The 57,171-nt window shown below is 34.3% G+C and overlaps 1 protein-coding gene across 2 annotated transcripts; it reads left to right on the forward strand.

The window, feature by feature from the left end:
* The first annotated feature begins 2,605 nt into the window (after nt 1–2,605).
* Nucleotides 2,606–46,767, forward strand: LOC101258061 (uncharacterized). Of its 2 annotated transcripts, none has more exons than XM_004237495.5 (16): nt 2,606–3,110; nt 6,837–7,012; nt 8,135–8,288; nt 8,460–8,512; nt 17,443–17,586; nt 17,746–17,850; nt 17,932–18,057; nt 18,925–19,125; nt 20,771–20,877; nt 20,962–21,124; nt 21,280–21,345; nt 35,150–35,243; nt 43,166–43,278; nt 43,737–43,807; nt 44,587–44,785; nt 45,996–46,767. In XM_004237495.5, exons 1-16 carry the CDS (start codon nt 2,774–2,776, stop codon nt 46,419–46,421), a joined length of 2,535 nt encoding a protein of 844 aa, XP_004237543.1. In that variant the 5' UTR covers nt 2,606–2,773; the 3' UTR covers nt 46,422–46,767. The 2 variants fall into 2 exon arrangements, 1 of the variants encoding a protein (XP_004237543.1); XR_011220679.1 differs by having other exon boundaries at nt 2,622–3,110; nt 43,737–44,341.
* Nucleotides 46,768–57,171: the final 10,404 nt, after the last annotated feature.

Below are 57,171 nucleotides of genomic sequence, written 5' to 3' on the forward strand. Positions count from 1 at the left end.
AATATAGTAGTAGAAGAAGAAGAGGAGGAGGAAGAAGAAGTTCAAAATTTTTGATCAATCATTGTAAAAATACATACCAATATGTAACATAACCATGCCAGTGAGCCACTCAACATGAGCAATGTACATAAATATTTAATTGTGTAGTAGTCGTAGAAGAAGAAGATGATGAAGAAGATGAAGTTCAGAATTTTTGTTGTTATAAAATGAGTGAAAATTCCTCTATTTATAGGCAACAAATGATAGTGTAAATAAATATTTATTGTACCTAATCATAAATGTTACAACTATTTGGAAAAGTTGCAACCCTTCAAAAATGTCGCAACCTTTTATAAAAGCCACAACATTTCATAAAAGTAACACCTTTTCATTTAAGTCGCAACTTTTCATAAAAATTGTAACTTTTCATAAATTCACAACTTTTCATGAAAGGGAGGGGTAGTTTTGAAAATAAATAGTTTAAAAAGAAAATCATAGTTCGTGGTGGCGCCACGTAGTCGGCCCTAGAATTTTGTTTTATATAAATATATGATATGATATAAATATGATTTATCAATATATCCACTTTATATATTTTATTTTTGCGGTGAATTTTTTTGAATGTAATGATTTAATTTGTAGAATGATTTTTAAATTTATTTTGCCAGATACTTTTAATTATTTATAAATCATCATATTAATATTATAACAATATTTAATTTATTTTTTATGTATAATATTAATTGAAAATTTGAATATGTACATTTTAATTTAACAAAAAAAATAATTAAAATTTTATAATTGACATTTAAAAATAATTTTTTTTAGAAATAATCTTAATATTAAAAGTGTATTGATACTTGTCCTTTTTTCGTAATCTAACTCACAAAAAACACATTTTAGAAAATATCGCCAAACACAATTTGCTTATCAAAAACACTTTTCAAATGTATTGGTCAAACATATATTTTTTTCAATAACACTTTCGTAAAAAAAACTATTTAAAAAGTACTTTAAAAAACCTAAAGCAAAAATTATAAAAAATGACAAAAAATTACAACTTATTTATGGAAAAAAACTATAATAGTTTTTATTTATAGGGATAATGCCCAAGTATCCCCTCAGCCTATGCCAAAATCTCAGAGACAAACTTATACTATACTAAGGTCCTATTACCCCCTGAACTTATTTTATTAATAATTTTTTACCCCTTTTCAACCTACGTGATACTATCTTGTGGACCCAACGATTGTTGATTTTTTTTCAAACTAGTGCCACGTAGGCTAAAAAGGGGTAGAAAATTACTTATAAAATAAGTTCAGGGGGGTAATAGGACCTTAGATAGTATAAGTGTGTCTCTGAAATTTCGGACATAGGTTGAGGGGGTACTTGTGCATTATCCCTTATTTATAGCAAATCATATCCCTCTCTCCCCTGCCTCTCCTCTCTCTTGCCCCCCTCCCCCCTTCTGTGTCAATAAGAAGAAATGCATTCAAATGTATTATGTATTAATTGTATTCAATCAAATATTTGTAAGTTTTGTATTTTATTTCAGGTTTATTCGAAAAATGTATTTTATAATTTTGTATCAATTGTATTTTTATTCATTGAATACAATATGCATTGATCCTCTCTGTCAAATGTATTTATATCCAATCAAAGAGAGAATGAATACAATTGTATTTGTTGTATTTCAAACATCATTATTACAAAATACAATGCATTGTATTTTGAATATAATAAATACAAAACACAATGCAAAATAAATAGAAAATACAATCATATACAATCTCGCTCGCCTCTCTCCTCTTAATATGTATTCACTTTGATACAGATCAATTGATATTTGTATTTTTTCTTCTAAATCCGCAAAAAAGAAATGAGCTCTCTTCTCTCACAGATTTCGCTTGCCTCTCTTCTCCCCCTCCCCTAATATTTTGTTACTTTTGATAACTAAACAAACTATAGCTATAGAATCCCATTTAACACCTAATTTTTGTTATTTGTGAATGTTTCTCAACCCTAAACATGCTAAAAGTTAAACTAAATGGGCTTTACGAATCCGGTTCATCTCCATTTTCTTCAAGTTTTAGCTTTGATTAATGACATATAACATATGTTATATTTCATGACTAAGATTAATGAATTAAAATATATTTCTAGCCATGACTTAGATAATAAATATATTATTAAATCAATTAAAAATAGTTCTATTATTTTCTCCATTTTCTCCTTATTCCCTCCGAGGCCAATTGTTTCTCTTTTCTCTCTGTTCCCTCAAAAAATTTAGCATATTGCTTACGAAATTTTATTGATTAACATGAAAGTCAATAAAATCTCATATGCAATATGCTAAACTTTTGGAGGGAATATGAAGAAAAAAAAGAAACAATTGGACTTGAAGTGAATAAAGAGAAAAAGGAAGAAATAGTACGACTATTTTTAATTGATATAATAATATACTTATCATCTACGTCTTGCTTAGAGATATATTTTAATTAATTAAATCTTAGCCATTAAATCTTACATATATTATTTGTCGTTAATCAAAACTAAAATTGGAAAAAAATGGAAACGAGCGGAATTGGGGCTTCACATTTTGCTAGTTTTGAAGAGTTGGAAATTTAAATAATTTATGATCCACGTAAACAACTCTTTAACCATAGCCACAAAAAAACATAGAACCCAAACCCAAAGAAGGCCATTTGCTTCCTTCTTCTTACATTTCCAGTTTTCCACTGCCTCTACTACTTCCCCATGAATTATCCCCCAAAATAGAATTGAAGTCCAAAATATGCCATTTGCTGCAGCATTAGCAGCACCATTGGCACCCCAAATCTCTTCACATAAAAAAGTGTGGGCTTCTTCCGGCACAATCAGGAAAAATAGCAATGCCCAGATGCAAAAATTGGAAAAGAATGCTCTTCGGAATGTAACAGAGGTAGTTAGAAAGGATGCGGAGTTCATAAAAAAGGGAATTGGGAAGGGGCTGCAATGGGCGAACAAAACCTTTCGCATGCCTAAACTCACTAAGTCACTTGATGATTTCATTTGGCTTCGTCATGTTGAGGAACCGGGGGTGTCTTCAGAGGTTTCCGATGCCCCCTCTTGGCCTCAACCTCGTTACCCAGGTTCCTCTTTTTTCTTTCTTTTGTTGGATTAGTTGCTTTGTTATGTGTAATCTGTGCTATATAATGCTGAGTGTGTGTTTGATGTTATGCGGCTGGTTGTTTGCAGAATTGCAGTAACACGGTACTTTAGTTTTCTTTCATATTCCCCTATTTTATTTTTTGAATACGTGGGTCACGGTGGGAATTCGATGTGTTTACCGGGAAAATGATACAGTTGAATTTGTCACGAGGTTACGGATAAGCGGATTGACTTAACATGTTAGTTCGTTTTAAGCAGATATATATGTTATTGAATAGGTTTATTAAGAACAAAAATGTATTGAAATAAATAAATGAAACAGTAATGCTCAGATATTTCTTGATTCAGCTTGGTTTTGGAGATAGCTTAGTGCATCAGATTCTGGAAGCTGAAATGTAAAATGCTCTTGTTCTTGTGAGCTCAGACATACTGAAAATTTAAATAACAGAAAACTTGGAGCACAAGAGTATCAATGTATTCCATAATATTGCCAAAAACTCAACCCTTTACAAGTGAATGGAAACTACTATTCATAGGCAACAAAGATTATATGTCAGCCAATAAGAATGCTTCACTCGAGCCCTAAAGTACTATAAACAACAACATACCCAGTGGAATCCCACTAATTGGGAGCTGGGGAGGGTAGAATGTACACACACTTTACCACTATCTCACAGAGGTAGAGAAACTGTTTTGGAAAGATCCCTGGCTCAAGTAATCAATCCCAAGTAAAAGAAGAAGAAAATAATGAGGAAAGCATAACCGCTAATAAGAAAAAAAGTATAAAGTTCGCAAGGGAGAGACTAGCAAGAGTAGTATAGTATAATAATTGAACCACAATAAACAACATATGGCAAGAACTACAAGGTTACAACTACAACTACTACTACTACTACAGTGGACACTAACCTTCACAGGGCAAGACAACACTCTACCTCTACTAACCTTCTACAATCTACCTTAATACGCGACCTCCACTGATTCCTATCTAGAGTCATGTTCTTAATAATATAAAGTTATGCCATGCCATGTCCTGTTGAATCACCTTTCTCCATTAATTTTTCAGCCTACCTCTTCTCCTTCGCGTACCCCCTACAACTAGCCTCTCAGGCCTTATCACTCCTCTGCACATGTTCAAACCCTTTTAGTCTCGCTTCCCTCATCTTATCCACTATAGAAGCCACTCTCACATTCTCTTGGATAACCTCATTCCTATTCTTATCGCTCTTAGTATGCCCACACATCCATCTTAACATCATCATCTCCGCAACATGCATCTTCTGAACATGTGAGTTCTTGACTGACCAACACTCCATCCCATACAATAAGGACGGTCTATCCACCACTCTGTTGAACTTACCTTTGAGTTTAGGTGGTACCTTGTTTTCACACTACTCTAGAGGCAAGCTTGTATGTCATCCATGCTGCTCCAATGCTATGTTGTCCAAACAATAATGTAAAATTTTTTGGGAGTTGGGGAACATAAGACTTGATTCAAAACTTCAAGTATTACAATCACGTAAGTAACATAAAAGAGAATTCACCAGGTTGGAAGCGACTAAGGGTGTGTGCAATATTGATGGAGTTTCAACTCAAATGATCAACTAGTTACAAACCAATTAACACATGGATAGCATTTGGTCGATACTATATCCAATATTCTCTTAAACTAATGTATGCATATATCTTGAATTCTTCCGAACTTCAAGACCATGCAAACAAAACACCAAGCATTGCTTGGTGGGTTAGACTATCTGTAGATCTACCCTTATATGAGAAATTAATTAGATTAGACTACATCTAACTCTAACCCAATGACCAATTTCTCAACCTCACTAATGAAGTCTTACCAATCTTATTTTGCTTTCTCAAGTCAAAATAGAGTTAGGTTCAACCAAGGTTTGCAACCATTGATTTTTAGATTAAACCTTGCAGACAACAATAGATCCATGCATAATAGTTGATTTAAGAACTATTTAGTAACTATGCATTCAAGTTTACACCCACATCGTGCGCCCCCCCCCCTAGCAAGAGATTTAGTTACTCATAAATAACAAAATAAAGAATATACCATCGAAGTTATACTCCATGCATAAGGTGTAATCAAATTCAGATCCAAGCTCGGAGAAGTACAATTTGGATTTTCTTCTTCAGCAACGAAAAACTATAATATCCAATAATATCCTTAGAACCTGCCAAAGGAAGCCTTTTCAGCACCAAGTACGAGTTTTCCCCTTTACTTTCCTCTTTCACTTGCGCTGCAGGTACAAAACCATCCATAGACATTGTGGCGCTGTTTCAGTTTGCTCCTAACTAATGGCACATGCTCGAGACTGACGAAGTGCTAGTTGAAAACTGTCAAGCACAGGTGCCTTACACATTGCCTTCCTTCTTAGCGGCGTTGCACCTACGGGACACCGGTGCACTCTTGCTAGATGTCGGTTCCTTGCCGGTGTATTCAGTGATTCTTTGGTTCAAATCCTTCATTCTTCATTTTTCAAGAAGTGCCTCTACGTAAGAGAACAATGACCTAAAATCCCTTCTATTAGCATTAAAACGTAACATTAATTCATGAATTGAAGTCAAATAAGTTGATCAAATATCAACTCATCAGGCACCTTAGGGAAGTGGTTGAGAGCCCTTAGGTCTCTGGTGTAAAACTCGAGACAAAAAACACTAGGTGATTCTTCCCATCTATCCTAGTCTTTATTGACCGTGAAATTAGTCGAGGTGTGTGAAAGCTGGCTCGAACACCATAGTCATAGAAAAAATTAAATAAATTCTACCAACTCATCAGTAATCACATTGAAATCCCCTCCTACTAGCCATGGGGAGTTCATGTGTGAGGCAATATCATACAGGTCATCCCACAACAATTTTAGTAGTCCTGTTAGTACTAGCATAAGTTATTGTCACAACCAATTCTTGGTCCCCATGTAAATGAAGAAGGTTGAATTCCATTATTTTGTTCGATCTTCGTATTATAGTAATCTTCTCACTTTATGAGTTGTTTTTTATTGTTCACGTGTATACTTGTTCTTAAACAATTCTATTGTAAGTACTCCAAAATGGGTGACAGCAAGACCACAAAGGAGTAATTAAGTATTTAATGAACTCTTTGGAAAAATAAATCCTGAAAACTTTAATTTTGTTTAAGCTTCCAAAGAGAAATTATGGGAACATTAAGCATGATGAGATTATTAATTATAGGGTTAAAATATGAAAATTTTAAGTGATCAAGTAATTTGGGACATGTATATTTAGACAGGTGCTCAGTTTATATGTATAAACAATTATAGAAATGAAAGAAAAAAGGAACTCTTTGTTTTCTGTTTTTCTTATGTACAATTTATTTTCTGTTGCTATTACGCAAGAAGAAAAGAAGACAGAAAGTCTAAATGATCATTTTGAAAAAAATGAGTTTATAGGAGGGGATCCTTTTCCTATTGCAGGGTGGTGGGGAGACCAGGTCAAATTTTGTCTCTATCTTATTCCTTATAAAGTTTATCAAGGCAGGCTCGCAAAAGCTATTTTGTTTCTCTATGACGAGATCTAAGAAATGTTGCTGTCTTTTCTGTATGGTCTGTCTGTGGTGCGCCAAAGTTATGTTTATTACTCATGTCCATCTTCAGGTTGTTGAGTAAAAATAAACTTAATGCATCCTTGTCCTACAATATTCGACTTTGAGGCTTGATATCTTTTGACAGAACTATCTGGCATAGACTTGTTTATGGCTGATGTCGAAGCATTGGAGACATATCTTAATTATTTCTACTGCATATCTAAGCGATGGACAAAGCCACTTCCTGAAACATATGATCCGGAACAAGTGTCAGAATATTTCAAGTTAAGACCCCATGTAGTGGCTCTTCGTCTGCTTGAGGTAATTGAGATAATTTATTATGACACTTCACTATGATTTTTGTTCATCATTTCTGTTCAATCAGTCAAATTTTGGTTGATGGTCAACAACCTGTTAGGATTTTGCCACACTATAAGTCCAACTAAATTTGGGCATAAGTTATCTTGCATCAAGTGTCCTATCTTTAGAAAAGATATGTTACAGATTCACGCAGAAACTCAATTTAGGAACCTTGTGGGAGCAATTTGGCATGAAGTGGAAGTTATTGCTTTTGGTTCAGTCTTTGGGACCAGGGGCACTTATCCTAGAGTTTTTTCAAGTCTAGACCTCAAAATATACGTATATACCTCATGTCATCTGATTAATTCAGTCTATTTACAAAATAAATAAATCATATGCTTAATTCATAGCCGTCAGTTCTTTTACTGCATTCACATCTGAGTATGTGGTTATCTTTACCATTTATAAAGCTCTAGCCTCTTGGAGTAACTTCATTGATCTCCCATAACTACCTTGGCCATACATTAACATTAAAATCCTGAAGTGTCTCCATTTTTTTTTAAGTTACCAGTTTCAAAAAAAAAGTGTTTCCATTTTTGTACTATTAGTTTGAGTAGTGATAGGGCTAAATTGGTCACTTCAGTATGTTCCTTTTCCTTAATATTGGCTGTTATCAACCCAATATTGTCTTAATTTTTACTTGCCATTTTAAACTTGAAGTCTGTAACTTATATTTTTTAATCATGTCCCCAAAGAGACTACCAATTTGCATTCGGCAATAACTAAATAAACAGTTTATAGTGGAAGATGTGACAAACGTACTGTGTGCCTCAATTGTAGTTGACAACAAAAACTGTTCTATGTGAAGCAGGTCAAATCAGGAACACTTGTCTGGTGTAGGTTTTATGACTTCTTTATTGATAGTTTTCTACTAATATCATGGTAAAAATGATGGAGAGGAAATAACTTGGACTCCTGGCTTATGTCTAGTTTCGGGCATATTCTCCACTTCTATTTCTGTTTTCTTACGGCTCATTAATCTGTGAAACATTTCTTATTAACTTATCTGTTTCCTCTACATAAAGAGCTGCTAACAAGGTTAATCCGTAGAATTGCAATCTTATGGGCTTTATGTTTTGTAAGGTATTTGTTGCCTTCACTTCTGCTGCAATCCAAATTAGAATATCTGGACTTCTCCCCACTTCAAATGAAGATGTCGTGAAGGAAACATCAAACTACATTCTTGGGAAGGTTTTAAAGGAAACGATGCTAAACCTTGGTCCTACTTTTATCAAGAGTAAGTATTAAGGACTACCTTAAGTTTAGTTTTGGTACTGTTCAGGGCTCTTAATGAACCATTGCTGTATTCACTTTTTCTTGTTTGAAGTCATTCAATGACTTGCATATTTAAGTGTATTTCTTTCCTAATCAATAGATACCAGTCTAACATTATTTTCTTATTGTGCAGTTGGTCAGTCTCTCTCAACAAGGCCCGATATAATTGGTTCTGAAATTACAAAGGTTGGTTTACGCACATGCCATCTATACTACTTTTTCCACCATAACTATTCTATCAACCTTCATTTTCCACGCATCATTTTCTACATGTAGTGTATAGGATTTGTTGGTTGGACTCTCTTTCGCTCTGGGTAGTGTTATATGTAATCTCCATCTGTATCATCCAACTGAGTTGATGTCACAGATGATCTAATATTTATAAGTATTAAAAACTAAAAAAGGTACAATGATAATTAAGCTATGAAGAAAGTTTAGGGCTCAAGAGAAATCATACATGTGGACAACAGAGTAGCCTAGTGATAAGGACCCTGCTCCTCAAACCATAAGGTTGGGGGTTTGAGTCACCAAAGGAGCAAAAGTGTGAAATGGCCACTGTTTAACTCCTGACTAATAGGGTGGATTTACATGTGGGAGGATACTTAGGAGTTTGATAATAGACCGACTGAAGATCACTTATCAAAAAACCAAAAGTAGAAAAATCTGAAAGTTGGTTCCAAATAGAAGGCAAGTATCTGTATGAACTGAAGTTGTATCTTTTGATTTTACTTGGTTAAAATCTCTTAGAACAGAATCTGTGGGATAATGGTTTATCCAGTTTTATTTTTCCTTGGGGAATGAGATGACAGTGCCAAAACCATATATACGAGGACAGATCCAAAAACCAGCAAAAAACCTAATCAATTACAATTGCCCCATCTGATGTGTAAGGGGCTTGGAAATTCAAAGAAATTAATCCTGGACGTGAAGAATAAAATAAAAAAGGTTTTTCCTTGCTTGATTTTGAAATTTTTTAGGATTTGGTCTATTCCACACATTTAACTTAGAATAAGAACAAAGGATTTTAAATTTTGAAAAAAAAAATTAAATCATCAACGGAAAGAGAGGGATTCGTGAAGACGAGTTTTTCAACCCCACATGAACCCAAGAACAATTATGGAAGGTTAGAAAGATTAAGGCAATTGTTGGGGTAAACGCACACCTAAGTAATTACTTACCTAAACATATGGAAATGCAACCAATAATCTTAAATCTAGGATAGATAGAGAAAAGGTTTAATATAGAATTGAAATGCAATCGATTAGCTTAAAGACACAATGAATAGACTGTATAAAGACAAATCCTCAGCACTCTCATATCCCATCATTCCCTCCTTTTTAAAGAAATCCGTCCTCGGGTTTTCCGTGCAAAACAATGACGGAAATAAGTATGGAATCACAAATTTGACCAAACAATACATAGCAAAGGCAAGGGAATTTTACAAATTTCCATTCAATAAACTTTTCTGATATAGCCAAGTATCATAAAATCAAAGAAGAATAGCGTCATATTCATAGCAAAGGCAAGGGAGTTTTACAAATTTCCATTCAATAAACTTTTGTGATATAGCCAAGTATCATAAAAATCAAAGAAGAATATCATCATATTAGAAGCAATATGTATACTTGACTATAAGGAGCAAACTTCTTATTGAATTGATCAAAACAACCAAAAATTTTAAGAAATGAAACATATGAAAATGAAGCACACTTGGAAGCATTAACAAATGAAAACATATTTGCGCTATCAAATCAGTCCATTCCCTAATTGACATAATTTCATCACAATATATAATAATCCTGAGATGAAATACAAATTTTAATTCCCTAATGCCCAGCTCTGAAAGAGAGTAATTAAATTCATAATCCAAAATAATCTCCTGTTCACAATAAAGACATTGACAAGCTGTCTGTCAATGGAGAATGCACGGGGGAACCAACAGTGATCAAAGAATAAACATTAAATACTATCAGAACTTATATGCTGAAAACCTGAAACAGAAAGATGGAGACCGCAATTCAACGTCAGATCCGGTACTACGGTGAATGAGATGGTTAACATCATGCTAAAAGAACAATTCAGTGAAAAGGAAATAAAAGACTGTGTTATGGCATGTGCTAAGGATAAAGCACCTGGCCCTGAAACCACACCATGGCATTTTTCATAGCCTGTTGGGATGTGGTCAGTAAAGAAGTAGTTGCAGCAGTGTAGAACTTCCATGCTCAGAGCTTTTTTGGAAAAAGTTTCAATGTGACCTTCATAGCACTGATCCCAAAAAAGATGGGGGCAAAGGAGTTGAAGGACTTCAGACCCATAAGCCTAATAGAGAAGCATTTACAAGATTTTATCAGAAGTTCTGACTGAAAGGCTCAAGAAAGTAGTTTCCAAGCTGGTGGATGTTCACAATTGGCCTTTATAAAAGGCAAACAGATCACAATTGCAATTTTGATTGCAAATGAGTGTGTGGCTGTCAGAAAAATCAGCAAGGTCCCAGGTGTCTTATGTAAGTTAGATAGGAGAACTTCCCACATTGATGCCTGTGGGGATAAGAGCAAGTCAAAAAACATATGAACAATGTTCTAGAGAAACGTGAGCAGCTAGTGAATTGGAAAAGCAAATATTTGTATCTACGTGGAAGGGGAACACTCGTCAAAAGTGTGTTGGATGCCATGCATACATACATGATCACATTTTCCCCAATGCCTGCAAATGTGATTGACAGGATGGATGCCATCAGAAGGAATCTTTTGTGGCAAGGGAATTGTGATCCTAATGATCACAAATTTCATCTTGTAAAGTGGGATCAAGTCATTCAAAGCAAAAAAGAAGGGGGTCTAGGGATAAGGAATCTAAAGCTGCAAAATCAGAGCCTTCTGATGAAATGGCTACGGAGATTTGCATCACAGTAACAAGCACTGTGGAAGGAGACAATCAAGGCTAGTTTTGGAATGGGGCCAAATGGACTACCTACATGCCTACAGACCTTATGGGACTGGAGTATGGAGGTCTATCAGAAGTCAATGGATCAGTTTTGCTAACAGCTGCAAAATCAAGGTGGGAAATGGGGGAAAACACTGTTTTGGGAAGATGTGTGGGTTGGACAGGGAACTTTGAAGAACAAGTATCCTAACCTGTTCAACCTGAGACTTCGAAAGGTATACACAATCAGACAAATGAGAGACAATCAGGGATGGGATCTCAGGTTTAGAAGGGACTTGAACGATTGAGAAATTAGCAAAGTGGCTGAACTACTCAATATTCAGGAGCAATACAAAAATTTAAACTCCAACAGAGACAATCTATTTTGGCTACTAGACAAGCAAGGCAGATTTTCAGTTGGTTCAGCTTACAAGAGATCACAAATCTCAGTCTCACAGTGTGGTAGTTGGCCCTGGAAGATGATCTAGAAAGTCAAGGTACCCTTCAAGGTAGTATGTTTCACTTGGCTACTAGCCAAACAAGCCACACTCACCCAAGACAACCTTATGAAAAGAGGTTATCAAATTTACTCTAGACGCTCTTTTTGTGAATGTAAGATTGAGACGATAAACCATCTCTTTCTACATTGTAGAGAGACTCCTGAAGTTATGAAAGATTTCTATTAATTTAGAGGCATAAACTGGACTGTGCCAAGGAGCATCAAAGAGGCTTTAGCTTGCTGGAATAGAGATGTGAATCAGTCAGGACACAGGGAGAGATGGAAGATTTCCCCAGCCTGCATTTGGTGGACTGTATGGAGGGAAAGGAACCAGAGGTGCTTTGGAAACAATAGATGCTCTCTGCAGAAACTGAACATACTGTTTAGGCCTTTTTTATTTATGGTGTAATCACAAATATCCACAAGGAGAAGAGGATATTACTAGTATTCTAGATTATTTATGAAGCATTAGTAGGGTCACCTCTCTCTCTGTAATTTTGCTGTAAGTACTACTGGAATTCTTTCCGAGTATCGCTTTGTTCATAAAGAAGTTACCTTTTTTTTAAAAAAAATAAAGATATCGTAGCCTATTTATGTTAGAGTTCGTTAGTAGGGTCACCTCTCTCTCTGTAATTTTTGCTGTAAGTACTACTGGAATTCTTTCTGAGTATTCCTTTGTTCATAAAGAAGTTACCTTTTCTTTAAAAAAATAAAGACATAGTAGCCTATTTATATTAGGGTTCATTATCTAAGAAAATATATTAAAATACCTTTTTACTTGGGGCCTGCCAAGTTAAGACCAAAGAAATGGGTATTCTTTCTTTTTTTTGGATTTCCAATTGTCTTGAACCTTGTTCTCCACTCTCTTAGTACCCACATAAGCATATTATGGATCTTGAAGCTCGGAAAGAACCCTCCAATTTCATGATGACCATCTCGTATGCCCCCATTACTATCAAATCATTAAAGAATCCTCTTCCTCTATTAGACATTATTTACACCAAAAGTGAAACAGAAGTAGACCCTTCATCTTAATAATCTGCAAGTGGCTGCTTCTACTTCATAAACTCCAGAGTTTCTCTCCCTCCAAATTGCCACTATATATAAGCAGGAACCAATCTCCACCATTTCTTCTGTCCGGCCATTTCCACCTCTTAAGGAATGTAACAGTTGCAGGCATACACCATTTGATCTTCATAACGTTTAGAAAGAGTTGCTACAGATGGTCAGTAAAGAGCAAATAAATGGAACACATACTAGTACAGTCAAAGACCTTCATCTCATGCATGAACCAAGTTACTTCAAAGTTCAAATCTCATATGCACATCTCTAATTTTGCCAAAGTTGTTAATCTGATACAGCTGAAGAGGTGCTGTTCAAGTTAACATTATTAAGATGTTAATGATTAAACGTGTAAAGATGATTACATGTTACATGACTTTTTTTTTTTTGATTAAGAAGAAGACTAAGCTATCGGTTATATTCTAATTAACTTGCAATCTGAGATATGGTCATTTTCGCATTGAAGTGATAATTTTTCTGTTGTCTGAGATCATTTTCTTTTAACGCATCAATGTTGGCTGGCCATCTTCTTTAAGAGGACTAAAGTGGAAATCTGAACTAAGGACCTAAAGTATCTCTAGCTAGTTGTCATCTTAAATTCCTGGATTAGAAACAGGGGCGTAGCTACAGTATATCGAGAGTGGTCAGGTAAAGACCTTTCGTTCGGGAAATTATTCTTTATATACAGATAACATGTGCTACTCATGTGGTTATACAACACATTTTAAATACTCTTTGGAACAACTCGAAGGTGTAGTCCAGTGGGTTTGGGTGTTCAGGAAACGTCGATGCGCTCCTCCGCAGGGGTTTGAATCTGCGTATCTGCAAGCGGAGTAGACATTTTTTAAAACATTATTAGAGGAACAACTAATCTATTTTTAACATTTTCAGAGGAACAACTAATCCAATGGCATTGTTCCTCCTTTAATTGCTCTTTAACTATAATTATATTAGAATCATAAGAGAGAAAAACAAATTAATTGATGAAGATTAAAATAGATCCCTTAATACGAGAATAAATAATTATTTTCTAGATCTATTTTTATCACACGTAAGCAGTTTTGTGCTATAAACCTATTATTTTGTAAGTAATTCAAAAGTGGTTTTACTTGTTAAAATAATCTTTATTAGAGACCCACAACATAAAAATCTCTAAAATAAATAAAATAAAAGTTGCAGTAGCCAATTGAAAAGAGTAATTGTTTAATTGAAGTTAATTAGCAGTTCTAAAAACTCTTTGTTTTTCATGTCTAGTTTTTACTGTTGCATTGTCAGAGGCGGTGAAAATATGAAGCCTAAACTTGGTTTCATTTAATGCTGAATTCTCCTCACTTCCTCATCTTATTTTGTGCTGTTTGTTTTATTCATATAAATTAAATAGAAGCTCATTAAAACTATATATTACATAGTTTTTAAAAAAATTCGTGCACCCATTCATATAAAAATTCAGTTACTTGTATTGAGTGGTTTGATTTTAAAATTTTATGTGCACCTATTCGTCAATTTTTTTTTACTTATCAGTGCTTGAACACCCTTAGTGAAATTCTTGGCTACGCCACTGGCCACTAATTCGAAATGAACATACTTCTTTGATCCTAATGGTCCATTCTAGTTTATTGTTTAAACGTTAGCCAACAAGTATATTTCTTGTTGTTTATTGTTAATTTAGGTTTTAGGCCTAACTCACATCCCAAAAGCTAGCTAAAAGGGAGGAGGATTGTCCAAGTCTTATGATGAGTTCACCATTAACCACCAATGTAGAACTTTTTGCTTTAAAACTCCACCTCACGCCTACTGCATAACATTTGGTGCACAAGCAATTTTGGGCAGTTCTGACCCACCTCATGCCTAGTGCTTAGCATCTGGTGTGTGGGAAATCTTTTATTTTTTGGGTCCTAACATTGGGTGAGATGGGCCCTGATCTGATACCATGTTAATTTAGGTCTTAGGCCTAAGTCACACCCCAAAAGCTAGCTCAAAGGGAAGAGGATTGTCCAAGTCTTCTAAGGAGTTCACCCATCTCATTAACCACCAATGTAAGACTTTTTGCTTTAATTTTTATCATGCCTGTATGAAGCTTATTCCATATTATCCAAAAACTAGGTAAATTATCCGTGCTTCTCATGAGATTGAACTATTTTATTAAGCTTACATATGATCCTTTAGTAATATTCATATTTTTAATAAATACGCTACATTCAAGAATATTTTATCATAAGGCGAAGCCTTGCTCTGAAATCTTAAGTGTTGTATTTTTAATTTTTATTTTGCTACACAAAAATTATGAGTCAGAAATAGTTGGTCAGAAGTAATGAAATTTGTTAAATTTCAAAAACTTATAAAGAACAAGAACATATTTAACTAAACTCAAATGGAAGACCTTCAGCTCCTTTCTTATGAGCCTCCATCAATCTGCTTTTTGTTTTTTTTTTTGTATTATGACGTATCATGTATATTTTTAAAATGACCCTAAAATTGTTAGTATAATAAGTGTTTTTCCTCATTGTATCAAAATAGTCATTACTATTGCTTACAATTATCTACCAAGCTGTAGGTGGCCTCTGAATGGAACTGTTCACAGTTGGATATTCTAAACCAAAACTTTAACGCTTAGCATATTAAAATCTCACAACATAATTTTGTGAGTACTTGAACTCATAATATCCACAAATAATAATAAAGACAACCTTACTTTCCTAGCAATCAAGACGAAAAAGAGATGCTGCTTAACTTATTTTTCGAAAAAATAGTCTATTGGGTTGTATCTAGTTTACAATTCACAAATTTAATTGAAATAATCCAAAAAAAAAGTTGTTACATTTTTACAAAAAAAATAAAAATATTTATCATAATAAAGAGTTATTAGTAAAGTAAAAATGATCTTTAATGAGAATTAATAGCTTAATTGTCGCTAATTATGTAATTTAAGAGGCAATTGGTACTCTCTATAAATGTCCCTAAAGTTTATAGCAACACTGAATCTAATGACAATTAATTAATGTCGGTAAAAACTCTAGCACTCTTCGTTAATGTGCATATTTATTGTCGATCAAAAATTTCTTTTTCTTGTAGTGTATTTTGGACATTTGTTAGTTTCAAAAAAAACTTGATCTCTTATTATGCCCAACAAGTAGAGTTGAAGAAATATGACAAATTACTTAACTTGCGATAAAAGAAGTGTTCTAACTGTGTTTATACTACTATTCTAGGAAGAGTTTAATGACATATGAATTATTTGTACCTAAGAAAAAAAATCAAAATAATATACTAACCATGGCAAGCAAGAGAGCAATATATTTGGTTCTTTTAACAAACTTCATCATTGGTTCCGTATTCATTATGCTATCAAATATAGCACAACACACAAGCAATTTGCCCAAAAATTGTATAAAAAAATCTGTAGAAAGCGACAAAAGAGAAGATAAATTTTCAATCATTCTCAAGAGTTAAAAAAAGTCACCAAAATAGCAAATAGGTATTGCAGTAAATTCATGAATCATTGTGACTTACATCATAAGAAACTTAATTTTTCAATTCGACGACTCTATAGAAAAAAAATCTACAAATAATAGTGGTAGAAATAAAAGATTTGTTTACTAAAGTACCCACGTGTAATGAATTCAGCATTTTTAGCAACGTTATGAGTTGTGGAATGAGAGGTGCAAGAGTAGCATTTTCAGCAACGTTATGAATTCAGCATTTTCAGCAACTTTCATAAAAGTCACATTTTTTCATAAACATCGCAACTCTTCATAAAAGTGATAACTTTTCAAAAAAGTTACAACTTCTGATATAAAAGTTGCAACTCTTCATATGAGTCACAACTTTTCATAAACGTGACAACTTCTCATAAAAGTCACAACTTTTCATGTAAAGGGAAGGCTAGTTTTTTAAATAAATAAATTAAAAGGAAATTCTTGTTTGTGGAGGCGCCACATAGGCGGGCCTAGAGTTCTCTTTTATATATACTAGGTAAATTGCCCGGGCTTTGCACGGTGGTAAACTACATCAATAATCTACTTGTGAATATTTGATAATATAAGTATTTTCTAGAGGGTACAATCCTACGATAAATTGTCAAGAATATTTTATCCAAAGCAGAAATGAAATATTTTTTTAATCTTAAAACCAAAAAGATTTGATTCTAAGTGTTCATGAATTTTCTTATTAATTCTTCAATTACTACAGTTGTTCATCACCATAGTCTCTAGAAAATAAAATGTCATTGTTTCATTGTCTATATTTGTATTTTCAAAAAGTGGTACAAACATTTTATTATCAATTATATGATATGATTTGTTAAAAAAATTCATGATCTGTGCAACTTGTTTCTATTTGAACTAGAATCTGTTGAAACTATGAAAAGCCTGTGACTTGGGTCACAACTCCACCATCAAGGAACAGGGTGCTTCCTGCTTTCATTTCACATATGTAGATCAATGGCGTTCTTATGTTATGGTTTGCTGTTTCTTGATTAGTCTTTCCATAGAAATCCATATTGGTTATGTGGCAAGAATCTACAGTGCCACACATGCCACTTAGAGTTCCGGGTCCATGTTCTTTGCTGTTACCATGAAACGTTTAAAGATGGTAGATCATGTTGTATTTTCATCTTTGCTTTGGGTGGTGATTGCAGGCACTGTCTGAGCTCCATGATCGAATTCCACCTTTCCCCAAGGACGTGGCCATGAAGATCATCGAGGAAGACTTGGGTTCTCCTATTTCGACATATTTTAGCTACATCTCTGAAGAACCTGTTGCTGCAGCTTCATTTGGTCAGGTGGCTATTGTCTCTGTTTAAGAGATGGTTTTAATATTTTTCATTGGAGGATGTTTCAGTATGCACCCTTTTACATAACATTTTGGATATGAAAAAGTCATTGATAGTACTTAATATCACAAAATTTTCTATTCATGGTATTGTCTTTACACGCTATAGGTGTATAGAGGGAGTACTCTCGATGGTTCAAGCGTGGCTGTGAAAGTTCAGCGGCCAGACTTGCGCCATGTGGTAGTTCGGGATGTATATATTCTTCGTGTTGCGGTTCGTGTCCGAATTCCCTGTTTTGATTCCTTTTTCATGTAATCGTAGATTCAAGACTAACCTTGCAATTGATTGCTTCAGCTGGGACTCGTGCAGAAGATAGCAAAAAGGAAAAATGATCTTCGTCTCTATGCAGACGAGCTTGGAAGAGGGTTGGTTGGGGAGTTAGATTACACCTGCGAAGCTGAAAATGCCATGAAGTTTCAGGTATTTGGTTGGTTTTTGTACAACTTTCTCCTCCCTCTTTAATAAATGAAGAAACAAAGAAAAATGGAACTAAATGAAGAAAGGGAGCAGGCAGTCAGATAAAAACCAAAAGCATCTGTTGGAGTGTTCATGAAGGTCTATTAGCATTTGCAGATGCTTTTGATGGCTTTAGAAGATAATTTCAAACCAAGTTTGTGGTCGTTGTTGGTGTCTGCAAGATTTATTAGCTTCACATAATCTTCTTCACTGTTGGTTGATGCAATGTCTTCAGATCTATGATGATATCTCAACTTGCCTTCGTTCAAATGTGGTGATTATTGTTGTAACAAAGACAAGCCTATGTCTGGCATTGATCTGCCCCTTCTCATATAAATAGAAGCAGTTATTTATTTTGATGCTTTGACTAGATCACAGAACTAAGATAATAACCGTGACCTTGCATTCCTTGTTTTTGTTAAGTTGATTCTGAGTGCACATAGAAGTTGTAGTTTATTTGAAGTGATTATACAACAAGCACTAGTCCGACCTAACTTTCTTGATTCACATGAAATTCTCTTCTTCAAGTTAAATGCTTTTCTTTGGGATCATAGCTGCGCTCTTTTCTATATTTGTTTTTTCTTTTCTTTTTTCAATGAGTAGCTGAAATTTTTTTCTAGATACGAGACTCTTTTCTACGTTTTTTTTCTTTTTTAATGACAACAACAGCTACAGACCCAATTTGATCCCACAAGTGGGGTCTGGAGAGGGTGGGATTTACTCAGACCTTACCGAGGGCTAGAGTTTGTTCCCGTTAGTTTCTTTTGCAATGAGTAACTGAGAATATGCGCTACTTATTTTGTCTTTCACCTTGTCAAACATCTACTGCAGGAAGTCCATTCTACATATTCTTTCATCTGTGTTCCAAATGTTTATCAACGTCTAAGCGGAAAGAGAGTTTTGACTATGGAATGGCTCGTTGGTGAGAGTCCAACTGATTTGCTGATGATGTCCTCAGAGGATTCTGTTGTTCATCAATCAACACCTGGAGAGGGGTGCCAAAGTGAAGCTAAACAACGTCTGCTTGATCTGGTGCATTTAGTTTTGTTCTTTAATCATTCTTTACTTCACTTTGAACAAGACAGTAGTTTAATCCTTATTGTGATGCTACTAAGTATTTACCAAGGTGCATAACTCAAGCAAGGTCTTATACACATCACCAACAACATACCCAGTATTGACCACACATGGTGGGGTCTAGGGAGGGTGAGCTGTACATAGACCTTTTTTTTATAATAGTGGTGTCTGGGCCAGCTTGCGCACACTTCAGCTAATTCCATGGGATATTTGCCACCTTTAACCAGCAACATGTACCAAGTAATTCTATTCACCAAGTCTTGGATAGATTAAAAAAGTCATTTAGTGTTTTTGTCTCTGCGGATTAGAACCGGAGATCTAATGGTTCTCACCTACTTTAGTGATCATTAGGTCGCACTCTTGGATGCAGGTGTACATAGACCTTACCCCTACCTTGTGGGTTAGAAAGGCTGTTTCATATAGACTCTCGGCTAAAAATAATCAGTATGACAAATGCAAATGTAAATTTGTGGTACAAATACTGTAAAAAAGAAAATTAGAGAAGTATTGACAATAAAAACATAAGGGTAACCAAAGTAAAAGCAACAACAGTAGTAATACAATTTGAAGAATAATAATGATACTGATAAGTAAAAAAGGTTCCCAAACAAGGTGCTCTAAGCTAGAACCGTACTTACCCATAGGAAGAGAATCGCTCGACTAATCCTCGAACTCCATACTTTCCTTTTTAGGGCCATGTCCTCTGTGAGCTGAAAACAAGTCATGTCATATCTAATCACCTCACTCTTAATTCTTCCTCGAGTTACCTATACCTCTCCTTAGACCTAATTACTACAAACCTCTCACACCGACTCATTGGGGAATCTGTACTCCTATGACATGTCCAAACCATCTCAATCTTACTTCCTGAATCTTGTCCACAACTGAAGTCACTCCTACCTTACCTTGTATCTTCGTTCATAATCCTATTTCTCCTAGTATGTCTACACACCCATCTAAGCATCCTTATCTCCGCTACTTATCTTTTGTACGTGTGAATTTTTTACTTGCCAACACTTTGCCCCCGACAACATATTTGGTCTAACAGCCACTCTAGAGAACTTACCTTTGAGTCTTGGTGGCACCTTCTTATCACATAGTACACCGGATGCGAGCTTCCATTTTACCCACCCTGCTCCAATATGTTGTGTGACATCCTCGTTGATCTCCCCATTTCCTTGGATTCTATAAATGAATAATTTTTTCAATCTTAATATAGTTGTGGGAAATCTAAATTAATAAAGAGAAGGGAGTCGGTTCTTATAAATGGAAAAAAGAAGAGAAAACCAAAATGATGTCTCTTGGCTTGATGGATTATGGCAAGAACAATATGATTGAAAGAAATTCTCAAAAAACAATGTGATTAAAGGTTGGTTGCGCTATATTCCTAATATTACTTGATTTTCCTCTACCAATATGGAAAGAAAAGTTACCAAGTTTTGAAAAAAAAAAATGGAAAGAAAATAGAAAGCAGTCTCGAGTTGTTTTCTTGAAAGATTAGGATCTATCTTCTTCTGCAAAGCATGATGTGAGATGTATTTATCTTATAATATTGATCCTTTTATGCTGATAGATTCTTCTCCATCAACTACTGCTATAGGTTAACAAAGGAGTACAGGCATCATTAATTCAACTCCTTGACACTGGGTTACTACACGCTGATCCACACCCTGGAAATTTAAGATACACATCATCAGCAAAAATAGGGTATCTTTACAGTTTCTGTTAAGATATCAATTTTCTATTTGACAAAAAGAAGTTAGAATCTTGTACTTATTTCTCTTGTTGTAGGTTTCTTGATTTTGGTTTGCTTTGTCGGGTGAAAAGAAAGCATCAGTATGCTATGCTTGCATCCATTGTGCATATTGTGAATGGTGATTGGGAGTCTCTTGTGCTCGATCTAACTGAAATGGATGTTGTTAAGCCAGGGACTAATTTACGCCTTGTCACCATGGTATTATATACATATAGTATCACATCAGTTTTTACTTTTCAATTTTATGGTGTATGGTGTATTCTTTGCACAATTTAAAGCCAACCGTTTTAAGCTCAAACAGATATCAGTTTTATAGATTTCTAACACCACCAACTTTTTGAAAAACTAACCAGGATTTGGAAGTTGCTTTGGGGGAAGTTGAATTGAAGGGTGAAATTCCTGATATCAAGTTTAGCCGGGTAAGAATTATAAATTTATGTGCACTAGTACTTGTGTTGCTTTCTCATGTTAAATGGATGGTCCCACTCCACAGAGCCTGGTTGGCTTATTATGAAAATAGTTTGTATAGAATAGGAATTATACATACTGTTTAAAGTCTATATCTTTTGGAAGTAATAGCTCCAAAATTTTATCTTTTCATATGATAGCTGAAAACTCTTGTGATTAATAATACTGATTAGACCGAACCAAGTAAGCAAGAAAGGATTATATGAAACTGCAGTGTAAGAAAGGTGTTCTCTGTAAAGTTTGCTACAAACACATGCACATCAAAAGCAGCATTATCGATGAATGGCCATGGAAATTAGTTTGGAAAGTCAAAGTCCCAACCAAAGTGGCTTGTTGCAGCTGGGTGATTCTTAAAGGAGGTCGTTTGACACATGCTTTTTTTTTAAAAAAAATTAGAAGGGTCATCTACCTCTGCAGCAGATGTTACCTGTGCCTGCAAAATTCTTAGGACTCCTGCCATTTGTTTTTGAATTCCCTAGTTGCAGCAGATATAATATGTTCCCTCTGTGTTTTTGGCAAAGTGGGTTATGCCTTATAGCAACAGAGAAGCTGCACAAGTTGGGGACAGTCGAATGTAAGGAACACAATCAAAAAGCGTTCATAGACTGTTCCAGCTTGCATTGGTGTCTGTGAAACAAAAGATAAATAAGAGTGAACTCAGCTTGATTATGCCCTCAAGCTATCAAGGTTTAAATAGCTAGTTTACATGTCCTAGAAAGGAAAGAAAATCAATACCTAATTACAAAAGTAAATTAAGACCTACTATATTTACATATATGCTAAAATATTACAGGATACTAACAGTGTCTATGGCTAAAAAGGAATAGAAGATGCTTCAAAGAAGCTCATCTCCTATTCATACTATGAAGTATAGATGTCTTACAAACATTTTTTGCTGTAGTTAGCTTCATAAAGTAAATAATTTTGATAAGCTTTTTGACTTCGTTAGCTCTTAGAAGGCATATAGGATGATCATTATTCAGGAGCTACTTATTCTCTTTTCTATCCTCTTGCTTGTAATTTTCATCATCTACTGGATGCATGTTTAATGAAACTTAAGAATTAAGAACTAAATGAGAACAATATTATTGAAATTGTGTCTACATTATTACACTGAGCCTTATTTCTAAACACTTCTTTTTTCCACATAGAATACTATATACAATTCATATTCCTATTCCTAAAAAAACACTCCCCCGGTGCTGAGTACAAATTACTTCATAAAAAAAGAACAAATCCGACAATCAGACAACTGAAAAAATGCTCTCAGGCACAAGAATCGAGGTCAACCTGCCTACTTTCCTTTTCTGGGGGTCCGGTAAGATGTTAAAGTCTTGCTCAACAGGGGAAAATAGTATCTACTACAATGCTGGTTTTAAGTCGTATGAGATCACAAAATGTCAAACAGAGGCAGAATCATGGTATGAATGGTCAGAAATAGAGCAGACACGTATTTCGGAAAGTTAAAATCAGCCATAAGGTCCTGAGATGGCTAACAACAGTATTTTTTTTGAAGCGTCAAAGGAACAGGGAAAGTTAGTTAGGAGATGGAAAACAAAAGACCACTTCTCAGAGTATTTTTGCACTCTTAAAAACAATGAGAATGGAAGATACATCAGCTTTATAGCCATACAAGGACAAAACAAAGCGGTAATTATTACACCTGAAACTACTTTCAGGGGGGGATAGTGGAACATTGCTCACAAAATAGCAAAGTTCATATATGAACCAGAAAGAGTACAGGAGCAGCAGCAAGTGTCTACTAAGAAACTTGAATCTTCATACAAAGATGCTTTCAAGTCTAGTAGATGGATGATGGAGAGCACAAAGAAGGCGAAGATACAAAACAGAGCAAGTGGCATCAAGATCTCTGGAGAGACGAAAACCTTTGACAGGGATCTACTAAACAGGTGCATAGCCGGCAAGTTTCACCATGGCTCCTCTGAAATGCCACAACTGCACAATGTGAGAAGATGGGCAAGTAACACCTGGAAGACCGAAAGAGGCATCAGTGTATACACTATGAATGATGGCATGTTCTTGTTCGAGTTCTCGCCACGGAAGACAGCAGAGCATGTTGTGGAGGGGGAATGGTCTTGGAGGAGAATGCCACTGAAGCTAGAGTGGTGGAAACCAACTACCGGATGCTGGCCAGCGGAAATCAGGAGGGACTGGGTATGGATCAGAGTTTTAGGGATTCCTCTGAATCTATGGTCAGATGAAATCTTCAAACTTATCAGAGACAGATCCAGAGGCTTTATCGAGATGGAAGAGGAGACCACACTAAAAAATCATCTTCATTGGGTTCGCATCAAGGTGAAGGGAGATGGAGCAAGAGTTCCGAGAGAGATAGAGGTTAACAATGAAGGTTTTGTATACCAAATTCCGATATGGTGTTAGACGCCGGTGACAATAAAGAAAGAAGAGACAAAGGAGGGGGGTTCAAGGTATTGTCTAGAGGACAATAGAGAGCATGCCTTTTTGGTGAAAGAAGTGACATTTCCACAGCTGTCATATGTGGGCACATCCAAGGTAGGTGGATTTTTGAAAACTGTAACGCATGGAAAGGGGGAAAAGGACAAAGGGCCTCTTTCAGCAACTATGGGCCAAATTAAAAGAACAGATAAATTGGGCCAAATTAAAAAAACATATCAATTGGGCCTACTGGACCCAATTGCTATTTTCCAATATAAAGGCTCTAATTTAGAAGACCATTTGGTGGACATAATAAAATTGAAATATTGGCCAATACAAACGAAGACAATTGCACCATTAGAAGCTGAGTTGCAAGTCAATCAGGAAGAAGAAAGAGAGACAGATGGAAAATGGAGGAGAAACAAACATAATAGCAGTGGAAGCAAGACCTTTGAGAATTCAAATGCCAAATGAAGAGCCACAATGTCTTAGCCCCTCGGAATGGATTCAACAACACATTATGAAGCTGAGCACAGAATTTGGAGTAGATTTCAGAGGATGTGAAGAAACAACAAAAGAATTGTTTTTGAAGATAGACAATAACAAGCTGGAAAGTGCAGAGAAAAAAAGGGACTCATCAATAATAAAAAAGAAGGGGGTGTATGAGTTGAAGAGGTTAGTGTTAGGTTCCAATTTCATAAGTAATGGTAGTAGAAGTAAGGGGGATACCTAGCCATCAAGAATCAATGAAGTTGAACATAGTATCATGGAATGTAAGGGGTTAAATTGTGCAAAAAAGAGAAGTATGATAAAAAATCTGTTACAATACTGGAAGATTGATGTAGTGTGTTTACAGGAAACTAAGTTAGAAGGAGACATTGGAAAAATGATAAAGGAAGTGTGGGGAAATAGATGGTCGAACTATGTCCAACTACAGGCTAGTGGCATTAGAGGTGGAGTAGTGATCATTTGGGACACAAGGGAATGGGAAGGAGTGATCAGCAGTCAAGGCATGTACACAATTACTTACAGCTTTACGAGGAAGAACCAGGAGTTTCAATGGCACTTGACAGGAGTTTATGCTCCTAATGACAGGCAGGAAAGGGAGGAAACATGGTGGGAAATTGGAGCAGCTAGAGGCCTAAACTCAGGCCCTTGGGTGCTATGTGGAGATTTCAACACAACATGACATCCCTCTGAAAAGAAGAGCTGTAATAGAATTAACAAGGCTATGACAGACTTTCTGAGTTTATTGAAGATATGGAACTAGTTGATCCAGAACTAGTGGGGGGCAAGTACACTTGGAGAAAGGGAGACAGACATATCAGTGCGGCAAGGCTGGACATATTCCTCTTTTCTGAAGAATGGGATACTAACTTCAGGAAAATCAGACAGTCCACCTTACAAAGGGTGATCTCAGATCATTCACCTTTGTTGCTACAATGTGGTGAGTGGGAAAGAAGTAAGTCATACTTTAAATTTGAGAGTTGGTGGTTACATACAAAAGATTTCAATCGTAAAGTCAAGAATTGGTGGGAATCTTTCAATTACAGTGGGAAACCTGGTTACATTCTAGGGGCCAAATTAAAGGCACTGAAAATAAAACTGAAAGAATGGAGCAAAACAATCCAAGGCAATCTAAAAATGCAGAAACAAAATATCCTAACCAAACTTGTTGAGTTGGATAGGATACAGGAGCAGATATTATTAGTGAATGAGGAGCAGGTTGCCTCAAGACTTACCCTCAACATGGAATTGGAATTTGAAGACATTATCAAACATGAAGAGATAGCATGGAGGCAAAGATCTAGGGCAACTTGGTTGAAACATGGTGACAGAAATACAAGCTTTTTCCATAGAACAGCAAATGCACACAGAAGAGCTAACACCATGGACAAGTTGAAACTTAGGGGAGCGATAGTGACAGAGCCAGAGGAGATAAACAATGAAATCGTTTCCTACTATGAGAATCTCTACAAATAGACAGAAAGGTGGAGGCCTCAATTAGATATGAGAGTTTGCCCCAGGATTGAAGAAGCAGATAACACCTTTTGACAAATTATGGATGCCATTTAATTGCAAATGAGTGTGTGGAATCAAGACAAATGAGTAAGCTACCGGGTATTCTATGCAAAGTAGATATACAGAGAGCTTATGATCATCTAAACTAAGGCTTTCTGATTCAGATGATGGAAAAAATGGGGTTCAGAGCTAGATGGATCAAATGGATTAAGCACTGTATTAGTACAGTAAAATTCTCAGTCTTGATAAACAGGACACTAAATGGCTTTTTTCCTTCTCAGGGCGACTCCTTGTCACCGTCCTTGTTTATTCTAGCAATGGAGGTAGCTTACTGCACACCACTAAAGTGAAGGGATGGATTAGAGCTTTCCAAAACAGTGATGTAAATAGTTTGGAGATCACTCATTTGCAATATGCGGACGATACCCTAGTTTTTTGCGATGCAGTGGAAGAACATATTTTGATTCTAAGGGCTATCTTCATTATCTTTGACGTTGTGTTAGGTTTGCATATTAATTGGAAGAAAAGCTTTATATATCCCATAGATGAAGTTGGGGAACTACAATGCTTGGCCACAAAGGTGGGGAACCTCCCAACTACATATTTGGGTATGCCTTTAGGGGCAAATAGCACCTCCATAGCAATATGGAACGGTGTACTGGAGAAATGTGAGAAGAAGTTGTCAAATTGGAAGAGTAAATACCTGTCTAGAGGAGGAAGACTCACCTTGGTGAATAGTGTATTAGATGCACTGCCTGCATACATGATGTCTATCTTCCCAACACCAGCAAATGTGATAACAAGAATTGACAAAATCAGAAGAGATTTCTTTTGGCATGGCACTGAAGACAAAAAGAAATTCCACCTAGTTAAATGGGAGGAACTGACAGTGGAAAAGAAAGCAGGAGGGATTGGAATGAGAAATATGAAAGCACAAAACCAGAGTCTAATTATGAAATGGTGATAGAAATATGGAACAAATGATAACATGTTGTGGAAGGAAGTCATTATTGCCAAATATGGGTAAAAGATAACTGGACAACAAACATGGTCTCCATACCATGTAGCTGCACAGTTTGGAGAGCTATCAAAAATTTATGGCCTTTGCTGAAGAAAGAATTAACTACAAAGTAGGTAATGGACAAAAGATTTCTTTTTGGAATGATAACTGGATAGGGGGTGCACCACTGCAACATCAATTTTCAGATCTCCACAACCTTTGTATTCTTCAACAGGCCATTGTTGCAGAGATGTGGACCGGACAAGGATGGAACCTAAACATAAGGAGAATCCTAAATGAGTAGATCAAATCATAGGGAGGAAAACTGGCCATGGAAGATGGTATGGAAGACCAAGATCCCATACAAAGTTAATTACTTCATATGGCTGCTGGCTAAGGAATCAGTACTGACACATGACAATTTGAACAAAAGGAAATTTCAACTATGTTCAAGATGCTTCTTCTATGGGGAACAAGTGGAGACAATTAGCCATCTCTTCTTGCTCTGCAAATGGACGGAACAACTTTGGAGGATGTTCATCAACTTGAGAAAAATAAATTGGGTAAAGCCAGGGAGCATTAGAGGAGTCCTTAACAGTTGGAATGGTGATGGTAATGCAGCAATAAAGGAGGAGAGATGGAAGATTGTCCCAACATGCATATGGTGGAGTGCATGGAAAGAGAGAAATCAGAGGTGTTCTGAAGACTAGCAGAATGGTCTTCAGAGCTTCAAGATGAATTGTCTAGCATTATTTTATTTTTGGTGTAAAGAGAACATTTTAGTCCAAGCTGAAGATTTCTGGGATGTTTTAGATTATTTGTAAGAAATAGAGGTGATAGACGATAATATGACTAGATTCTAATACCACCATTTGAAGGGGACTACATATTTTGGATGTAGTCTACCTGTGAATATGACTAGATTGTAATACCACCTTTTGAAGGGGACTACATATTTTGGATGTAGTCTACCTGTGAATATATAGATTAGTGTTACTATCCTCTAAAAAAATAACACTCCCTCTCAAGCTCGTGCATACAAGTCATATGTACCAAGCTTGTTACAGATGTAACTTATACGAGGACCAATGAGGGACTTGTGAAAATATAATCAAGCTGATCATGTCGACTTCACAAGTTTTGGTAACAATATTTCCGGAGTATCTTTCTCTGCCAAAGTAACAGTCAATCTCAATGTGCTTTGCCCTCATGAAATACCATATTTGATGCGAATGGCCTCTTGATTATCATACACAAGTTTCATATGTCTGATTTCTCCAAGTTTTAGTTCTCTGACCAACTACTTAATCCAAACTAACTCACAAGTTACTACAATCATTGCTCAATATTCTGCTTCTACACTAGGTCAACCAAGCACACTTTGTTGCTTACTCTTCCACCACACTAAATTAGCTCTCGCTAAAACATAATACCCGGATGAAGAACGTCTATCACGTGATTCTATCCAATCAACATTTGTATATCCAATAATTTGCTTATGACCTTGATCCTAAGATTACTCCTTTACTTGAGCTCACTCTAGTCCAAGCAAGATGCCAACAATTGCTACTAGTCACATGGAGAATTCATAAACTGACTTCCACACTTACAAGAAAAGAAATATAGGTTTAGTCCCTTTAAGATACATCGACTTACCAACCAACCGCCTATATTTTCTATGATCACTGAGTGGCTCCCCCTGTCCTAATAGGAATTCAACATTTGGATTCATAGGCGTGTCAATGGGTCTACATCCTGTCATTCATGTCTCTTTAAGAATAAGGTATACTTGCGTTGCGAAATACATTGCAATATCTAGACAAAGCAAATGGTTAGCAAATGCATATTGCGAAGAGGAGAAGTGAGGATATTCAAAATAAGGTGGAAGTGGCCTCCATGGTGAACAAGATGAGAGAAGCGATACTGAAATGGTTTTGGATATGTGAAGAGTAGATGCGTGGATGCACTCGTGAAGAGGTGCAAGAGGTTGGTTATAGAGGGTACGAGGAGAGGCAGAGGTGGACCAAACAAGTATTGAAGAGAGGTGATTAGACATGATGTGACGTAGTTTTAGATTGGCAAGGACATGCCTTAGGTAGGAGGGTGTGGGGGATACTCTTGTGCTAGAAGGTTAGTAGTTAGTGTAGGGTTGTCTTGCTTAGGGTGATTGGTGTTTGCCATTGTACTAGTTGTACTACCGTAGTTCTTGTTTTTGATATCCATCATTGTTTATTAATGTTTACAATAATCTATCCTAGTATTTGTTTATTGAGTTATAATTTTTTTTTGAAACAGGTAACTTTTATTGTGTTTCGCTTATTGCAATATTATGTTGTTGTTGTTGCTCCCTGCTGGTAGACTTTGCACTGTTACCTTGTGACTTGCTGTATTTGAAATTGTTGCACTTGAGTCGAGGGTCTTTCGGAAACAACCCCATCTACTGCCCCACTTGTGGGATTTGATTAGGTATGTTGTATCTAGACTGAGCAACCTCAATACCTAGAAATACTTCAGTTTGCCGAGGTTCTAAGTCTAGAAATGTCGAAAGAGATGTTGCTTTAAATTAATGATACCATCCTAATCATTGTCGTGGATAATGATATCGTCAACATAAACCACCAAATAATCATAGATTTGAAGCAGAATGTCTATAAAACACAAAGTGATCAACTTCACTATGAATCATGCCAATCTTCTGAATTACTGTGTTGAACTTCCCAAACTAGGCTCGAAAAGACTGTTTTAGGCCATAGGGTGGCCAACACAATTGACATATAAGGATACTAGACTCCACATGAGCAATAAAATTAGGTGGTTGCTCCATATAGACTTCTTCAAGGTCACTATGCAGAAAAGCGTTTTTATTGTCCAATCAATGAAGAGGCTAATGGTGAACAACCATAGATAGGAAAAGACAAGCATATGCTATTTTACCCACAAGAGAGAAATCATCACTTAAAATCAAGACATAATATCTGAGTATAGCCTTTGGCAACAAGGCGAGCCTTAAGCCGAACAACATAATAATTTGAGCCAACTTGATTGCATAAATCCAACCACAGCCAACATAGATTTACTTGAATGAAGAGAAACAAGATCCTAAGTACATTCGCATGTAAAGCAGTTATCTCTCCGATCATAGGCTCCCTCAACTTTGGATGTGATAATGCTTCACCCGGAGACTTATAGATGGAAATAGAGGGAACTGTGGATGGAAATGTAGAAGTAATCGTAGGCTCCTTAAAAGTAGGTATAGGTAAGACCTCAAAAATATCAGGATGATTAAACATGAAAGTAAGGTTGAGACTAAAAAAGGTGACATCGGTCATCGGCTGACATATGGTATTGACAAAGATCAGGTGAGGAGAAACGTATCCCTTTTGAACTTGAGAGTAATCGAGAAAGACACATTTGAGAGAACAAGGGACTAATTCATCTTTCTAGAGGCTAAGTGTTGATCAAACATGTGCTCCCAAAGACACAAGGAAGAGAGTATAGAGATGACTGAGGAAACAATACAAAATAAGGGATCTGATTTTGATTGGAAAATGAGGGCATTCAATCAATTAAATAGCAAATTTGAGGATTGCATAGCAATGGAATATGGAATCAATGAGAAGAGTGCGAGCAGTCTCAATAAGATGCCTATTTTCCTTTATGCTACCCCTTTCTGCTGAGGATTGTATGGACAAGATGTCCGATGAATTTTCTTAGTGAGTCATAAATTGCTAAAATTGGGAGGATAAGTCACTATCACTCCGAAGTTCGAATAAAACACCAAATTGATTTTGTATTTCAACACAAACTCTTGAATATAGAAAAAAACTCAAAATGATCTTTCATCAACAAATCAAAGTACATCTTGAATAATCATCTATAAAACTAACAAAATAACCAAATCTTGAGGTTGACTCCTCTAGGACCTCATATATTAGAATGAAAAACCCGACTCTGCAAGACTCTTAGCACTATGTGGAAAGGTAGTTGTGGGGGTGGGGTGGGGGGGGGGAGGAGTTCTCGAGTTGACATGATCCACAATTTAATATGGATAGACTAGACAAACTAGGTACCAACTTCTATTGGTTGAATAAACTCGGATGTCCCAAACACATGTTGCGGAGGAATTAGGAGAGATAAGATAGTAGAGACATTGTAATTCATCCTCTACGCCAATCATCTGTCCCATACTGCAAACCTGCATAACAAAAGAATCTTGAAGAAATATTCATAGCGCAATTGGGCACACATGAACGACGGGCAGATACAAGGTTGAAAAGACATCTAGGGAAAGTATAGTGTGACGTAAAATAGGGGATTAGTTTGTCCAACTCCTTTTGGTTTTGTTTGGATCCTGTTGGCTAAAGTAACATGATGAAGAGACTGTGAATAAACAATACTTGACCAAAGTGTTTGGTAATCAAAAATATAATCTGAATGGTCTTGACTCTTGAGTCCACGACCCACAGTACAAGGGTAGTAGACTGTCAAACACAAGCAAAATAATAACAAGCAACAGAAGTATCAGGCTGAGAACTCGAGGTGACTTGTGAAGATGTCTGTTTACTTGCTTGATACTGAAGGAACTAGTGTCAGTTTGAGCAACACGAGCATTCTTGGGTTGTAGACCTTGCAGAGAATAGCATGTGTCAAGATTGTGTCCAAGCCCGTGACAATAACTACACTTAAGTCAAGTTGCAAGAACAAATGAGTCAACAGGTGGTGATGAGACCAGTGTGTGAGTGGGAGGTGTGGCAAGGCAAAGTAATCGAGAGAATAGTTCATTAATTCTAGGAACTAGCCAAAGTTTGATCACACACTAAATCAAGGCTAGTAGGAAGTCCAGCGAGTGTAAGAACTAGAAACGACGACTGTCTTTGCTCATGTTACTTCTGAACATACGCAATGACTGACATCAACCTCCCAAATTCCTCAATGACTGCCTATACCTATGCCAAGTAAATCGACATATCCAATTCTTGTTTCTTTAAGTTTGTCGTCCAAGATATCACATCATAAAGATGAGCTATGTCATTAGTGTATAAAGCACACACCTTTTCTCAAACTGAATAATATGTCTGGAATGGACTAAATAAGAGCATCAACTAGAAATCCGTAGATTATCATAGGATACTACATAATTGAGTGTCAACCTTCTCCCACCATGCTTTGGCCTTTTCAACTCTCACTAGCCTTTTTCATTAAGTAATATCTTGAACACCTTGACTCTTGGCACTATAATTCAATCAAGGAAGTCCAAACTAAATAAATCATTTTCATTAATGGTTCTAAAGTGATAATAAGGCTTGAACTTCCCATTCCCTTGTTTTTGGAACCAAAAATATTGAAGCCGTGAGACATAGCGAAATCTGACTTGAAAAGTGGCCTGGAATCTGAAATAGGAAAGGACAGTTACCGGAAAAGTCGAGAGTAAATATGAAAATAAAGATAATGATTATAACAGCTTCAGCCAAGGTCCATAATAAAGAAACAGATCTGAAACAGTGAGAAATGCTTCTGGAAAAAATGCAGATCTGCTGGAAAGATGAACTGTTGCACCAAATAAGGGTTCCTGTGATCAGAAGCTGAAATAAATAATGGAGTAATGGGCTTGGAATTCTTGGTCGACCTCACCAAAGAAAGATCAGCTTTTAAAGATGCCAGAGAACTGTCTAATGCATTGCAAACAATAGACTTCCGAGCAGTGCGTGGAGGCACATGAGGAGGCTTTGGACGGTGCTTTTTCCTGGGATTTGCGCACCGGAGCTTCCTGAACCTTGTAGTTGTGTTGGTTTCCGCACAACACTCACTGGAAGAGAGGAGACACAACACAGAGGCTAAACAGTCAGCAAAAAAGAGGCACAAACACTGAAATGACTTAAGTCATCTACGGCCCCTTAAAGTTGTCCGCATAATTCACTTGGACACCTGAACTACGACTTTTACCTATTGAACACCTAAATTGATACATGTACCTGTTAAACACAAAATTCTGATGTGGCAAAATAAGTGTATCTCACTGCTCCTGAGCGCGTGACTGCATTTTTTTTTGAAGAAAAATAAATTTGTACCTACTTTCTTGACACTTGGCATGCATTGACTAAATAAACGAAAAATTAATTTAATTAAACATTAATTTTAATTCATAAAAAAAAACACCCCCACACCCATGTACAAGTCATCTTCTTCCACCCATCATTTGTAAGACTTCAAATTTCTCTGCCTTTTGTTTTGGCTTTTTTTTTTTCATTTTCTGTAAACAAACTGCATGTTGGATTTGCAAACAAACTGCCTGTTGAATTTGTAAGAAGAAGGAAAAAATGATCATTGGAGTTAAAAAGTATTTGTGCATCTTTATTTTCAATAGCTCCGGTCGAGCAATCATCACCATTCATTAAACTTATAAAAAATGTTATAATTTTTTTGATATAATTTTGATTTTTCTTCGTTGTCGATTTCAAAATAATTTATCAACCTCGATTATTCTTATAATGAGTAACACGGGAAGAAAAAGAAAGAGGAAAGGATTTGGTGGATGTGTTTAGGATGGGGTGGGGGAGATATTTCTTTTTTGTTATCGCCTGAAGAATTCGTGGTGGATGGAGACGGCGGAGTGACAGAGAAGAAGACGAAGGAGAAAGGGCAATATGTTAGATGTTGGAGGTGGGGGAGAGATTTTTTTTGTCAATTTAATTTTCTATATTATTAAAGGCTGAAAATTATTTTTTATTTTTTCAAAATTAAAATTATGGGCTCATGTGCCACGTGTCTTAATTCTATTCGTGATTTTGTCAAGATAATGTGTGTGAATTACACGCACAATATTTTAAATGCTAGTTGCCATTTTATGTTCAAGATTTAAATATTCGTTAATATTAAAGTGCCTTATAGGCAAGAGTAATATTTACTACTTTACAATCCTTTTCCACGTTGGATACTATATACAAATCCTATTCATATTTCTAATCCAACCAAAATTACATCTAACCTGATAAAAAAGAAAATCCAAACCTAGCTGGTCCATATATAGCATTCAAAAGAAATATAGCATTTCCACCAACCATGTTGTTTAGTGTGCAATAAGTAGTCAGCTAAGTAGCCAAGATCATTTACTATTCCCTATGTTTTATATGGGTCTTTGGTAAGTGGAGGCCAAGGCCAACTTGCTACCACTTCAAACTTGATTGGTTTCAAGTGTACTACGGTTGATTAGGTTCTTTGCAATGAGAATACATTGGATATAAGACTATTATAGATGTCACTTGAATGACTTCAACATGTGCTGTAAAACCTAATCACTTACTTGGTTGAATTATCGAGGTGCATGCATGCTGGCCTGAAGTGCCACAACATAAGTTGAGAAGGTAATTACTGCAACAAGAGGTAGGGAACGTACTCAAGGTTAGGTTGCATCAGGATGCCAATATTAGTTTTTTGTGGGGGTTGGGGGGGGGGGTGTATCAGCAAATGAAGATAGTGTTAAAAAAATGAAAATTTCAAGATGGTGGGTCATAAGGAAATTGGTGCAGAAAGAGGTTGGGCAGGTCTAGAAAAATAATGAAGATAGAGCAATAAAACATCAAAGATTGCCACAGCGGTGTTTGAAAAGGAATTTGGTACAACAGGAGGTAAGGGTAAGTCTAGAAAAATAACCACATGAGGTCGCATCAGAGTACTACATTTTGTTACCATGAGAAATTCTTGCTGCAATAGATCATATGGAATTAATACTTCACTGCTAATAAGGATTGTAGGGGCAGTGATAAGTGGACGAGAGTTAGAAAGGAAGAAGGAAAACAAATAGAGAAGGATTGTCCTTCTTTCTTCATATTTGAGGAGAGAATATGCCACCTAATATCTAACATGACAACTCCTAGATGCTAATGCCTTCCTCTTCCTTGGATTAGCAGCAATTACCTGATTTTGGCCACAACCAGAGTGCTTAAAAGTTGTAACAAGTATTGGATATTTCTTTTCAAACATTATTTAGGGCCATTATTGGTCATACCCGCTTCTGTACTTAAGTGCTTTTCTAGCTGGTGAATTAGAAAGTTCATCTTCTACAATATTAGTCTGGAATTTTTTTTTTATAAATGCAGAGTCACTATTCCGATGCAGTTGTCGATATGCTCTATAAGATCATTGGTATACTGTAATGTCATTTGTTACTTCCTGAATTCCAGAGCATTTCATTTGATTTCAGCACAAGTTTAATATAGTCTATAATGTAAAATATTGTTATAAGAGTGAAACACCGTGTTTATATCTGCTTCTTACCATCATATTGTTATATGGCTGATTATTACGATGTGTGTTTGCAGGTTTTGAGTAAAATAGTGTCTGTAGCATTCAAGTATCATTTCCGCATGCCACCATACTTCACCCTTCTTCTTCGTTCTCTTGCCTCATTAGAAGGTAGATAAGCATATGCCCAACTCTAATTTCTTAACTACTTTTTTTTTTGTTTTTATCAAAGGTAAGGATTTTTTAGAATCAAAACAGCACAAAGATTGTGTTGCTGAAAGATATTTACGATTCCTGCATTGCACTGGTCAGGTTGGTAATGTCATTTGCTTCTTGCACAATATTTGATTGCCCTGAAAATTGGAAAAAAAAGAAAAAAAACTTGGGGCTAATTTTTTGGCCACAGTGTCTGCTGGGTGGTAGACCATAGATCGAACAGAGTTCGAAAAATTAGTTTACTCTTTACAGAGTCTTTTCAAGCCCGAATGTGGGGGGAGACTTGGAGCACTTATTAGTTTTGATGGGGTTCACCAAGGATCAGTCCTAAGCCCTTTTTTATATGCCCTACTGGTAGATACTTCGCCGAGACAAATTCAAGGTGAAATTTCATGGTGTATGTTACTACTAGGGGAGATGAGATTAGATATGAGGATATGCTGGAAAAGGTGGGAGTAGCTTCGGTGGAGGGCAAGATTCGGGAAGCGAGACTGAGATGGTTCAAGCATGTGTAGAGGAGAGGCACATATGCCTCAGTGTGGAGGTGTTAGAGGTTGGCTATGGATGTTTTCAGGAGAGAAAGAGGTTACCCAAAGAAGTATTTAGGGAGGTGATTAGATAGGACATTGCTCAGCTTCAACTTATCAAGAACATGACCTTAGATAGGAGGATGTGGAGGACACAAATTAAGGTAGGAGACTGAGATGGTTCAGGCATGTGTAAAGGAGAGGCACGTATGCCTCAGTGTGGAGGTGTTAGAGGTTGGCTATGGATGTTTTCGGGAGAGAAAGAGGTAAACCAAGAAGTATATAGGAAAGTGATTAGATAGGACACTGCACAACTTCAACTTATCTAGAACATGACCTTAGATAGGAGGGTGTGGAGGACACAAATTAGGGTAGGAGGTTAGTAGGTAGTAGTGTGTTGCCTTACTGTCTGTTCATATTAGTAGTCGTAGTATTGCTCCTATAGTTTCTTGTCCATCGATTTTTGGTATTATTTGCTGTTTCTTGTACCTCAATTATTGTATTGTTTTGTTGTATTTTGCATGTTGTTACTATTTGTTGTTTCTTGTACTTCAGTTACTTCTGTTTGGGGGAGCTTTGGACTGTTTTCTTGAGCCGAGGGTCTATTGGAAACAACCTCTACCTCTAAGGTAAACGTAAGTCTGCGTACACTCTACCCTCCTCACACCCCACTTTGTAGGACTATACTGGGTATGTTGCTGCTGCTGCTGTTGTAGAGTCCTTTCTTGCCCCAGCTTTGCAAAAGCTCCAGGCTGATTTTAGGCATTATCTGGGTAGTTCGTGTAGTTCGCGATGAAGGAAAAGATCGATTTGGTGGACCGAGTTAGACATGCCTCTCTCAACTAATTAGGTGAAACATTCAACCTTGGTTTCCATGGTGAGAAACTGAAGGGCTGGGAGGTCTTAGTATATCCTTGTTACAACAATTTACATAGAAGATTCCTTTGGGATCTTCTTTCCAAACTAAAGAGTCAGTCTTATCCTCGATAAATACAATGTCACCAATCAAATGCAAGAGCTGGCTATCCTTTTCTTAATTATTGCTGCTTCTTCTGGAAGAAAGGTCTCATGCATACTTGGTCTTGACTTGATGCAATTCCAACATCCACCACAGAGGAAATATCGTACATATCTGGAAATTCCTCTTTGAAGTTGGAGTGGCCCAACCATACATCTTTCCTAAAAAATCTTTTGCTCCCATTTCTCACTTGAAAGCTGTTAAAAGAAGGATATCCTTTCCATATAGAGCTGAAAAACTTCCAGCATCCTGACCCATGAGTGGATCTGGTAGCACCAACTGATCAGGCATTTTGAGAAGGATATTTGGGCTGCAAAAACTTTCCTCCATAAGACATTTTCCTCGTAGTAGAATCTCCAAATTGAAAGGGGGCTATCATTATAGACCTTACGTTTACTGGCTCCACGTCTGCCCATTTCTTGGGGTGATGGCAGTGTTTCTTCATTCCTTGTTACCTTGCTAGAGGAAGTTCCTCTAGTTTTATCGAGACAGTTGATACTGAGAAGGTGCAGGGAGAAGCTATGTTGCACGGACTCTTCAGTTTTGGAGCCGAACCCGTCTCGACGCGAGACTGGTGCGGGTGCGGGTCGGATTCGGTCAATCCGATCCGGATACTTTGACCAGAGCTGAAAAAAATGGGGAAGAAAATATTAATTTCAAGGCCGGCGAAAGTTAGACGACTTTTCTCAAATGAAGTTGTCACAAGGTCTGACTGCTCCGTAGAAAAGAACAAGAGTAAAGAGGAGGTGAAGGCCCCATGGGAGAGAAAAATAAATTCAAAGTTTTGTTCTTGAAAAAGAAGGGAGAGTTAACTTTTTTTTCTTGAAAAGGAACAGAGAAGGCTAAAGGTTTCTTGGGAGAAGAGAGGGCTTTCTTGGGAGAAGAAAGGGCAACACCAGCACTTTAATGAATTGTACCATCTAATTGTTAGGCTATAATGATTATTTTTTTTATAATAAATAAAAGAAATTATAATTTTTTTAAAATTAATTACTGTAGTAACTAGTCATATAATTAATTTATGCTTTCAAATTTGCACATTTATAATTGATATGTTTTTAAGTATGGAGTTTTACAAGATATTTAATATTATCATTATTATAACTATATTTTATAATATTGAATAATTTTAGCCGAATCCCGGCACCCGTATCCATACTCAGATTCGCACCCCCGAATCTTAAAATTTAAATTTTACTGAATCCGACTCTGGGATTTGCATCTGTCTCAGATACCCGCACTCGAGTTCGAGCAACTTAGGGGAGAGGAGACATTGTGCAGGTGGCAAAAGTATATAGAATGTGGTTGATGAGAGACATTTTCTTCTCCAATCCTCAAGAATCGTAACAATATGGTTAAAGATTAGAAATTCTGGCCCGGTGGAAGACCAAGACTCTAAGTTGGTAAGATACCTATGATTTGTACCCATTGAACAAGCATGTGAGCTAGATTATGAAAATTGGAAACCTCATTTCCTGTATAATAAGAGAATTTGAATAATTGATATGGGAACTTAGGAAAATCTTAGAAACAAGGTCAATCAGTCTTAGGAATAGGATTCATCATGCTTCACAAAAAATAGTTGTTCATCAGGGTAGAGAAGGTGGGTGTTATTAAGACTTTTAGAGCTGGCTGAAAATCTTTTAATCCAATTTAATTAAACAGCTGCGGATAGCATCTTACTGAGATCCTCCTTACCATAAAGAGTAAAGGGGATTGGGTATCATGTCCAATCCACTATGAGATGGGAAGAACCACGGAGAGCGCCATTAATGAAAAATAAACTCTTCCAGTGGAAATACAGAAAGAATTTCGTTGGTCCATTCTGAACCTGTCATGTTATTTAGGTTTCACTATGGAGCCTTCTCTTTCCTTTTTACGTGATCTGTGCGGAAGCAGTCTTTAATTTTAATGTCTTCTCTATCTTTGGCTAGCACTAATGTGGTGATATGTCCACCTTTTTGTTTTCTCACTGAATGATATTTGAGTGAATTCCTTCTATTCTTGTAAAAGAACCTTCACTCTATCTCCATAAGATTCTAAAAGTACTACTTGCTCTTTATGATGATACATGATACCGCTTGATAATCACCATGTAGTTTTGTTGCCTGATCAAATAGGTGATTTTAGTGGTGAGATAAGTCACCATGTTATACGGTGAGATTAACTTATTTCTTGGGGATGAGAATGTGAAGACTAGGGAAATTGTTTTGAAGGGTGGTTCTAAGCAAAGACTTTGTTTCATGGATCTGTTTATGGTTATGTATGTGGTAGGAATTAAGTATTTGGTATGGGCTTTTCTTTGACATTTTTTACTTCAATTTGGAGAATTCCAAAGTACCCACACTTCTTTGATCCGAGTACATCAAAGTAAAACAAGGATCCATGTAAGAAAGGGAGCAATTACCAACTCACCTTAACTTTTGGCCATTGTGCAGGCTTTGAAAAATGAATGCCTTGAGATTAAGGTCAAAATAATCTAATTTAGTGTTACTTGAAATTATTTTCTCTAAGTAATTAAAGCAGGTTTTTCACATTAACGGAAAGGGGTCAATTTTTTTGTTTTTGTTACAAGTATCCATTCTTATGAAATGTAGTAATCTTAATTTCTTTGTTATTTAAACATTGCCTACTATATTTGAAGTGTTGTTATTTCAACATAAAAGTAAATACTCATTTAATGAAAAAGTACTCCCTTTCTCCAATTGATGTGGCATATAATCTATCTTAAATTAATGTCATACTTCCTTATTTTGAAACAATTTAATATTCAACTTCCCATTTTATCCGTAGTGAGATGGTTTATAGACACCAAAAGTCTGTCTTGTTCTAGGACACAGTTTCAGAAGTCTTTGCTTATTTCTCAAACATTGTGCCTAGTTAAACACCGCCACATAATTTGGGATGGAACAAGTGCTTACTAATTTCATGCTTGTTATGTCTCATTTATTTGTCACTTTTTGTTTGAGAGACATCGATATAGTAAGCATAAAGTTTGGGAGAGGGTGATGGAGATCAGAGTGAGAAGGGGTGTCTCTTTTTTCTAAGAACCAAGTCAAATTCATGTCGGGACAATTGACTACAGAAGTCATCCATCTCATAAGTAGGTTGGTGGAGCAATATATGGAGAGGATATGGTGTTTCCTTGACCGAGAAAACCATACGACAAAGTCCCTATGAGGGTTCTTTGGAGATATTTGGAGGCCAAAGATGTACTTGTAGCTTACATTAGGGCAATTTAGGACATGTATGAAGGAGCCACGACCTGGGTAAAGGACAGAGGGAGGAGACTTGGAGCACTTTGAAGTCGTGATAGGATTGCACTAGGGATTAACTCTTAGCCCATTTTTATTTGCCTTAGTGATGGATGAATTGACACGACATATCCAAAGAGATGTGCCATGGTGTCTGCTATTTGTAGATGGCATAGTATTGATTGGCGAGACATACGACAAAGCTAATGATCAATTGGAGGTCTGGAAATAGACTGAAGAGTCTAAAAAGGTTCAGGCTGAGCAGGACTAAGGCATAATACTTGTTGTGCAAGTTCAGTAATGCTACTCTAGAGGAAGCTTCTAATATTTTGGGTCAACAATTCAAGAGAATGGGGAGATTGATGATGATTTTACACATAGTATTGGAGCAGGGTGTTTGAAGTTGAGGCTTGCATATGGTGTCTTGTATGATAAAATTGTGTCACTAAGAATTGAAGGGAAGTTTTATTTAGTAGTTGTTAGACCAACTCTATTGTATTGGCCGGAGTATTAAAGGGTCAAGAACTCGCACATCTAGAAGATGAGAGTAGTAGAATAAGGATGGTTAGATGGATGTGTAGACACAATACAAGATTAGGAACAGAGACATTTTGGACAAGGTGAGAGTCTAAGTTGCACTAACTCTTCAATTTTGATGCCAAACCAGTGTTGGTTTCTCCCCAAATACACTACTTTTGGAGAATCAAACATGCATCTGTTGACGGTTTTGAATAGTTTGAGCAACATAGATGAGAGTGGCCTTCATGATGGACAAGATGATGAAAGCGATACTGAGATGGCTCGAGCGTGTGAACAGAAGTTGCACAGATGCCTTTGTAAGGAGGTGTGGAACTAGGCGAACTGAGTTTGCAGATTGGAATTTACCTTCATAAACTGACTGGAACTCTTAACTGTGTCCTCAAGGATCCCTGAAATTCAACTTTCAACTAGCGCGGTTGTCACCTGGGTTTTGTTATCCTTCCAATTTTTAGCCAAAACTAGTTCTAATCAACTCAAAAGAATCTAAAATTTGATATTTAACTACTTCAGATATTTTTTAATAATACCCAATAACAGCAAATCAAAACTTCACTATTTAATTCAAATTCTGATCAAAACATAGAATCCAAGTAACTCAACAATGGTTGGATTTTTCCTTTGTTGATGGAATCAAAAGATAAAATTAGTATTTGTAGAAACAGATTATTAGCCTATGCTCTGATATCAAACTGATTGGGGAATTTAAATAACAAAACTCAATATCGAGTAGAAGATATAAACTAGATGCAACTTTTAATTATAATAGACATTGGTAGAAGAAATCAAATACCTTATATTATAGAATCAAATAACATAAAAGTTATATGGAACCAGTGTTGTGAAAGGCGCTCGCCATAGCGCCTTTGGCAAATGGCGAGGCGAGGCGAGGCTGTGTCGCCATTATCCACTGAGGCGAGGCGATCTCAAATAGGCGACCCGAGGCGACCCAATGGCGTCGCCATTTTGATTATTTTTTAAAAAAAAAAGTTTTAACTTAATAATATTAGGGTTTTTTTTCTATTTTCAAACTTTCATCAGATTTTCGTGTATTCCTCTTCTTCTCTTCCTCGAGTCGCTGCTGCTTCTTCTCTTCCTCAGTCGCTGCTCTCTTCTTCGTCTCTTTCCCTCGAGTTGCTGCTCCATTCGTCTCTTTCTCTTTCACTCTTCACTGCTCCCTGGATTACTGTAAAATGTTTTTTGCTTTCACTGTGTTTCGACTGCAGTCCATTATTTTTTTTAAAAAAAAGATTTTTTCTATAGTAATTATTATAGTATTTGTAATATATGTAATTGCTATTTAAATTTTGAATATTATATGTGCAATTAAATGTTTTTAATTTTTGGTATTAATTAGCGCCTCACCGCGTGGCGAGGCAGGCCCTTGTCGCCTCTCGCCGTCCAAAACACTGTATGGAACCCTCAAGAGGCATGAATCCTTAATCAAGTACCATTGCAAGTTGGTCATCTACAAAAGCAGAGAACCTTCAGTGATCTTGATAAGGAGTTCAATATTCATTCAAGTCCAAAAGATGAGGGTATAAAAACTATGTATATTAGGGTTGATATTTAGAACTAACAACAATAACATACCCAGTGATATTCATAACTAAAAAATGGCCTCAATACTTCTAAACTAGTCCTTAAAAGCTAAATGGCCGAATTAACATAATTTGAAAACTTTAATACATTCCACGATCGCGGACTCTGCAAATCAGATACGTCCGCAATTGCGAATGGAAGTCGAGAACGCGGTCTTGGGGGAGTCTGGCCTTCTTTGAACCTATGAGGCTTCTAATTGCCTTATGGGTCGTTTGGTAGAGTGTATTAGGAAAAATAATGCATGTATTAGTCTCGTGTATTACTAGTACCTTGTTTGGTACTCTTTTTCCACTATTTATAATTGATGCTCACTCTACTGTGTATTAAGGTGTGCATTGCAAATACCATGGATTTCTAGGTATTAGCAATGCAATGGTTTTAATGCATGCATTAAAATATAAAAGACCCAATTGTCCCTCAACTTTTTTTACATCTTTTCCATCATAAAAGTAGAGGGTATCTTTGTAAATAACTTTTCTAATGCAATACATACTATTTTTAATGCATCAAACCAAACAATTCACTAAAGCATAACTAATACATGCATTACTAATGCAAGCACTACTAATACACTCTATTTTGCATTATTCTTATACACTCTACCAAACGACCCCTTAATGTTGATATCCTCCTTTGGGATATCCACTTTAGTATATTGTGGATCTTGAAAGCTTCTTGAATGAATCTTCCAAGGCATTAAGCTGCTATTGTGTAATTGGAATCTCCTAAGCTCGTGATGGCATCCTTGGATGCTAAAATAACAGTATTGCTCCCTCTCCCAGTCTGAATATGTGTGTAGTTTTGATGGTGCAACCAGCTTCTTTGTTTTCGTCTTGAAAACCGCTCATAGGGCAGGTTCCTTGTTTGATTGATACTTAACAGTATACTCATTGTGGTTCAACAAAACTGCATAGCTGTAACTTCCACTCATCTTCTCAGGATTGGCAGTGGCTGGAGATCCAAGTTTCAAAACTTTTGAAGCTGCATTTCCATATGTTGTTCGGAAGCTTCTCTCTGATAATTCTGTTGCATCGAGGAAAATTCTGCATTCGGTACTTTACAAATTTATACATTTGGTCTCTACTCAATCTGTAATTGACCTTAATGGTGTTCCTGTGACATATTAAAAATCATATTTAAAACGGTGTTCACCAAGCTTATTCTGTTTACTGCTTTATCTAGTAGTTGGGTTATGGATGAAATTTTGTTGACTTAATAATCTCATATCTAATTGGGGAAAATTAACTTTAGAGTAACTTAGGAGTTAGGCATGATAGTAAATGTTTTTCTTGCAGTGAAGTGGGTTTTTTGAACCCTCATATTGCACTCCTTGATACTTTTAATGGAACCCGCTTCATTCTTATCTTATCTTAAGAATTTCTTCTCCTTCTGTTGTACAAAATTTCTTCAATTTTTACTGATAGAGTAATAATGTTAATTAATCAATAGACGACTTTTAAACTTCTGGATCACCCTTTTCTTCAATGTTATCTCTATGTTTCCTATTCAGGTGGTATTAAACAGAAACAAAGAATTTCAGTGGGAAAAGCTAGCTCTTTTCCTAAGGGCGGCGGCAAATAGGTAATATGACCTTTGTTCTGTACAGTTGTTTTTTGTTTTTCTATTCAGTAGATTTGTAAGTGAATGTTAGTGTTGTTTCCTAGTGTGTGCTAATGCTTCTCCTTTGACATCCTCTTCTGTTACTTTTGCATAAAGGAAGAAAGAGACAAACTTTTCAATAGATATAGGAGATCAATACTGCTCAGCTTTGCTACCTGGCCTTCTCATTATTTTTATAATGTCTTTCCACTTCGCTTTCTCAGTTCTTTGTATCTTGTTTTTATGATGCTAGAGTGTCTTCTTTCTTTAACTGCTTCTCAAAGGATGTGAAAACTGTGATTTCATGTATCCAGTGGTGAAAGGCACTCTATGCCATTGGGACTTGAGAGCAGTATTATGCGTTTGAGTGGATGACGATATTTTAGCAGGAGAATAAGGAGGGAGAGAAGGAAATGAGCCATTACATCTTTTCCTTTCTTTCTCTGACGAGGAATGACAGGGTAGTGTATTGGTAATCTTTTCAAGAAGCTTGAGGAATGAGACAGTGGACTAATAGTAAATTACTGTCCCTGAACTTTTACATCTTCCCAAGAAATATTAGGAGAAATTCACATTTTGTACAGCATTCAGTTAAAATTTGATGCATTCTCTACTCAGTGAGGAAGTCTGAAAGAGTAGACTTGATGGGCCAGTTTGCTACTGCATTTGGTTGCATCTTTTAGCTTCTCTTTCAGACACAATGACAATTAGAAGCTTTCTTTCATAGTACGTAGTGGATGTTGACTGCTAATTTTTTTCAGGAAAGGGTTGAACACTATCACTGCATCAAATCCCCAAGCATCTCTTGCTTATTTGAACACTATCATGGCACCAAATCCTCAAGTATCTCTAGCTTATTCTTCTGATGGAGCCTCTGGTGTATTTGATGTTGCAAACTTGGTATTGAGAATACTGCCATCTAAAGACGGTATTGTGCTGAGAAGATTGTTAATGACAGCAGTGAGTACCTTTGCCTGATTGCCATTGACCTGATATTCTCTTACTGTTTTTTTGAAATATGACAATCTGTTTCTTCTAAAAGAATCAAATGTTTGCAAACTATGGGCCTTGAAAGGGATTTGGAGAGGGACTGGGGTTTGGAAGTAGGTTCTTGCATTGAGCCATATGGTTTGTTTAATTATCTAAATCCAGAGATGGAAAAGTTGTTACCTTCTCAAAAAAAAAAAATCGGAGATGGAAAATTCCTTCTCATTATATGCCTGTGTCTTGAGGAGAATATATGGAGGTAAAAGATTATGTTGACCTAGTAATCTCTTTTTCTGCACTTGGAAAAACTAATCAATATATACATGCTAAGTTGCTCGGAGTCTTCACCTTCGGTGCCGCAGCCATGTCAACACAACATGGGAGTGGGATCCATAACGGATTTGCTCAACCAACGTTAGGTATTTTGACCAAAATCAATGGAGAAATTTGGGGCAAATACAATAATTTTTGTAACCAAAATAAAAAGGCATAATACATAAATATGACCCTTAACTTGGCGTATGTTGGCAACTATGACCCTTAACTTTAGATGTGCACAAGTAGACACTTAAACTTATATAAAATTGAACAAATTGGCACATTCGTCCTGCATGGCACCCTACATGGAATTTTATGTTCTACGTGATGTCTTACGTGGTCATGCCAGTAGGACACGTGTGGCTACTTGTTCAATTTTGTACAAGTTTAAGTGTCTGCTTGTGCACATCCAAAGTTAAATTGCAAATTGACGTCAAGTTAAGAGTCATATTTATGTATTATGCCAAATAAAAACTAGGGTGAAATTGAAGAAAATGGAGTACCTTAATATTGAGATTTCTATGTCAATCCTTTATCCCTATACCATCCTCAAGGATTATTCTCTTGATCAATATTTTTTCCTCATTATACTTGCAAGTTCTCCACATGATATCTCATATAACTCAATTTTTAGATATTTGACTTATATTTTGCCTAATATTTTTAATGGGATCCCTATCTACCAAATTTTTGACTTCTGGTTCCGGCGAACGAATAGTCTCCACACCCATATCCGTGAATCTTGAATTTAGATCATGAAGGACCTGACCTCTAGATCTGCATCCGTATTGGGCACCCGCACCCAAGTCCGAGCAACTTAGTATACTTATTGTGTCGTAACTGGATATCCAATTCTCTGTTGTAGGATGGTGCTTCATTAGTTAGAGCATTTATTTCCAAGGAGGCAAAGTTCTTTCGTCAACACCTTTGCAGAATTGTTGCTGCTATACTGTCCCAGTGGATATTTGAAGCACTTGGAAGTAATGTAATTAGCTCCCAAATGCAGCTAACTGGTGCGCTCAATGCAATAGTAGGACCGTCTTCTGCGGTATTTTCACGGGACTATGATTGCAAGTCAACCCTTAGAGATCGCCGGCTTAAACTGATTATATTCAAGGTATTAGGTTCTGCAAGAAAAAGTCATATACTGATGATGAGGTTTTTATGCTCTTCATGTCTGATATTTATCAAAGCAACAGCTGTGGCTTGTCATCGATTTTTGGTTTGTCTCTCTATGGCTTACCTGGATCGTGAATCACTTGCTCCACGGGAAGTTGTAGTTGGTGCATAAAGTTCGGGTTGGTCCACTTGCAGTTGAGTTATTCAATACCCTCTTTTTACAAGTTAGATTAAGGAGTTTGCAACAAATCACATCTTACGGAAGCCATGAATACCAGAATGGAGTAGCCTAGCAAAGTGGACTTTGTTTACTTGCTTGAAGCTTAAATACAAGTTAGCACTTGTAGCGCGCAACTCTTGATGTTATAGATTGTATAGGACAGGTAGTTTTAAACTTGACATCACCTTGTACTTGTACATTCTCATTCTTATCCTTGCTGGTTCGAAAAATTTGTAGACTATGAAAACCAAGAAGTCTTCTTTTACTATATCAAAAGTGAATGCCGTTTCTTGTATAATGTCAGATTGAGGGTTCTTTTATGAAAAATACATAGTTCTGCATTCAGAGTCAGAGATGTTTATTTAGGGTCTGTTTGGAGATCACTGTGTAATTACTACTTCATCAAGGTATTAAACAAAATATTAATAAAATGAAATTGAAGTGTAATTTTTAGGTCTCGTGTTTGGTTGCGCTTGTGCATAATTATAAATTTTGATTCTGTTGTTCTAAATAAAAATCAATTACAACAGAAAACATAAACATTTTCTAATATGAACATATAATAAGTTTTTAAAGAATAACAGATATTACAAATAAAAAAAGAGTAAAAATTACATAAATAGTATAGTGTTAGCTAATTACATGTCTTTTTTTTTTAAATTATAAAAATCCTTAAAATTGTAGGATCTGGGATACATCAGGAAACCTGTGGACATATAGCTCAGGAAACCTGTGGACATATAACTCACGAATATATTCGAAAGGGGATAGGAATATATCTAAGAGGAGATTTTTATAATTTTTTCAAATGGTAGAGAATTTTAGAAATTATGCTATCTTAATTGTGTATTTATGTAAAGAGTAGCAAAAGTTGTCTGGTAATTACATCATGCAATTATCACCGTTGATAATTTCAAAGTATATGGCTCTGGGGACTTACTAATTAGTTGACGAGATTAATAAGACAAATTATGTGATTTAGGGATAGTCTATTAAAAGGGACAAAGAAGTTAGGTAATTCGGTGAGAGTCTTTCAAATTTTAAATATTGAGTAGAAGTGATAACTAAATAAATAAATAAATAATATTAATTAAATTAAAATAAATTTTCTGAATAGCTCCAAACTTTTAAGTTTTACACTTTGCCCTTATATTCTTTACCTTCAAATATCTAAAATTTTATCAAAATAGACTAAAAATAAAAGGCGTTATTTCTCAACTCCATCCTCTTCCGATCATGATCAACTGCAGGTATATTTTTCAATCCTTCTTTCTTCTTCTTCTTGTTCTTCGTCTTCCTTTATTTGCAAAATTATGTTTTTATAGAGAAGATCTATTAAGAAAAATTTATGAAAAAAGAATATCAAAATATATAAATGTTTCAGTATTTTTTGTTTTGTTTGATCTTTGAATAAACTAAAAAGAGCACTATTGATAAGTATGAAAATTACTTTGTGTCGATTCTTAAGCAGCGTTTAGTAAATCCAAAGTGATTGTCTAAGTCAACAACTTTCGTAGTTGTCCGTGCAAAATCAAAGTTATTTATTGAAATAATTAAATATGTCTTTGTTGATGTTCAACAAATGTCTTTAATTGTCCGGCAATAGTAGAAGTTGTCCCAACAACTAACACAATTGTTCGACAGTTTTGTTCTGTTGTTGGTCAATTGAAGAATTATAAAAATTTCTAAAGCTACTATTTTTTTTTTACTATTATTGATAGTTGTGAAATAACGAAGTAAGTGTAAAAATAAGTATTAGATATTCTTTAGCGATTTCAAAGTTATTTGATGAAGGTCTCACTAGTTGAAATATTGTGTAATGTCTTCAGGTATTGTGTCCATCTATGGAACATCAAATAACAATAGTAGTTGATTTACATGGTGAATAGGTAGAGATTCTTACTCGTTATACTTGGCGAACAAAGGTTGAGTAATAGTACCTATTAAGATAAGTGACAATGCTATGTATAACGAGTTGGTTGAGATCATTATTTCTAGGTTTGAATTAAATTTTGATTAAGATGATCTCTCTATTACTTACATGATTGACTTCATTGAAAAGCAAAACGGACCTCCTTCAAGGATAAGGGATGATCGTAATTTGCGATTCTTTTTTTTTTTTTTGATGATCAAAGTAGGCCCATTTTTAGAATATATGTGGTTGAAAAGATAGCAGAGAAAACAAATTCAATTTCAAATGATGAAGAACATCTTGTTACAATTGATATTCCTATAAACGAGTACGCTTCTTGATGGTGTAGTTTCATGACTTTTTGTCCTTTTTATAACACGTACTTAATAATACGATTATTAGTTCAAACAACTTATATAGTTGTATCTTAACTATTATTTTTTTTTTATCAAAAGCTTCTAATTTTTATATCAACACTTACTAATGTTGTTGGACAACTGTAACAGTTAAAGGTTCAAGTCCTTCAGAAAACTGCATTAGTTGTCCAACAGTATTGAAGAGTTGCCCAACAATATTGGAGAGTTGTCTAAAAATAATTTTGCATAGTTGTCTAATAATAATTGAAGATCGATCTAGCCATTTTGTTAACTACTGGGTATAAACTAAGCCGTTTAATAATAACTGAAGATCGATTTAGTCGTTTTGTAAACTATTAAGTATAAAGTAAGCCGTTCAATATTAATTGAAGATCGATTTAGTCTCTTTGTAAGCTATTAAGTATAAACTAAGTCTTTTAATAATAAAAGACTGATCTAGTCATTTTGTAAATTATTAAGTATAAACTAAGTCATTTAATAATAGTTGAAGATTGATTTAGTAGTTTTGTAAACTATTAAGTATAATTTAAGTTGTTTAATAATATCTGAAGATCGATCTAGCCATTTTGTAAACTATTAAGTATAATTTAAGTTGTTTAATAATATCTGAAGATCGATCTAGCCATTTTGTAAATTATTAGGTATAAACTAATCGTATAATAATAATTGAAGATCAATTTAGTCTTTTTGTAAACTATTAAGTATAACGTAAGTCGTTTAATAATAATTGAAGACCGATTTAGTTGTTCTGTAAATTATTAAGTACTTCCTCCGTCTGGTATTGTTTGTCATGGTTTATTTTTTAGAGTCAAACTATAAAAACTTTGACTAACATAAGAAGATGTATTTTTTTATCATATTAATATGCAAAAAAATGTAAATTATAGTATTTTTCATATAGTTTTAGAATATCTAATTTTTTTGTATAAAATATCAAATTAATGTTATCTAATTTACCTTAAAAAATTAGTCAAATGGATTTTCGATAAGCGCAACATGACAAACAATTCCGGACGGAGGGAGTATACACTAAGTCGTTTAATAATAATTGAAGATCGATCTAGTCATTTTGTAAATTATTAAGTATAAACTAAGTCGAATAATAATAACTGAAGATAAGTTTAGTCGTTTTGTAAACTATTAAGTATAATCTAAGTCTTTTAATAATAAATGAAGATCGTCTAGCCATTTTGTAAATTATTAGGTATAAACTAAGTGGTTTAATATTAGTTGAAGATCACTTTAGTCGGTTTGTAAACTATTAAGTATAAACTAAGTCGTTTAATAATAATTGAAGATCAATCTAGCCATTTTGTACATTATAAGTATAAATTTAGTCATTTAATCGTAAATGAAGATCGATCTAGTTATTTTGTAAATTATTAAGTATAAACTAAGTCATTTAATAATAGTTGAAGATCGATTTAATCGTTTTATAAACTATTAAGTGTAAAGTAAGTTGTTTAATAATAATTGAAGAGCAATCTACTCATTTTGTAAATTATTAAGTATAAACTAAATAATTTAATAATAGTTCAAGATCAATTTAGTTATTTTGTTAACTATTAAGTATAAACTAAATCGTTTAATAATAATTGAAGATCAATCTAGCCATTTTGTAAACTATTAAGTATAAATTAAGTCATTTACTAATAACTGAAGATCGAATAAGTAAATATAAAACTAAGTAATTAAATAACAACTAATGAAGTTACAGGAACAATTGAACTAATTGTAGGAACAACTGAAGCAGTTGTACATACAACTAACAGTTGCACGGAACAACTGATAGAGTTGTACAAACGAATAAACAGTTGCACTGAACAACTGAAAAAATTGCACAAATGACTAAACAATTGCACAAAACAACTGAAGGAGTTATACAAATGACTAAACAGTTGCATGAACAACTGGAGCAGCTGTCCAAACAACTGCGCAGTTGTACGCATAGCTAAATAATAGTAGAGACATCTGAAGCCCTGAAGCAGTAACAATTATAATTGAACAGAAAAAGAGAAAATTGAAATAGTTAACAAATTCACAAAAAGTGAAATTTTGATAACCAATACACAAAACACTGATCCAAATATTTTGTAAATTAAGTATAAAAACCACCTACATACACAACTATTCTCTCAAGGAATAAATTCCTTCTCAACCACCGCAACAACATATTTCAACCTAAAATTATCCACCTAATTATCGTTAAGTCAAGTAATATTCATCCCAACAAACAAGTAATCAATAATAACACAAACATCTGGTTTATATGCCGCACAAGAATTATTGTTACTTGGCACATTTTTTATACGCTCATATGACCATGCATCATTCAACAAAATTTCGGACAAATAATTGAACATCCCGCTTTGATTGAGTAGTTTGGGACAAAATACGAGAATGAGTTCGATCAATGTCAAAAAAGTCAGCTCATCACACACATGAATATTGCAATCATAAACTTGAATCAAGTCTCCATCATTTTCACTTTCATCACGTTTTTCTTCTCCACTAGATTTATCTCCATCACTTTCATTACTTTTTCCTCTCTGATTAATTTATCTCTATCACTTTCATCATCTTTTCCTTTTTTGCTTGAATATTTTCTATTTTAGTTACTTTTTTCTTCACCTAATAGGTCACTGCTGCTCTTATAATTTTTTTTCATCTATCTAGATTGCTTATCGCTATTTTCATCACTTTTTTCTTCTGCTAATAAGTAATTGCTGCTTTTACTAGTTCGAAGTGTTGCAGTACCTCTTTTCTTAGCTACAATATAACTCTCAGCATTTTCTCCAGCATCTGAATTGGATGAAGCTGTTTCAATTCTTTTCCTCTTATATTGACACATTATATCTACTCTAAAATAGTTAAAAAGTTAGTAAATGATATAAAATTAACTTCATAGGATCAATGAAAAATGTGTAGTTGTAGTATAACAGTTTCTTTTAATAATTTTCATTTAAAATGTTTGAATTTACACCTAGCATATTAATGTAACCAATTTCATTCATTTGAATGACTTTTTATCTCATTATATCTTAATTAGAATAATTTAAATTGAATACTTAACATTGATTATTTAATTAGTTATTAAAATATATTTTTACATTTTGTACATTAAAAAAACATTTAAAAATATTTAAGTGAAGGACAAAATGGTAATTCAACTTTGAGGTTTGGAGCTTCACACTTTTAATAATACTAGTTCTCGAACACGTATGTTGCATGTGTATCCCATGTTATTTAATACCAAACATTTCAAATGATATAATTATTTTAGAATAATTGATGCATTATACAATATTTAAAGGGTAAAAATGATGTTTCTGATAAAACATTTAACTAAGGTTGCAAGATCAATAGAAGCTGAAGAATTTCTGATTTATTGATAAAAAAAATTTCTTTTAATCAAGTGGGATACTCTATATTTATTGGTAAAAAAAATTTACTACTTCAATTTTATGATTTGTCAAGATTGCCAAATATCTAACACTACATATCCATACAAAATGAAAGAAGTTAATTAAACAAAGCAATATATCAATTAGAAAAAAATGACCAATGAATAAAAGATTACATAAGAACTATAAGATGTGAAAATATAAAGTGTAATGGACTAATATTTTCCATTCAATTTATAAAGAGAGAAATTGTGTATATGAAAGATTGTGAATGAATGTATTTAATTGTAGAAGCTAAAAAGTTTAGCAATTAAAGTCATTAAGAAGTGAAAAATAATAAATTGTGACATCTAACCATGTATTCTATTCAATTAAATATTAATATTGTATGAATCTCTTCATATGCTCTAACCTCTCTCTTCATATGATCTTATGTTTAAGTTTTTTAATCTAAAACGGTAATTGTTTTAAGTGCTCAAAATTCAACAATTAAGAAGAAAAATTATTAATGCAACTCAATGATAATGGCAAAAGGAATACTCATAAATGCACTTTAAATTATTACGGTAACATTTTAGCGGTATATAAAAAAATTATTGTTATGGAACTTAAATTGCTATTTAATAATAATAATAATAATAATATAATGGTATTATTGTAGTAACTCAATTATATAGAGTTATTTTGATATTTCAACTTTCAACTTTTTTGTTTCCACTTATAATAATACTAGTCTCTGGGAATGCGCATCACCCGTTTATCCCGAAATACTTAAAACAATTCTTCTATGATAAATGATAAAATTAAATGACATATGTATAATACTTTTCTAACATATATATAGTACTCTAATTTAAAGAAAATTACATATTGTAATGAAAAAATATTTATCTTGTGAAACTAACGATTATGCATAAACAATAAAGTCTAAATTGATACATATATTGAATCGCATCATGACCTATCCAAATGTGGTTAAAAGTAATAGAACCTTGTATTGATTCAAATATATGAAAATTAAGAAAGTAAGCAAAAAAAGAAAAAAGAAGGTGGGGTGGGTGTAAGGATGGGGTTGATAAGTACATGAAGTTGAAGATGGTGGAGAAAAAGACTCAAGAAAATGTGAATATTTTAATCAAATGAAGTAGCAAAAAGACTTATTTATAACGTGATTTTAAAAGTAGTAGAAAAAAAAAATTTATTATGAGATGTTAGGAGAAATAGAAGAGATTCACATTATTATAAGATGTTTGGAGTAGTTGAAAAGACCTAAATTATTATGAGATGGTCTTTTTTTTATAAAAAAAAACAGAGATTTAATTTCTGAACTTAATGCATTATACCTACACCCAAAGAGAATATAATAAGCCTACAACATTGCCATATTAAAAGCAAATGAACTATTAGTCAAATGAAATTGGACTATACTTAATTTAATTTACACAAATTCACCATTTTTGGATTTTAAAGGGATAATTAAATTGATTTTTTTAATATATTTTTTTGATACTTTAATTAAGTCTAGGGATAATATATATATATATATATATATATATATATATATAAAGAATGTTAAACAATAAAAACAATAAAGAAACCTAAACATTAAACAAAACAAATAAAAAGAGATAAACAGAAGAGAGCAATGAAAATAATCAGTGAAAGTTATTATATTTACATATAGGAGAGTTATTGGAACATTAATACAAATATTTATATAAAAAAAACTATATAGAGTAATATAGATCCGATTTTTTTTATATATTCATTTAAAGGAGAGTTAGTGGAACATCAATACGAATATATATATATATATATATATATATATATATATATATATATATATATATATATATATATAAACTACATATAATATAGATCCAATTTTTTTCTTTTCGGAGGACAAACACAATCATAAATATTTCCAATTGGATTACAAAAGAACAAAAAAATTCATAATTTACTCCAACATGAAATCAATACAAAAATATTTCATAGATATTATGGTGGTTGATTCATGACTAATGTGATGAGTTACTATTTAATATCGAATTTATTAAATAGTTAAACATTTTAATTTAATATAGAAGTAAAACGATCATCTATCTTTTGTCTAACATTCTTTCTACTTTTAAGCGTATGTTACTCTTACGAAGCAAATATAAACTTCTTAAAATCCACAAAGACATTATAAAAAATTCTTCAATTATAAAAATAATAAATTCAAGTTTCTAACAGTAACGAAGGTAAACACTAAATATCTATTTAGCAACTAAAGAAGTCATATTCAATACTTATCATGAAAAATAGAAGCAACAAAGTAATTCAACTGCCTGCAAAAGCATCATATATTTAACCCCGAAATTAAAAATCTACCTCATAAATGGTGACAACAAAATTTTAATAGTTTGTTTTCATGTGAAAGATCAAATCCTTAAACAACAATTAAAAAATTGAGCATGATTTATATGATAAATAAAAAATTAAAATATTAGACGGAATACAAAATACTAAAGAACATACCATAAGAACTTTATGTAAAAAAGGAGAGGAAGATAGAGTCTTACATTGTCTAAACCAAATTAAACTACACAATATTGTCGATAAAAGAAAACCCGAAAGAGAAAACATACAAATTAGGGATGAAGAATAAATTTTTGGGGATTGTAACATATAATAGTTTCTTTTAATACTTTTCATTTGAAATGTTTGAACTTCCACCTAGCAAATTAATGTAACCAATTTCATTCATTTGAATGACTTTTTATCTTCCATTATATTTTAATTAGAATAATTTAAATTGAATACATAACATTGATTATTTAATTAGTTATTAAAATATATTTTTACATTTTGTACATTAAAAAAAATATTTAAAAATATTTAAGTGAAGGACAAAATGATAATTCAACTTTGAGGTTTGGAACTTCACACTTTTAATAATACTAGTTCTCGAACGCGTACGTTGCATGTGTATCCAATGTTATTTAATACCAAACATTTCAAATGATATAATTATTTTAGAATAATTGATGCATTATACAATATTTAAAGGGTAAAAATGATGTTTCTGATAAAACATTTAACTAAGGTTGCAAGATCAATAGAAGCTGAAGAATTTCTGATTCTATTGATAAAAATTTTTCTTTTAGTCATGTGGGATACACTATATTTATTGATAAAAAAAAATTACTACTTCAATTATATGATTTGTCAAGATTGCAAATATCTAACACTATATATCCGTACAAAATGAAAGAAGTTAATTAAACAAAGCAATATATCAATTAGAAAAAAAATGACCAATGAATAAAAGATTACATAAAAACTATAAGATGTGAAAATATAAAATGTAATGGACTAATATTTTCTATTCAATTTATAAAGAGAGAAATTGTGTATATAAAAGGTTGTGAATGAATGTATGTGATTGTAGAAGCTAAAAAGTTTAGCAATTAAAGTCATTAAGAAGTGAAAAATAATAAATTTTGATATCTAACCATGTATTCTCTTCAATTAAATATTGATATTGTATGGATCTCTTCATATGCTCTAACCTCTCTCTTCATATGCTCTTATGTTTAAGTTTTTTTAATCTAAAACGGTAATTGTTTTAAGTGCTCAAAATTCAGCAATTAAGAAGAAAAATTGTTAATGCAACTCAATGATAATGGCAAAAGGAATACTCATAAATGCACTTCAATTATTACGGAAATGGGACTTAAATTACTATTTAATAATAATAATAATAATCAATAATAATAATATAATGATATTATTGTAGTAACTCAACTATATAGGGTTATTTTGGTATTTCAACTTTCAACTTTTTTGTTCCCATTTATAATAATACTAGTTTCTGGACACGTGCTTTGCACGTTTGTTCCATTTGAATTTTTATAGACATGTTAGAACGACTAAAATGCTATGAAAACATATATGTGAACAACATGTAATGAATAATATAATACAAAAATCATAAATAAATCTTTAATAATATAATTAAAAAACACCAAATAAAGGGCATATTTTGATGTTTCAAATTAATTCTTTTTAAGCAACTTACTATAACTTTTGAACTTTGGTTAATAGTTAGCAATATTTCAATAAAGTCACAAGTGGCTAATTTGAGCTCAAATAAATATTTAGACTTACGACAATAAAACATTCATAGAAAACTAAATTAAGAAGTCTAATAGAGAAAAAATAAATGAAAGATAACAAAAAAGCTACATTGAAAAAGGCTAAGTGTATAAACTTCACTTTAGTGCTATTTACCACGACGGATTTGTAACATGAAATTTTAAATTTTGTATGTTAAAGATATATAAAAAAAAACATTCTACAGAAATAATAGGTAATGAAAGGACAAAGAATTGAAAAAATAGATGAATATGAAATCATAAATCTTTTAATTGATGTCTTCTCCCAAATTTCACATTAATAGGAAAGTTGAATACCACATATTTTGACAAATCCGCAACATGATATACATAGATAACGTAAACTATTTGAACATACATCAATTTAAAAGTATCTCAATCTTTAAAAATTAGCTTATCAATAAAGAAATAAATTAAATAAAAAATAAGATTAAAAGAGAAGTAAATATAAATTGTCAACAAACAAGATATCAAGCAGAATCATGCATGAATAATCATTAACTAAAGCTAATAAAATCTCAATACGAAGAAGGAGTTACTCCATCAATAACCATCAATTTTTTGTACGTGTCTCTAAAATTTACATTAATAAAAGAAGTAAAATAATGTTTATTATGATAATTCGTAAGATGATACAATATTTCTTAGAAAAAATGATATTCTTAGAAAAAATGAAATTCTACACAATGAAATTCATCTCATCAATATAATTGAGAAATTTAAATTAAAAAATAAAATTAGAATAGAAATTAACACAAGAATAAAATAATATACGAGAACATGGCAAAATACAATATACAAATATAAGATTCCAAATAAATTCAAGAATTTCTTCAAATAATAAAC

The sequence above is a fragment of the Solanum lycopersicum genome, chromosome 4 (genome assembly GCF_036512215.1).
Source record: "Solanum lycopersicum chromosome 4, SLM_r2.1".
In the NCBI taxonomy this organism is placed as follows: Eukaryota; Viridiplantae; Streptophyta; class Magnoliopsida; order Solanales; family Solanaceae; genus Solanum; species Solanum lycopersicum.

Bases quoted from the DNA above. Each gene is read 5' to 3' on its own strand.
- LOC101258061 (XM_004237495.5), top strand. From the start codon at position 2,774: ATGCCATTTGCTGCAGCATTAGCAGCACCATTGGCACCCCAAATCTCT. The intron at 8,513-17,442 runs GTTGGTTTACGC...TGGTGATTGCAG, and splicing joins TTGGTTCTGAAATTACAAAG to GCACTGTCTGAGCTCCATGA. The intron at 21,346-35,149 runs GTAAGAATTATA...GTGTGTTTGCAG, and splicing joins CTGATATCAAGTTTAGCCGG to GTTTTGAGTAAAATAGTGTC.